Source organism: Salarias fasciatus, chromosome 20 (genome assembly GCF_902148845.1).
Source record: "Salarias fasciatus chromosome 20, fSalaFa1.1, whole genome shotgun sequence".
Classification (NCBI taxonomy): Eukaryota; Metazoa; Chordata; class Actinopteri; order Blenniiformes; family Blenniidae; genus Salarias; species Salarias fasciatus.
In genome coordinates this window covers 31,482,072-31,553,945 of record NC_043764.1, presented here as the reverse complement: position 1 = coordinate 31,553,945, position 71,874 = coordinate 31,482,072, and the positions used below count along the sequence as shown (strand labels likewise).

The 71,874-nt window shown below is 49.2% G+C and overlaps 1 protein-coding gene across 3 annotated transcripts; it reads left to right on the top strand.

Moving 5' to 3' along the window:
• Positions 1-36,625: 36,625 nt before the first annotated feature.
• Positions 36,626-58,254, top strand: LOC115408412 (protein FAM110B). 3 transcript variants are annotated; one of them, XM_030119164.1, is made up of 3 exons: positions 36,626-36,675; positions 54,142-54,450; positions 56,084-58,254. In XM_030119164.1, the coding sequence occupies exon 3, from the start codon at positions 56,094-56,096 to the stop codon at positions 57,489-57,491; it is 1,398 nt and encodes a 465-aa protein (XP_029975024.1). In that variant the 5' UTR covers positions 36,626-36,675; positions 54,142-54,450; positions 56,084-56,093; the 3' UTR covers positions 57,492-58,254. The 3 variants fall into 3 exon arrangements, with proteins under 3 accessions (XP_029975024.1, XP_029975022.1, XP_029975023.1); XM_030119162.1 differs by lacking the exon at positions 36,626-36,675 and adding an exon at positions 44,961-45,095; XM_030119163.1 differs by lacking the exon at positions 36,626-36,675 and having other exon boundaries at positions 53,866-54,450.
• Positions 58,255-71,874: the final 13,620 nt, after the last annotated feature.

The following is a 71,874-nucleotide window of genomic DNA, read 5'->3' as shown; positions in this document are numbered from 1 at the left end:
GACATTAGTAAAGTTAAAAAATGAATATTATTAGCATCACGTTACCTCGACCTGTCCTCCTCCTGCAGTCGCTGGAATGGCATTCTTTTTGAGGTTCATTCTCTGGATCTTCTGGCCTTCATTTCTTTCCTGAACTGGGAAGAAGTCCTCCGATGTGAAGTGGGCACTACACACCCGATAATCCAAATGTGGTAAAGTTGGAACTGTGATGCTGGGCTCCGTGTTGAGCGCTATTAGCCATAGCTTCAATAAATCCCGGTCACGAAGTGGGAGCCTGTGGGCTCAGTGACGTCCAGCTGGTCATTTTACTTTCACAGCAGGATATATGCACACTGGAACCATTGTACCAAAGTTACAACCATCTGAAAATAAACTCTGACTGACTAAAAAAGCCGATCGAGATGCCGTGGTCTGACCGCAGAGCAGAGACGCTACTTCCATGTAAACAAACAGAATGAATGTGCGCCACGGTGCAGTGTGATGACATCATCGCTTCAGCGCTCCCGGAGAGTTGCTCAATCTAGCCGGTTTACAGACTTCCCAACAGCGCTAAGTGATGCTGACTTAATAAATTTACATGTATCTACCACACCACAACAAACATAAGAGAAAAGAGCGTCTGTAACGGCTGCATGTCGGCGCCCCGCCCGCTGCCGTTATATGGATATGGGAGCATCTAATTATCTCCGAACCAACTGCAAATCACACGAAAGTCAAACGGGTGAGTAAATGTTGTTGTGACGAATGTGAAATAAGGTCCAGATTGTAAAAACGACCGTTCCCCTTTAAGTGCACTGTTCAAGCCCCTCTTGCTTTCAATCATCAGTGTTACATTTTTGTATGAGCCATGGCACTATTTAAAACGATTGTTAAAAAGATGTAAAACACTGTCTTCTTTTCAGTGTTTATTTGCACTTGTTTATTAGTGTTGCATTGATAATTTTTTAAATCATTTTGTTTACAAGCCACACTACTTCCTTTGTACATGGCATTATTTGTAGTATTTGTTTACAAGAGACATTACCATTGGCAGTGTTTATTTGCACTTGTGTATCAGTGTTGCGTTGACATTTTTTAAGATTTTATTTATCATTTTGTTTACAAGCCACACTACCTCCTTTGTACATGGCATTATTTATAGTATTTGTTTACAAGAGACATTACCTCCACAAAGACTTTACCCGCTTTACACAAATATAAACCTTTGCACATGGCAGTGCCTTCGCACAAGCCATTTGCTCAAAAAGTTTAGAGAGGTAACCTTTTTCTCCTGTTCTGTGTGATATTGTTCAAGTCCTGCAAGCTATTTTGAATGTTTATGCTTGAATGGTTCCAAGGGATTTTTATACTTTTGTAGTTCAATGAAAGTAATGTTTGGCAGTTGGTCAATAAATCAACGAAAAGCTGTTAATTTGCATTTCATGCAATTATTTGTGGTGGTGGGGGTGTTATCGTGCATTTATCGTTATCGAGGTAAAACTGCCCAATTTATCGTGATATTGATTTGAGGTCATATCGCCCAGCCCTACCTCGAGCACTAATGAGAGGTCCCACGGAGGAACCATACGGCGGGTCGGAGGCCGCAACCGCCGCGCACCTTTTAAAAATAAGGACACTAATTTATGGCCCCCTATAGTCGCACCATCCACCTCACTGTGCCAACATGAAATGGCCGCCACATATACCTTCAGGGTAGAGGGAGACCTCCCCCTTTCCAACAGGTCCTGCAGGAACGACAGAATCGACGACACCAGACAGCGTACAGGGTCCAGTACCCGCTCTTGACACCATTTATCGAAGATCTTCCACCGATTGGCGTACAATGACCGTGTGGAAGGCGCCCGTGCACTAGTAATGGTGTGACCCAAGCCCCCCGGTGAGCACAGAAAAGTCTACCCTGGGCCTTGCAGCGGCCAAACCCAGAGCTGAAGGGTGCCAGACACGGCCGTTCATCTGGGACAGGAGGTCCGCCCTGCAGGGGAGGCGCATCGGAGAGGTGAAGCAGAGCCTCCGCAGCAACGGAAACCAGGTCCTCCCCGGCCAAAATGGGGCCACCAAGGGAAGCCTGTGGCACTCCTGGGACACCCTGAGGAGAGTCAGGAATATGAGGGGCAGAGGGAATGCGCACAGGAGCTGCTTAGGCCAGTCGTATGCCAGCGCGTCCTGATCAAGCGGACTGGTGCTGTCCGCCAGGGAAAACCAGAGTGGGCAGTGCGTTGCAGCCGCAGACGCAAAGAGATCCACCCGTGCCCTGCCGAAAGACCTCCAAATCAGAATCACGACGTCGGGATGCAGCTTCCACTCCCCCGGCAGCAATGACTGCCGGGAGAGGGAGTCCGCCACCTCGTTCTGTGGCCTCAGGACGTGCGCTGCCCAGAGCCCTGCCAGATGAGACTGCGCCCAGGTAAGCAGCCGAGCCGCCACCTGAGTCAACCTCACAGACCGTGTTCCCCCCATGTGATTGATATGATAAACCACAGACGTGTTGTCCGAGCGCACTAGAAAGCAACCGCCGCAGAGCAAGAAAAACTGCGAGCAGCTCCAGCACATTGATGTGCTCGCCTCGGAGCCGATGGGCCCACGTCCCCTGCACCACACGGCCCTGCCACGTCGCACCCCAGCCCATGGATGATGCATCCGTGTACACAACCTCGCGGCGCGCTGGTGAGGCTTCCAGCTGCATGCCTCGGTTGAGCCACAGGCTGTCCCGCCATGGAACCAGGGATGGGAGACACTCCCGTGACACTAGCACCCTTGTGAGCCTGTGCGCGAGCCGCGTCGGATCCAGCCGCAAGCCATTCAGCCACATCTGCAACGGGCGCAGGTAGAGCAGTCCGAGAGGAACAACAGCCAAAACTGAAACCAGTTTCCCCAAGAGGCGCAGGTACTGAACAAACAGCAGCCGTCGTCTTTCTCGGAACACAGCCAGGGATTACACGACGTCCCCCACCCGCTGAGGGGACGGCTGGCCCGTCATGGTGACAGTGTCCAGAGCAACCCCGAGAAAAACGGTGCTCTGTGTGGGGGCCAACCTGCTCTTGGCATAATTCACCCTCAGCCCCAACAGACGAACATGCATCAGGACTAGAGTTGGGTATGTAATGACAAGTAACGAGTGTTACAAGTAGTTAAATTACTTTTGATGGGAACGAGTAGCGTAACGGCACTACTCCTTCTAGATTGGTAGTTAAACTGGCGTTACAAATGAAACGCTACGATTGTTACTTTTACAATGACTGCGAATAGAGCAACCAAAATATTATTGTTTAAGCAGAGTTTTTTTTATTACCACCAGTAGATGGAACGGTGGGCATACGAGCAGCTACTGGCTATCCGGGTCAGGGCTGATGGAACCGTCACAGTAAAATTGGTTGCCTTATATAAATTTGTGCCCCACTGACAACACTGCACTCCCTCCTACTGTAAATGCCCCTTTTAAATGAATACTCCGAAGATTAGGGACCCACGCCCTTTCCCTATCATTGACATAGTTAGACAAGCTCATAAATACCTGTGTCTCTGGTTCCCAGCTGTTAGCATCATAGTAGCTTAGCTCGAAGCTTAGCTGGAGGTCAATCAGAGCCGGACTACGCAAATGGACAAAATCCTCCTTCCAGTGGTCCAGGGGACGGCGTATTAGCAGGTGAAGTAAATCCGAATGGTTATAAAACATTTTAAAAGACGTGTTTTCTTTTCAATCCGTTAAAAAAAACGTTTTCATACACACAGATCTGTGCATGCGCAGTGCTCCGCGGAGGGATATAAGGGAGCACAGCTCCGCGGAGGACTATGCAGTAACGAGTAGTGTAACTTCGTTACTATTTCCATGGAGTAATCAAGTAGTGTAAGGCACTACTTTTTTCAAAAGTAACTAGTAACAGGTAACTCTTTACTTTTTTGAGTAACGGACCCCAACTCTGATCAGGACCGTCTCCGTGTCCCGCCTGCACAGCCTGCGCGCGTGACGGTGCACAAATGAGCCAGTCGTCCAGGTAGGGTAGAATCTTCAACCCCCTTGCTTGGAACGGTGCGAGGGCAGCTGCCACCACCCTCGTAAACACCCGTGGGGACGAGGACAAGCCGAAGGGGAGGACCCTGAACTTGAAGTGCCGTCCCTGGAAAGCAAAGCGCAGGAACCTCTGGTGGGAAGGGGCGATCGGTACATGAAAGTATGCATCTTTCAGGTCGATGGTGGTGAACCACTCGCCCTCTGCCACAGTGTGGAGCACATCCTTGGTGCGCAACATGTGAAAAGGTAAAACCTTTAAAAACTCGTTCAGACCCCGTAGGTCTAATACCGGTCGCAGGTCCCCGGTCCTCTTCGGGACCAGGAAATACCTGGAATAAAACCCCCCTGGATCCCGCAGGGGGTTCACAAGCACCACCGCGCCCTTGCCCAGCAAGGTCACAATTTCCCGTTGTAGTGCCCGGGACCTCGCCGGGTCCGGAATGTCAGTGACCCGGACCTGGCCCGAAACAGGAGGCCGGCGGCGGAACTGCAGCCTGTAACCCCCCGGAAATCGTGTGTAACACCCAATGATCTTGAGTGTTGGCAGCCCAGTACCGGAGCTGCTCCGGGGTAAAACAACCCACCGCCGGCCCCCCAGACCTATGGACGACCCCCACGGTCCTTAGAGGACCTGGGGGGGCTGCCGCCCCCTCTGCCCCGGTTGAGGCGAATGAGAACCCGGGCTCCCGGTCGATCGCTCCGCAACCTAACCGACCTCGAAACGGGAAGCCGAGGAACGGTGAAAGGGTCAGAGGAAGGGGTGAAAACCCTGGGGCCCGGCCCCTGCAAGCTGAGGCGTGGAGGAGCCCGCCGGTGAAGACCAACCAGCTGTTGCCGCGTTTGGGTGGCCTGCGCCATACACTGCAGAGCCTCCAGTGCAGCAGAGCCAAAAAGCTCACCTGGGAGGACAGGCAGACTTCGCAGGGTTCTCCTGCAAGACTCTGTCAGGGGGGACTGCGCCAACCAGACCTGCCTACGAGGCTGAACCAAGGTAGACAGAAGGCGACCTAACTCCCGGGACATGAAGGCAAAGGCCTGTACGGAAGCATCAACAAGGCCCTGCGTAGGGGAGTCCACCCCAACCGCTTCCAGAGACGAAGCCAGGCCTAGTAACAGATGGGACATGGAGTTACCAATCCGTCCCATCCGAGCCCCCGCCTCATAAACCCTGCAGAGCAGCTCGTTAGTAGCTCGACATTGAGGACGCAGGCACCTAGCATCTGTCCTCAAGGCCTCATCTGGGGGCACAATAAGGGAGGCCACGGCAGGTTCAACAGCCGGCATACGGTCCAACCCAAACTTAGCAGCCTCTTGCATCGAAGCCACGGCCCTACCATCAGCGGTAGGTTTAGAAAAGGCCTTTGTATCGGTCCAGCAGGCCTGAAGCTGGCCGATATATTCCGCCGACGGCGGCACCAAAAAAGCCGTGGCAGAAGCCTGTCACCGAAAAAAGGCACAGGATGCAGCCGACTGTGTAGAAGGTGCGTCAAGATGCAGACATGCCAGCGCCGTGCGAATTGGGGATACGGCAGCATTATCCTCACTCCTCACAGAAGAGGCGGACACCTGAGAGCCCCCCTCAGAAGCCTCGGGGCTCACATCTGGCGGCCCAAAAAACTGCGAGTCAGAGTCCTGAAAATGGGAATCCGACGCCGCAACAGATATGGCATCCCCCTCACAAAGAGAGGATGAGTCCTCAGTGGAAAGTGCAGGGGCCTCCTGGCGACCCTCCGAATGGTGGAAATGTTGAGAATAAAGTTGAAATATAATGTCGAGAAAAAAGTTGAAATAGGATGTCGAGAATAAAGTCGAAATGTGAAGTCATGCACCTGCGTGCCAACAACAAGCAGCTGCAGATAGTTCGCCTGCCAGCTGACGTTTCATACTCCGAGGCCACGCCCCCTCACTGCAGGCTCTGCATTCTCCAGAGACATAGCCCTAAGGTGTACCTATGGCGTTTTTGTGGAAGAATTGATGAAGGATTTATTATTGAAGCTTGCATTTGATTAGCAGATGAAGAACAGTGGAGTCCAGTCTCCTGGTTCAATTCGCAACTTCACCCGTCCTCATTCAGGTATTGGTGATCAATTAATCTCTTGTCTGTGCATAAATAGAAATAAGCTCATTTTTGTTCTTCAAAAGCTGTAAAAGTTTATTTTTTATGGCTAGAAGCAAGGAAGGTTGCTCAATGGTAAACAGATCAGAGAGCTGCAGATTTGATAAGAGCTTCATCTGTTTTTCTATTGTTTTATTATTAAATATTTCACTTTTCCTCTATTTAGCCTATGTTTCCTATATTTGTCCCGAACATTTTTTAAAGTTTTTTTTCCAGTGTATAAATAATATGTATTTTATTCTTATATTAATATATAAATTATTTCTAATATATTTCAGTTTCTACAAGACTTCTTGCTTCTGCTTTGAACATCAAATCATCAGGAATTAAGCCGCCTTGTATTTTATTGATCCGTCTGTAGCTCCAGTAGCACGCTGAAGGAGAAGCTCTTTAACAGGCAAGGCATTGATAATGATTTTACCATGATCTGTACATGCAAATGTGCCAGATACATCCACAAACTCCACCTGCTCTGCTGGTCTGGTTCGAGGAGGAACCAGCACCTCCAGGACCAGAGAGAGACCATCGGGACCCCGATCATCTCAGGCAGGCCGTGCGCAAGAAATGACTTTCTGTAGATTTCCAGACTCCTCCAGGACTGGAGCCTGGCAGGAGGGAATTAGAGGGGCTGTATTAATTCATTTTGAAATAAAAAAATCAATAAAAATATTTTAAATCCTGCAATCGATGTGAATAATTTCTGCCATGCCTTTTAAAGAACTTTTAATTAGAAATACATCTTTTTTTAAATTCTGGTTCATTATTTTTTGGAGAGATGTGAGGACTAAGTTGCATTTTTTTTTCCGGGGATATGAAGTGTTTGCAGTATCTTGGCAATATATGATAAAGCCATTATGTTTGAAAACATCGTTATCAAAGTCATGAAATCCATCCTTTGAAAATGTGTTCACTTGAATCGTTAAATAAAATCAGTTTAAAACACGATCTCAGTCCAGAATCATTTTCAATGTTGGGTTGAACAGCAACATAAATGATACTTGAATTTGAAACACATAAGTTGGCTCGTAGTTGCATGACTTCACAAACTATGCTACAGGACGCAGCTCTGCTCTGTCGTTCTCACTGGATTTATCAAAGAGAATTGGGACATCGACTTTATTCTCAACATTTCGACTTTATTCTCGACCTCCTATTTCAATTTTATTCTTGAACATTATATTTCGACTTTATTCTCCACATTCTATTTCCACTTTATCCTCGACATTATATGATGACTTTATTCTCGATATTTCGACTTTATTCTTGACGTTTCGACTTTTTTCTCGAAGTTCATGATGACATTATTTTTTTTTTTCCCCTTCTAAAAAATGTTTTCTCGCAGGTGGCCCTAATGCTCTTCCATAAGAACAGGACTGCAGCGGACCGGCAGTATTTCGGGTTCTGAGCTAACGAGAAGGGAGAGCGGTATACCGACGAGGCAATTGGTAAATTGTGCAATACAGAGGTGACTGAATTTAATTGATGGGTGCATTCTGCACAAAAGCTGTTCAGGACGGTCAGGTTAATTTAATTGTTTGACTGTTGTACTTACACCTTTTTAGAAGCAGCTGTTTTTTGTTATTTAAAGTTGTTCAGGTTGTGATTTTAATTTAATCGATGTGTGCGCAGCGCATTCTGCAAGAAAACTGTTCTGTTCTGAATGGTTATGTTAATGTAATTGTTTATTGTATTTGCACTTTTTAAGCTGTTGCTAATAAAAGTTAATATTTTGCACATTATGTTGTTATTGTCTCATTATTAGTGTTTGGTTTTCAGTTTCTGACCGTTGTAGGGACAGGCCAACAGTTTGGTGATGCTGTCTGAGCCTTGAGTTATATTTTTTTAATTAGTCACGGTAATACCGTATACCGGGGTAAAATGTGGAGACAGTATGACGATATCAAAATCTGGATACCGCCCAAGTTGGTGCATGGACTGATACTTCCCACCCAGAGAACAAGAGAAGGTGGTTTAGCCTCATTTTCCACCTTTGCGTTCACTATATTGACATTTGAAATGAGTGTGACACCCACCTCACCGAAGGCTGCGAGGGACAACCACACGGAGGATTAACAGGTTAGTTTGATTGATTAACTGTTTGTGTGAGCCAAGCTGAAATTTTGTGTCACTGTTTGCTCGACATTTTCATTTGCGGCTGTGGCTGCGGTAACGTTAGCAAGTTAGATAGTTGGACTGATATGGTGCAAAACACCCTCGCTAACGTTAGCTTACGTTTCTCTTTCATCGTGCATGTGAAATTCTCCATTGAGCAGCACGTAGGCTCATGTAATGTCAGTGCTTTTTTTCCTCTTTTTTCCAAGTATTTCTGGATCCATTAACGGCCTGTAACCAGGGTGCTTGTCTTTTAGGCCTTCTACTCCTGATGGCATTTTTGCGGCTTCCCTTTACCAAGCCGTGTAGCCGCTGAGAGTGTGAGATCGGGTCATCGGGTTCGTATATTTCAGACGTGCAAATAGTTTGACAGGTGCACATATACGCCCTGATCCAAAGTTACGTTTTGGTGCATTTATTGCAGGGCAAAAAGACAGAGCTGTCAGAGCGCAGCAGTAGGATCACAGTGACATGAAAACCAGATAATTTAACTGTAAAAAATGGATATGGAAAAATGAGATGCGGTCAACAAAAAAATACGGCTACGCCCGACCCCGACTCTCCATCTGCGCCATAGGTGAGCGCGCATCTTTATGCACAGCCATTGTCACGTGCACACACCCAGGCTAAGTGCAACCCCGCCTCTGCAACACACACACACTCACCCTTAAACACACAGTGCACCTTCACCTCATTCTGTCTTTTACAGGCATACTTCAAAGAGCCCAAAACCTCCATCATGCTTGAGACTGATATAAGTTGTTGAAAAGATGAAAATGTTTGGTTGAAAATGTTTTTGCTGTATTTTGTATCTTATCTCCATCTTTTCTGATTCTGATCTTTTCTGATAATTTTTTCTTTGAGCATTGACTGTTCCTCATCATCTCAATGACACTTCAGCAGTCCACATCTTTATTACAGCATACAGCTGCTTATTTCAGGAGACCTGATGAAGCCAAGGCCGTGGATGTTGTCGATTGAGGAACGATGGGAACATACAGCTGTTGCAAATTTTTTACATTTTTAAAGGACCTTGTATGCTTGTTCTGAATACGTTGGAAGCATGTTTACCCAGGAAAATTTCCTTTTAATGTAATATTGCATTTTGCATGTCACGCCCTTTGCCCCTGCGGCCTGATGGGGGCGCTCCTGTCCTGTTTTGTCCTGTGCATGTCCTGTCTTCCTGTTTTCTGTCTGCCCTCATGTTCTCCTGTCTCCCTCATTACCGCCCTAATGGGTTGCACCTGTCCTGCCCGCTATAGGAGGGGGGACCCAAAAGTTTCCGGACTGATTCTATTAATAAAAAAATACAATGATGTTCCGACTTTGGCCGCTAGATGTAGCTACAGGATAACCTCATGCATAACTGTGCCAGGTTTGGTCTTCCCCTGTGATGCGGTCAGCTGACAGTCACTGTTTATGTTGACAGAGTTACACCCCGCTCTTCGATTTTTCAAGATGGCGGATATCCACGGATATGCGCTCTGTCAAAACATTTTGTTTTTTATTGGGAAAAACAGCAGCAGAAACACTCACCATGTTGCAGACATTCTTTAAGAAGGATTCTTAGGGTGTCTGAGTGGTTTGGGCCCTTTAAGAGTAATCAGATTACATCAGGAAGACCAGGCACGCAGAGGACAACAATCCACTTCCAGAACAGAGGAAAACGTCACAAAAACTGAAGAAGACGTCCTGGTAGGTCCACGCAGGACTTTTGATGACATTGCAGAACTGATGGGAGTATTGTAGAGATCCAGACAGATGATCCTCAGGCGGTTATTAGAAGCAGTGAGACGAAGGCACCCGGAAATGGCCGCATCATAGCAGACAGCAGACCACAGGACGCCCCGTTACGCACAGAAATAGCACCAAATGTTGTGCGTAAAGCATATTTTTGGACTAAAACCGTGACCAGCCAGTCTCCCCACCGCCATATTCCCCTGATCTGGCCCCGGGCGACGGCTTTTTGTTGTCAAAGATGAAACTGGAGCGGCAGCAGAGAGGTAAGGCAGGCATACAGGCGGGGGAGGGGGGATCGAAGTTCTATCTTTCCGGCACAGTTACACACGGTCATGGCGACTCTTCTGAACAGTGAAAATCTCGGGTGCAGCGTTGTATTCAAGCCAAAGGACAGTATTTCGAAGGTGACAGTTTCAAATAATTGCGAAGATTAAAAAATAAAAAGTTATAACCACAGTCCGGGAACTTCTGGGTCCCCCCTCGTATAAGCCCTGCTCTCCTGGTGTGTCTTGTTGGTTCCTTGTGGCTCAGCTCAGCCCTCCTGAAACCTGCGTTCCTGTTAATAAATGAGTTTTGAACTCCGCCTGGCTGCCTGCGCGTGGGTCCTTCCATCCCGCAGCCGCGACATTGCACTTATTGCAAGCTTGATAGAAAAGTGAAAAAAGTCATCATTTTGTTCTGTTTTCTTTTTTGAGCATAAAGTGAGAGGGTGAAGTGAAATTACAAGTAACAAATGGATTTTACAATATATCACACTGTTAAATAAATTGTAAACACAATAAATTGTAAATTGTTACAGTAATTCAACGTAAATGTTTTCACAGCAATTTACTGTAATTATTTCACATTAGTTTACAGTAAGTCCACAGCTAACTACTGCTCTATCACGGTCATTCCTTGGGCATGGCAACCATGAATTTATGGTAAATTGCTGTTGTTTTATTGTAAATCACTGTGGAATAATTACAGTAAAGTACTGTGAATTAATTACGGTAAATTGTTGTGAAAATATTTACAGCTAATTGCTGTGAAAGTAATGCAATTATTAGCCAATAATTTACTGTAATTTTACCGTGAAATTTCTTACAGTGGAGAGAATGGAAAAATTGTTCATTGGTCACATAGTTGTCATGTGACCTTAATGCTATTTTATTGTATGTTGAAATCTTCTCAGTATTTCTAGATAAAAATTTTAAAAAAAGAAAAGAAAGCGTGCTACCATAGGTCCTTCATGTCCGCCGCTGTCAGACTGGACAGCTCTACTGTGTAGAATATGATCAATAACCCTGGACTTAATATCCTGCACGCATCGTCACTTTATAATCCCCTCAAGCAATCATGGACACTTTATTATGCACTCATTCTGTTGCACTAAAACATACTGTACATATTTGTGTATATTATAGCTCCTGTTATATTTTAGATTTATGTTGTATATAAAGTCAGATCTTTTCTTCTTCTAGACTTCTATTATTATTCTACTATTATTATTCTTATTAAGATTTGCACTATTACCTATTCTTATTCTTTATTTGCACGTTTCCTCACTGTTTTGCACTCCCTGTGTTCTACGAGCCTCTGCAACGGTAAAATTCTCCATGGTGAGATAAATGAAGTCTATTCTATTCAATTCTATTCTCAGTTCCAAATGAAAAAACAGGTGTTAGTTGAATTTTAGATCAATTTTTTTTTTGGACGGCAGTTCTGGAGGTTGGGAACCGTCAACGTTGTCCAATCTGCAGCAGATCTGAAATGATGGAAATCAGTGTCGGACTGTTGTTCTTCTTTTCCCAGTAACAGTAACGGTAAGTAAGTCACAGTAAGCCTGGACTCTGGGCTCATGTAGCTTTGGACAGCAGCTCTTGTGTGTGACTGATCATCAGTCTACAGGCTCTTTTCACAGTCTCTCCACAGCCTGATGGGTCGTTTTCCAATTTTTCACAGATAAAAGATGAAAATGAAAAAGAATGATGATCATATGATGCTATTGGCGTTTTGGTTTTTTGACACATATTCTTATTTCCTACCTATTAAAAATGATTTATTTGTGCACATAGTCAGAACGTAACAGCTTTCCTTACCCCACAAACTATCAGTTTGTTGTCATCTATGCAGACTCATGCATTTTGTGTGACAAGCTTGTGATTGGCATCCCTTCCTGTTAGTGGCTGTTGCAGTGTGAATGAGAACAACGTGACTTTCTGTTGTGAGGACGCATCGAGGAACCACTGACACAGTGACAATATCAACACCGAGAAGGGTTTTCCTGGGAAAATGAACCATATTGCCGCAGGGACAGTGTGAAAGTGGGGAAACTCACTCAGTCATCTGCAAATAATCCACTTTTGATTGTGGATGTATGTTTGTTATCGAGCTGTAATTTTAGCAATCCATGTGAAGCTAAGGTGTCAAACATCTTCAATGAATACATGCTACGTCACCTTAATGCCATTACCAGTCATGCCACCTTGTTGTGTTGTTGTGGCGTCTTGCTGGCGTCGGTCTGAGGAGGACCCTGATGCTAAAACACGAGCAGAGAGGCTGCTTCACTGCTGCATCAGCAGCCTCTCCTTTCTTCAGTCAGCAAATCAAGAGCTTTATGCTTCTATTTCTATTTCCACAGGCCAGAATGGCCTCTCTGGTGGCCCTGTTTCAGCCTGCGGGCCACATGTTCGACTCTTCGGTCAATACTAATCTTTACTTTGTTTGAATTTTTAATAACGTCCACTAGATGGCAGCAGCTCACAGGAAGGCAGGAAGGTTCTCTGCTGACAGTGAAACTGGTGGATTATTTTCTCTCTCAGTGAGCCACACGGCCTCCGGGTCCTGGCGTCTCTCTGTAGACCGGAATCAACGCCAAGTTCAACTTCTGGTCTCAGATCATTCAGTCTTCGCCAGACGGCGCTGAAGCAGGACGTTAAATCATCAGGAGAAAACGGTTAGGGCTGAAACTGCAGCAGCTGCTCAGAACACACACACACACACACACACACACACACACACACACACACCCCACCCTGACCCTCCTGCCCCATTAGAATTGGAAATGTCCCTCCGTCTCTCCAGGGGGGACGCCGGCCGTCCGTCACTCCTTTGTTCAGAAGTGGTATTATTTATTTTTCCTTTATGCCAATCAGCAGGAGGGACGGGGGGAATCGTCCCGGCGTCAGGGCGCCACGTGCGGCGCTCCTCCACTGCCCTGCAGCTCCCGGCGGCCCACTGCACTCTGATTCCTCTCGGTTCTCACGTCCCCCAAAGTGCTTCGTCATCTTTATCTCCTCCCTTCGTCTCCCCGTTACCCTGCAAAGACCTGATTCTGAGGACGACTCGCTTTTTATAACAATTCTCTGCACGCCGCAGGTTCTAGACTTAATTTTCTCTTTCATGTCTTCTTCCAGCCAGAGCTGCAGCTCAGTCAGCTGAGGGCGACGCCGGGGGCAGCAGGAGGAGACCCAGTATCTGCTCCTCCGTCAGGCCGGAGCCCCGGGTCGCTCCTCCGTCAGGCCGGAGCCCCGGGTCGCTCCTCCGTCAGGCCGGAGCCCCGGGTCGTTCCTCCGTCAGGCTGGAGCCCCGGGTCGCTCCTCCGTCAGGCCGGAGCCCCGGGTCGCTCCAGAATGTAGGTCGCAGAGAGCCCGGCGCCGGCGGAGTGAGGCCTCAGACCTCCGTCTCTCGGACTGCTGGGAGAGCCGCTCTCTGGGCCTGAACCGCCGAGTCCAGCCTCCCTGCTGCTAACGCCTGCTTTCTGGCACAGTGTGACAGTCTGAATGTGTGTGTGTGTGTGTGTGTGTGTGTGTGTGTGTGTGTGTCTGTGTTGACATATATGCGTGTTTGCATGCGTGTGTGCATGAGTGCATGGGCGTGTGTTTTAATTAGTTTGCATGCATGCTTCTGTGCACCTGTGTATCTGTGTGTTTGTATCTGTGTGTGTGTGTGTGTGTGTGTCTGTGTGTGTGTTCGTTTGTGTGCATGAGCATCTGAGTGTGTGTGGTTGTGTGTGCTTACATGTATATTTATCTGTGGGTGTATGCATGTGTGCCAGCGCATGTGTTCGTACGCATGTGTGCGCGTTCATGTGTGTGTTGTGCTCCTGTGTTCGTGTGTGTGTGTGTGTTCATGTATATGTTTGTGAGTGTGTTCCTGTGTGTGTGCCCATGTGTTTGTGTGTTCATGCATGTGTTCATGTGTGTGTGTGTGTGTGTGTGTGTGTGTGTGTGTGTGTGTGTGTGTGTGTGTGTGTGTGTGTGTGTGTGTGTGTGCTCCTCCCCCAGGCTCTGAGTTAACTGGGTCAGGGTCCTGTCTCCCCGTCTCTCAGTGCTACCCAGAATGCTCCTCCTCTCTTGCTCCTCGTCTCTTTTCCAAATTGCTGGTGTCACATTGTGTCCTGCTGCTTTGTGCTGTGACGGTGGGCTCAGTGCCCCCCACCCCCCCCCCCCCCCCCCCCACCCCCACCCCCTCGCTGGCACGGCCTCAAACAGAAGTCCAAAGCATGACTAAGGATGAAAGGCGCTGCTGAACGTCTGTGATCTGCTCTGCATGCATGATCCAAACAGTCCAAACACACAACCTGAACGTCGTTTGTTGATCCTCTTCTGTCCTGCATGCAGGATGTTCATGATGCCGACGTACATCCAGGCTGGTCGTATGGTCGCAGTGTGTGTTCAGACTCTGGTCCCTCTGCTGCAGAATCCCCCTCCACCGGGTCTGTTGCCTCCACACCACTTGTTGGTGACCCCATGACCCAAATATGCTGCTCCCTCAACTCATTCCAGCACGTTCCAGCTGAATCCAGCCCTCCAGGGTCTGGTATCACTCTGGATCCAGCTGGATCCAGTTGGATCCAGTTGGATCTAGTTGGATCCAGCTCTCCAGGCTCTGGACTGACTCTGGATCCAGTTGGATCCAGCTGGATCCAGCTCTCCAGGCCCTGGACTGACTCTGGATCCAGTTGGATCCAGTTGGATCTAGTTGGATCCAGATCTCCAGGGGTCTCGCTCTGCTGTTTGCAGACGACAGTGAAGGCCTTCAGAGGTCAAGATGATCCCAGAGACATATCTAAATAATACACTGAGTGCTTTTAGAGGCTAATAAAGTTAACCTGGTTAGCGCTAGCCACCGTTAGCCTAACTACAATAACGACGCAACAAACCACCATAAAACTTTGAGATTAGCATAAAATCTCAGGTGATGTACAGAGGGCAGCATCGTCTTCTACTGAATAAAGTGTCTATAGTATAACAAAAAGGTGTCACTTGACTTTTGCTCACCTTGTTTTCTCGACACATCACAGGGGAAACGATAAATACGTTTCCAGGATACTCGCTTTTATTTTTGAAAGCTTCAGATGCACTTCCTGACCTGGGAGAGGAGGACACGTCTCAGTGGAGGTCTGCAGCTACACCCCTCTCAGAGGTTCAGACACAACCACCACCCAGACAAGCCAAGATGGCTGCCTTACCTTTGATAAGCCCCTCCTACTGGGCAGAACCAACCAAACAATACATTCAAAAAAGGCGTATTTTTGGTCATTAAACAAACACAAAATCACATTAAACACCAGTGGAATGAAAATAAAAACCCACTCATTAGAATAAAACCCCGACCAGGTCAAAACACACTCTTAAAATTACAAATATACACGGAATTGGTTAATTAATTGGATGCAGCTGGTCTGGTGGCCATTTTCCCTCCCAGAGCCCCTACAAGGCTGAGTCTGTAGGAGCAGCTCTGTGAATGTCTGCCCAGTGCGGCGGGGAGAAAACATGGCGTCTGCTGAGTGTGTGTCGTCTGTAGTGTAAATGTGTGAGAGGAGCTGAGGAGTAGGACTGTCCAGTGTGAGCCCTCAGCTGAACTACAGACCGTTTCTGGGAGAATCGTGAAGGGTTTTGTTGTCGGTGGTGCTGAAAACCAGGAAGGAGTGAAGCTTGTGGTCGTGTGCACAGTCAGTGACGGGGGTCGCTCCGTCACACATGAAAAATCAGTTAGTGCTTAATTTACCCAACAGTTCAACTCCTAATTCTATTCTAAAAATGTGCCTTCCACAATAAAAAAAAAAAAAAAAAACTTTCCTGCTGCAACAGAAAGAGCAGTTATCAGCAGCAGGGACTTCTTCATCCCTGGATGGAGGGTTAGGTGTCATTCAGGTGTTCATCTCTGTAGGTCTACCCGCCACACAAACACTGATAAATCAAATGCTCCTTGTCTGACTAGTAACAACCTGCCTTTAATATTATAGACCAGGTTCTCAAACTTGGAGGATGCTGGGACCTCTTACAGGGAGAACATTTTCCAAGGACTCCTCATAATCCTCACATTAACTAAACACAGTCTGCAGCTTGTAGCTCTAAATGCCAATGAGTTATCTGTGGAGCAGAAATGAATTTAACCAAATTAAATTTGAGAAATGGCGTTGATGGCGGGAGGGATGGAGGTGTGGATGGACCGCTCCGTTTATGAATGGAAAATTAATTTATGGTTCAAACAACTGGATAATTCTCAGTATTTAACATATTTGTTTATTATATTTTAATTCTTTCCATGACTACACGTCACTGTTTCCCACCTGTCAGTCCAGACCAGTGTGAACATTTACTTTAATCATGGCGATAATAATCTACATAATTCCATGAACGTACCCACATCCCTACAGTTACTTCAACCCACTCATAGCGCGCTGTATTCATGAAGAAGCAGAAGCAGAGCGTATGTATTGTTCCTCCCTCTTTATCTTCACTTCCTGTCCAGATATAGGGATCCAGTTTCAATTATGTTCCTTCAACAGTTATTTATTAGACCCAAACCTGTTATGTTAGGATATATGGCTGCTTATTTGGAGGAAAGAGAGCTAAATATATTGACTGTTGTTAGAATTAGAAATATATAAATATAAGTATTGCCGGGAGTTCAGAATGAGGTCTAAAAGTGGAGATTCGGGCTCCACCGCGGGGAACACTGTGACCCACCGGCTGGTTTCTCTTTGCTCTGTTAGTATTCCAGAGAGAGTCTCTTCTGTGTGGTGTTGGCTGGTAGCTGAAGCAGAGACCGGAGGGTTTTGTGTCTGTGTGTCAGGAAACCTTCAGTTCGCCTGACGGATCACCTGGTAACACAAAGCTGGTCCGACCCGGCCCGCCTCCAGCCCACAAACTAATGAAGTGCTCAACAATCAGTCCAGCAGGCCGGGTTCTCGGCTGCCCCGGTTCTCTCTCATTTTGATGTCCTAAACAAACATATTCTTTCAGTGTGAGTCCATAGAAAGTTTTTAATATTAGCAGCTACACACTAAAAAATGTTGGGTCATTTTATTAACCCAATCGCTGGGTTATGAAATCGGTAACCCAATTTGGGCTATTATGATGCGTTTGGAGTTATTTATTGCATCTCATGTGTTGGGTTAAAGTCCATCAGACCCAACATAGATTTTTGAACTCAGCACATGGGTTGTTTTGAACACTGTTGGGTTGTCAACGGGTCCAAAGAATTTCAAAATAAATACTTTAAACATTGTTTACAAGTGCGTCATTGCATGCTGTGTTGTGTGCATGACCAAGTATAGATTGAATTTTAAAAGGCTTTGAAAATTAGCTGTTTACAAGATATGCATATTGTTCTACATTATCAATGTATCAACATGGCCACACGGTGACACAGTGGTTAGCGCTCTTGCCTCACAGTAAGATGGTCTTGGGTTCGAGTACCGGCCGGGGCTTGGGGCCTTTCTGTCAGGAGTTTGCATGTTCTACCCGTGTGTGTGTGGGTTCCCTCTGGGTACTCCAGCTTCCTCCCACAAATCAGAAGCACGCATGGCAGGTTAATTGGTCTCCCTGAATTGCCTCTCGGTGTGAATGTGAGTGTGCATGGTTGTTTGTCTGTATGTGTCAGCCCTGGCGACCTGTCCAGGGTGTACCCTGCCCCCGCCCACAGCAGCTGGGATCGGCTCCAGCCACCTGCAGCCCTGAAAAGGAAAAGCAGCATAGAAAATGGATGACTCAACATTTTTTGAAAGGTTAAACCTATGTGTGTAGTTGAATTAACACAGAATTGTAGTTGATTTGACCCAGAATTTGGGCACATTCAACCAGTGTATATGGTAAAATTATCCCAGGACTGAAATTAATTTGATGCAACAGTTGTGTTAAAAATGAGCACAATATTCAACCCAATCATATGGTACAATCGACCCCGGACTAAAATTGATTTGACTCAATGATTGGATTAAATCTATGAACCCATCTGTTGGGTTAAAAAGACCAACCCGTTTTGTTGGGTAAAAGTAACTACTGTTGGGCTGGTCCAATACTGACTAACTGTTGGGTTAAAAAATAAACCAATTTGGGTTGTTTTTTACCATTCATTTTTTAGGGTGTAGCGATTAGCCCAATGTGACTCTTTACCACTCGGCATGGACGTTTGGAAAAGATTAACAGTCATGGCCCGTTTCCAGTCTGGGCGAAGAATACAAGAGCGCTAAAACAAGACTGGAGAGGACACTCGCAGACTCTCGGGACCCTGTGGTAAGGGCAGTCGCACCAACAGGGAGAAACGGACGCCAGCTGCTGCAGTGGCTGATGCAAACTCCGCCCTCCAGCATCGAGACATTGAGGACCACATCCAACACGGCAGAGGGGGTTTGGCCTGGGAGGATCAAGAACAACATGGCAATAGGCTAACCCTGCGGAACGCCGACTCCTGGTGAGAGAGGAGGTGCAGAAACAAGACGAAGCGATGAGGGATGATGTGGAGAGGAGGAAGATCACCGGGACTGAGCTGTGGGGACTGGAGTCAAATGTGTTGAGCCTCATTATCAGAGCACCTGATCATGTCCTGCCTACTCCCATCAACTCCCATCTCTGGATGGGCCAAGACCCAGCCTGCCCTCTGAGCTCAGTCCCAGCTTCACTCAAACACATCTTGGTCGGATGGCAGACCAGTCTGACTAGCAGTGGAGCTAGTCAGCCTGACACTGTGTGTTATCAAGTCTTAAAGGATGTTTTACTGTCACTGACTTTAGTCACTGTGAACGGGACTGCAGTACTGTATTTATTCAGCTTTACTTACACAGCACGAAACGCAGCGCGAGGTGCTTTTACAAGGAAAAACCAACTGTTCCACATGAAGAGGATAGTTTTTTGTAACTTATGGTGGAAATACACAACCAACCCTGGAGCTGCCCGCAGCCGAGTCTCTCCTCCGTTAGATCAGTTATTTATCATGAAGTAAATCAATCATGGATAATCTGAAGGCACTGAGAGGCGACCGTTCCCCCTCCATCTTACATTGTACATATCAACACATATTTGTCTGGATCTCTGTGGATATTCTTTTTTTTTTAATATGCATTAAAAGTTCAAAATACGATTCAAACGTCTTTCGGAATCTTCCACTCGGTCTATTGAATTTGATTCAAACCATGTTTGTGTCATTTGGACTTTAACTCAAGGCTGAGTGGGAGGAGCATCTGTTAGACAATGATCATGAAGAGTTAAAGAAACAGACCCTACCGACCATCATTCTCCATGTCCAGATGGAGCGGTTGATGTTTCTGCGGCTGTAGAACATTCTGTGAATTTATTACTCAGCTTTAACCCACGACTTGCCTGCTTTGTTTTCTTCATCGTGGTAACACTCTGCTCGAGTCGCACGTTTCTCAACACTCTGAACTCTTTCTGTTTTACATTTCTACTTTAATTCGACTGTGGAAACTTGTCTTTTGGAGACTTATTCTGCCCTGTCAGCCAGATTCAGTAGTAGTTGAGGTTTTCTGCGGTGCTGGAGCGGCTTCCTGCTGCCATACAGTGACATCTAGTGGTCCCACTGCTATATATCACATAATTTTAACGTATATATAAGTCACATGACCAGAGTGACCACTAAGACAGCGCAGTGTGGTATGAAAATATGGAAATGAGCTGAGTTTCTCTTTGAAAGACTGAGAATTGATTTCAGCTGGATGTTTAAATACATCTTTTTACGTGTTTAGTCCTCTGGTGAAGTGTTTGTTATCGTGACAGAGAGCTGGATCTTAGTACGACTATGTTAATGTATACGTCTGCACTGAATCACACAGGAGGAGTCAGATGAATGTTTACCTTTAAACACACACTGCTGCCGCTCCGCCTTTAATGTTTTCACCATACCACAGAAAAATCTCAAAATCCACAGATCTCAGCCCAGCCAGTCACATGCTGGTGATCAGCACACACACACACACACACACACACACACACACACACACACACACACACACACACACACACACACACACACACACACACACACACACACACACACACACACACACACACACACACACACACAGCCTGGGAAGTGACCTGGGAATCCTCTGAAGGAATGCTTTCATATCCTGGTTTCCAGGCAGGTGACCTGCAGTGAGCTGCCGGAGGTTTCCTCAGCTCCGTTACAGTCACCAGACTTTACATCCTGGAAGGTCCCGCCGTGTTCCTGCTATATGAACCCCCCCATTATTAAACTTGAATGTTCCTGCAGTTCTCACTGGCCTGTGGGTTACAGCCCAGACTCTGTGCAGCAACAAGTTAAACATCTGATGGCTGCAGCTACAGGGAAGAAATCACTGAAATACAATGTTCAACTGAATGAACCAAGTGATTTGAGTGTTTGGATAAGGAATCATTCGGGCTGAAGGGTTATGGTTACAGGGTGACAGGGTTAGAGTTAGAGGTTTAGGATTAGAAGGTCAGAGGGTTACAGGGTTAGGGTTGTGTGTTGCAGCTTTTGTTGCCATTTTGTTTAGTTAGTGAAGCTGTTTAAGCTAAAGTTGCTCAAGTTTGATGCCTTCACCATTTCATCAACCAAACTACTCAGTGACCTGAATTAGAGCTAAAAGAAGCATAAAAATCAAATGTTTTTGACACAAAATCTGGTGAAAATGAAAGTGATCCACCACAGCGGGGCCAGTGATCTGTCTGTCTGTCCTCAGTTTTAAACGATTCTCACAGCATCAAAGATGAAGAGAATGTGAGGACGGAAAGCTGCAGCTCTTTCCTGTCTCTTCCAGCGTTGACTCAGTGTGGCAGATCAGCGAGCGTGACTTTTTGAATTATTATTGAAGATTAAAGATACTGCCTTGATTGGGGAGCGATAGCATAATCACCATAACAACGTCTGATTGGTGACCAGCGTGGAGCTCAGCTGTAGACATCAAATGATGATCAAACAGAAATTCTGATTATCATCATCTCTGATCTAATCACCGTGAGTGTTTTCTCAGCCTCCATCGCACCACTCTTCCACAGCAGAGGTCCTCCACTCCTCCGTCATACTCTCAGCTTCTTGCAGCATATTATCTTCCTTTCATAATTCATTTTCATGCCATCAATAATTCATGCTGTGGTGAAATGCCTCTGTAAGCGTACAGCTGAGGGTCCGCCACACACACACACACACACACACACACACACACACACACACCACATCATCTGCCCCAGATTATCAGAGACCAGGGTGTGTGTGGGGCGCTTCACGTGCGGTGGGGTGATGATCGGGCTAATTTAGAAGTAGAAAGAGGAGGGGTGGAGGAGCGGCTGAAACACTGATAAACGAAGTGACACGAGTCCAAACTGTGTTTATTAAAGATGAAACCTGAGACCGTCCCAGAACTCCTCCCCATGGGAGCTGCAGGTCCTTCAATGGATGTTGCTTCTCTATTTCAGACTCGGACTGTTGAAAGATGGATGGATGGATTTCTTGAATTATAGCTGGAATATTTTTAAAATAAGACTCACAGACTCTCCGACATGTTGACATTTACTCTGTTAACATGACCCAGACTCCCAAAACTCGACAGTTTAAATCATGAATCTGATCAGACTTTGTACTTTTCCTCTCTAGACTCCAGCAGGAGGTTTTGGTCCAGATCCAGACTGGGTGAAGGAGCCCAGACTCTTGAATTCCTGAAGTCAGCCTCTTTTAACAGACACTTTTTACAATAAACCAGGAATCGCTCAGCACGACCCCATAGTTTTGTAAAAGGAACAACACAGTTTCTGTCCCGACGGCCATGGAGCTGTGCAAAAGGATGATTAGCAGTTTAATAAGAAAAAAGAAAAGTGTTTTTAACCCTTCACAGACAATTCATCAATTTGTTTGGAAAAGCAGAGTTTCAGTACTTTTCTGTGGTTCAGCTCACCTCAAACCTTCATATTAATCAGCCTCAGTAAATATTCACTATGTGTGAATGTGCCTGGTGCCTGGTGATGAAGAAGAGATGGAAACAACGGAAAAGTGTCTTTTTCCAAACCAAACAGCCTCATGCTGGTTAAGAAGCCGAGCGCAGACACACTGCAGGTGGAGGGTGTCTGGAGGAAGGCGGCCGCTCTCCGCCCGGCGTGTGGAGGTGGAGCGTTCGGGTGGGGAAGCGTTCCGTCCCACGGGCGGCGACCTCCAGCACGCCGTTAAACTAAAGCCCATATCCAGTGTCGCTGCTGAAAACCCCTGGGTGAGCGGGCGGGGGGTTCGCTGGACCCCCGACGGCAGTTAGAGAGTGTTTATCTGTGTGTGTGCGTGTGTGTGTGTGTGTGGTGGAGGTCTTCAGAGACCATTACAAATGTGTGTGGGGACGTTAGAGCTCGAGCGCGTGTCAAAGCAACAGTGGTGACAGAGGGGACAGCTCAGTTCAGCTGACCTCTGACCTCTGGCGTCTAGCGCCCCCCCCCCCTTGGGGGAGGGGTGGAGCAGCAGCTGCTCCTCTGCTCAGAGGAGGTGAGGAGGAGGACCAGGGGTGCAGGAAAGAGGCAGAATTGATCTTATTTATGCGTTTCGGGTAACCTTTGGCACAGATCAGTGTCGCTGTCAGATGTTCAATTGTAGCTCAAATTAAACGACTTATAGATTTACTTCAACTCCAAACAGCAAGCGTGGTTTATTGATGGATGACGAGATCAAATACAAAGCTGCTTTGTTGGAATTTTCTTTTAAATTCTTCTCATTCTGGTAAATGTTCATTTTCTTCGCTGAGAGAGAAGCTGCCTTTGAACTGGTGTTTTTGTCCTCAGTATAACGAAAATCACGTCTCGTATGCTTGGCTGTAGGTGTGTGTGTGTGTGTGTGTGTGTGTGTGTGTGTGTGTGTGTGTGTGTGTGTGTGTGTGTGTGTGTGTGTGTGTGTGTGTGTGTGTGTGTCAACATAAACAAATGTGTTTCCCTCGTGTTTCTTGTCTGTGTTGTTTGGTCTCCGTCGGTCTTCGGTGTCTTTCCCGTCCTCTGAGTGTCCTCCAGTCCAGCTCGGGGCTCGGAGTTCAGCCGTGCTTCCTGTTCTCCTGGACGAGCTGCTCTCCGTTCTCCCCTCAGCTCTCGCAGGTTCACACTGAATCTGAAAGGTTGAAGAGTTTTCCTGTTGCAAGTCGACCAGCTGAGCAGATTCATGTAAAGCCTGTGGTCGAGTGTAGGAAACCATGTCACAACATAAATCACTCAGAGCAGGGAAAAAAGCACAAAACGCGTTATTTTTTGTAAAGTTTCTGTTCGCCACAGGTTTTGCACAGCACTTCCCCTCCTCTCCTCCTGACCACTGACGTGGAAAACGGCGATTCCCCGAGGGAACCCGCTGCCAAACTCTGCTGAATCACCATCTGTCCCCCGTCTGTGATCACCTAACCTGAAACTGTCAGCCTTGACCTTTAACCCCTCCCCTCCCTCCATGCCTGCTGGCCTGTCGACCCGCTCAGGGTGGAGTCAGCGCACACGGGGAAGCTGCTTCCCCTCGTCTTTGACCATCAGAGGAAAACAGAACATTATCAGAGATTTAATTTCGAACCTTCATAGTTGAGTTGCTGTTTGGCATGAATCAGCCAATCACAGCTCCTCCTCTGCCCACGTGATGCGGTCATGTGACAGGCTGGACCAATCACATTTACATCCGGTTTAGTGTTCAATATGGAGACGTCCTGCTGGGAGCTTCAGAACGCTGTGGGGGACGCCGCGTTAGCCCCGCCCATCGTCCCTGTTTAGAGCTCATAGATAAGAGCGTCTTCATTTATTCTGGAGTTATTCGTGGTTTGACTGGACTTTGATATTTTGCTAAAGTTCTAATAAACAAGCAGCTCATCCAGTTATGTGTTCACGTCTACACTCAGGAACCCAAATACCCAGCATCCTCCAGTGTTCCCTTCAAGAAAAGACAAGTGTTTGTTGTTTTTGGGTGAACCGACCCTTTAAAAATCACATCTGGAAGAAGAAAAACAGCAGAAAGTCAAACATGTCTTCATTACCCTCTGAATACCGCGCGGCCGCAGCTGTTACATAATGTTTATAGCCTGTAAATAACAGCAGCCCAGTGAGCGTCTTCGCGGTCGTCGCAACAGCTGTGTAGAAATTTGTTCTTTTATTTATGAGCTGCAGTCAGTTAGCCACTGGCTTTTTATAGGCATGTGTCAGTTTTTCCGTTTCTCACATTCCAGTGAGTGGAGGTAACAGCGCTGCGCTCCGGGTTTATAAAACCCCCAAACGCCGCCGCTCCGCCTGCCGCCGCTCCGCCTGCCGCCGCTCCGCCTGCAGCTCCGGCCGGACCTCCCCGTCCAGCCTGCTGACCACGTGCTTCCCACAGGAACCCGGGCCAATAACCCGCTCTTCAGACGTATAAACAAGAGCAGAGAAAGAGAAAGTCATGTCCTGGAATCACCTCGCTTCCAATCAGGTGTGCTGTTTCTGAGCAGGAAGTGTGGATGAGGAGCGGGACGTGGGTCCAGGCCCGGCTCTCCAGCGCTGAATGGCAGGAAGCCGGCAGCCGATGGAGACGGACGATAAACTCAGCACCGATCAGCGCATATGGCCAGGAAGCTGGAGGACAGGCTGCTGGAGGACAGGCACTGGAGGACAGGATGCTGGAGGACAGGAAGCTGGAGGACAGGATGCTGGAGGACAGACTGCTGGAGGACAGACTGCTGGAGGACAGGAAGCTGGAGGACAGGATGCTGGAGGACAGGCACTGGAGGACAGACTGCTGGAGGACAGGAAGCTGGAGGACAGGATGCTGGAGGACAGGCACTGGAGGACAGACTGCTGGAGGACAGGCACTGGAGGACAGACTGCTGGAGGACAGGATGCTGGAGGACAGACTGCTGGAGGACAGGCACTGGAGGACAGATAGCTGGAGGACAGACTGCTGGAGGACAGACACTGGAGGACAGGATGCTGGAGGACAGACTGCTGGAGGACAGCCTGATGGGACCATCAGCTCTGCACAGGAACCGTCCAGCAGCTTTAGTGAGACAGCTATGAGACTGCCTCAGATCTGTGATTTAGCTTTGTGTCTCTGTGTGTGACTGTTGCCTCACTGATCTTGTTCCATTGGCGACAGTCATTTCGACATTTGACCTTTGAATGAGCCCTTTTTCAGTCCGGGCCAGAGAAACAACGACATCAGTCAATATAAAGATGACTAATGTGGAACTCAAACATTTTCAACTCATTCAACCTTTAAAGATGAAGATCAGCAGAAAATTTGGAGAGAAAAAACTCTCACGCTTCACCTGGAAACAGAAACTGACCTTTATTGAAGTAGGAAACATTTGTCACCTGTCTGCTGTTGCTGTAGATTAAAATGCTTCTTTTACTGTCCATTGCACAGCCAGTATTTTACACTTCCATTTTCCACAGTCTTTGGTTGTCTGTGTCGGTGCACTATTTGAATCTACATTCCTCCATTTTGATTCTTTAACTCCTTATGTCTAAGTGAAAAAATCAAAGTAAAGACCCTGAACGTTAAAACCTGGACTAATCATGTCTATAAAAGCAACAGGGAGGAAAACCTTAAATCCAGGTGAGACTTTTGAAACCCTTCGCAGGTGAAAGTGCAGATTGCATGTTCTCACTGTGCTGAAGAACGAGGAGGAGAACAGGAACGAGGTGGACTGTGGTGACTGCGTGCACTTTCAAGTTTTCATCCATTTAGAGGTGAAAATTTTAAAAAAGGCCGATAACCTGATGCACGTTCGTTTCTGGAGGATCAGCTGAGCTGCACTGAGGCTCCCTCCCTCCCTGTGTGACCAAACCGTGGCCCGGCAGCCACAGACCAGACGTCACGTCTCCCAGAAGCCTCGGAATGATTTCCCCCGCTCTGAAGCCCGGCGCTGTGACCCGGGGTCAGAACTGGACTTCCTCCTCCTTGACTGGAAGTTATTGAAAAGACAATAAAGCAGCAGAGGTGATGAACAATGAGCTGTTTAACGGAGCGGCGGAAACCTGGCAAACGCTCAACAAACACGGCTTGATAAGCTGATCTGGATACGGGTGCTCTTACATAATCGATGCCTGGAAGAGGTGTGTGTGTGTGTGTGTGCGTGTGTGTGTTGGGTTATTTTGATGCCTGAAGCTAACATGGCTGATAGAAGAGATAAGAGAGTTATGTAAGTAGAAAATGAGGACCTGCGAAGCCTCAGGGCACTCAGGTTCAGAGGAAGAACACCGGGGAGGCAAGCTTTCTAAAAAAAGACACGATCAAGCAGCCTCTGTTTGCCACAAATCTAAAATTAAAAAACAAAAAAAAGTTTATATCTTCCCACCAAAGACTCCTTCAGTGACGATCGACCAACGAGTCGTTCACTGAGCGGCTCTTTTCAGTGAACAGGAGGAAGTGCTGAAGGAAGTCGGTTCATTTGAAACACCATGTTGACTGCTCGAGCAGAGGTTTTAGCAATGGAAGACACACACACACACACACACACACACACACACACACACACACACACACACACACACATTTGAGACACACATATTGATGCATTTGAAGTGGTAAGTACGTCAGTTTGCCCCTCCAGTGAATTTATCGGAGGAAAGCATAGCTCCTGCAGAAAACCCACAGCAGACACAGGGAGAACATGCAGTGTTCATATTGCTTCACTGTGCTGAACCTTTTTTTTCTTTCATTCAATGTATTGCTTGTTTTCGTTAGGCAGAGGGGGAATGTTTCTCTTCCTGTTTCTACATCTTCTTACTTCTTCTTCCCCCCTTTCTGCCTGTCTGTCTCTGATTTCTTTCCTCGCTTCTCCCTCCGTTTTTTCTTGGATTGGGAATTCTCTGGGTCTGCTATGGAGATATTCAGGTTTCACATCTCTGTCCTCAGGAACCGGGATTTCTGGTTGGACCGTGTCCTTCTGTTCCATGCATACATGTCCTTTTCACAATTGATATTCAGCTCAGCAGGTCGGAGGCCAAAGGGAGAGTAAAGAGGCAAATAATGAAGGAATGGCTGCAGAGGCGTGCACTCAGGTGCTCTGACGCCTGCCTTTGACTCGAGGAAGAAGAAGAGGAGGAACTAGCAGTCTGAAAATGGTCGTAGCAACACAGTTTGGGTGATAAAGGCTGTCTTGCTGAGCGATATGGTGTTGGTTCATTCCACTCAAGTGGATCTACACGAACTGTTCTTTATAAGACATATCTATTGCTAATTAATACCCCAAAAAAGTTCTACTCACCGTTTCCAGTCATTTTGTTAATAATTAGCATTTTTGTGTCGGTCTTTTTTTTTCACTGTGGCGTAGTGATATTTACACGGGCGGACTAGGATTTGCAGTGTGTGCAGTGGTTCCTGGTCACATGGACCAATGGGAGGCGAGTCCTGTTGCCAGGGTTTCAGATCAACAAACAACATGGTGTCGACTGTATCTATCACCGATAGATGACAAAAAGAAAAGAAAGACAAGGAAACCGCCTTCAAAAGCTATTTAAAAAGGATGGAAGCGATGCGATATGCATCTGGCATCTGTCCAGGGCGAAGACGTGCAGGACTTTACACCGACACGGCGGGAAACTTTCAGAACCTGCGTTAGACAGCGGCTTTCTCTGCACAGTGCGTCTAAGGACCTGATTGACGGATCAATCAGCCTCTCAATCAGCATCGCCGACAGAGGGACAGACTTTCACAAGCCGAGACATTGACTGCAGGTAAGCCACGGGGGGGGGGGGGGGGGGGGGGGGGGGGGGGGTCAGATCACAGATGAAGTTAACACTTAATGTGAATTCTGGGCTGCTACTGCGATGTATTGTTCATTTGTTTGAGACAGATGTACAAACAGAGACCAAGTCTGAGGTCATTTGATGAACTCAAATAACATTATTCTATAAGATTGTTTTGCATTGAGCAAAAGCTTTAGTTTGAGACTTGTATAACGTAGCCACTAAAGAACTGGGGGGGAATAGTTTGAGCAACAGGTCACTCCTGCTAGCCCAGCCCAGATTAATGGCTGTGCAAGAGAGAGAGAGAGGTCTTTTGTGCTCATCATTGCAAAACAAACCTGTTGTCACTGTTATTTGATTGGATGGTTATGTAAATATGACATGGCCGTAACAGTTTACACATGGTTTGTGTGTGTGTGTGTGTGTTTTTCTTCCTATCATTGTGAAGCAGAATTCACCAAGCGTTGGGTTGTTCACCACTAATAGGGAACGTGAGCTGGGTTTAGACCGTCGTGAGACAGGTTAGTTGTGCCCTGCTGATGATGTGTTGTTGCAGTAAGAATTCTGCTGACAGCTACAATTTCTTTTGTGAGACTCTCATCCATCAAAGGACTACAGTTGACCAGGAAGTGCTGCAAATGGACAAGCTACGAATGACATCCGTGGACGTAGTGAAGAATCAAGATGGTCTTGATGCTTCAGAATGCAGAATATCATGTGTCTCTCTCCTGGTTCTTGTAAACATAAAAGTAAATACTACAAGGTTAATTGTTATTGACTTATTAAAAAAGAGTATGTTTATGTAAACGCACAAGTGCATGCACACACACACATACTCGTCTCTCCCCATATTGTTTGTGTTTCAGGCAGGATCTACTGAAGAGGCGGCTGACGCTGACTTCCCGCAGCTCACTTCCCACTGCCCTGCCAGTTCACCACTGGATTTGTTGCACAGGTGGTGTCCTATGACAGTTCCACGCTGGAATTCACTGAGATCCTGAGAGCGGCTCGTTCTTTCAGAATGATTTTACAGAGATTATGTCCCGCGCTGAAGCTCCCTTGCCGTGGCCCCCGCTAAGTGCGGCTACATCGGTTGGATCTAAATAACTTCTGAAGGACTCCGAGCTGCACGATGTTTGTCTGAGTGAGTATATGAGCATGCACACACCAAGAAATAAGGTCCAGGTGTCAAAAAACCGAAGTTGCCCTTTAATACGTTCTGTTGGTTCTTGGCTCATGCTGAGTTGAGGTGCAGAAACAGAAATACCTGCGACCCTGGCAGAGCATCAGCATGAAGCAGCGTCCCTACAGGACAGTATCTCCAGCCCTTCATCCAATCCGTTGTCCAGGAGACGAATGCACAACTCACACACACTCCTGCAGTCTCAGCTCTGGGCTGTCGCTGTCTTCTGGCTCCGCCTTCATCTCCTCGTCCTCAGATTACCCTTGATTGTTGTCAGTTTTTCCCAAGTTTGTGTCTGTGAGTCCCAGTGTGAACAGGAAAACTCAGATTCACTCATTCCAGACTGAGTGACACAGAGCCCAGAAGAACGAGGGATGTAATTTTGCTCTGATATTGACACCTTTGAGTATGTCGACGTCAACATCTCAGATTAACATGCCCTCTGCCACCCACACCGCCTGGAGCTTACATCCAACACCTGGGACTGCTCAGCCACACTACCGGGGACAGGTATAGGTAAGTGTCAGTCCCAGAAACTGAGTCATTTCTTGTTCAGGTGATCTTGTGTCACTGTGACTTGTAAGTTAGGTGGAAGCAGCTTTATTAAATCTTTGTTGTGACGTTCTTGTTTGGGTTTAACAAATTGCTCTATTTGAGACTGCAGGGTTCCACACTTGAGGTTTATGGGGAACACAGCATGGGCCAGCTTGTGTGCGTGCGAGCGTGTGTGTGCGTGCGTGTGTGTGTGCATCAGGTCCTGTTTCATAAGCGTATGCTGACTGAGGAAAGACGGAGAGTGGTGGCCCTCCAGGGGCAGGCTGTGACCTGGATGCTGAAGCAGCATGGAGGTGGAAGAACATGGGGTTCCAGTGCCAACAACACTTTTAGACATAAAGTCATGCCAAGGAAAAAGTCTACATAAGGACAGTTTAACATGACAACTGTGATGTTTTCTTTTTACTCGCTGGTTAGTTTGAAAGTTTAGAATCTGAACCAAGTCCAGCCGTTCACATGGATCGCCGTGTGGAAAACCCGTCGACTCGACACATCTTCCCCGGAACTCCTGCAGCCATGAAGCCTTATTTCCACGCTTTCCTCACAGGCTGCACTTTGAAGTGCAGCAAACACACTGTCTGCCTCTCCCACAGTCTTATCGGCATTTCACCAGACGCTTCGCCTCCTTTTTTCCAGCCAAAAGGCGGACGGAGGGAGGAACCGGCACCACGTGGCCTCTCAGGAGAAGAAAACATCGCTTGTCCTTGTGGGAAACCAGTGCGGTGAGCGCGCCGTCCTGTTCCCGCACGCACGTGGAGGAAAGCTGGGAGAAAGCGCTCCTCTCCGGAGCTGAGGTCATCCTAAATTAGTTAATTAAAGCAGCTTGTTGCCAAAGCATGAGATCATCCCCGGCCTGTTTTGTCATTAGCTGGCTCGCATCCCTCCTCTGGCCCCCTGGAACCAGACCCACCGCGTCTCCCGCGGAGCCTCTGCCCACTCATGTAACCTGTGTTTTTGTTGTGCTTCGGCGTGAGGCGCAACATGTTGGAATCCAGAGAAACCACAGCCGCGGAAACGTTGCAACGTGAGGAAAAAGGTTGTTAATGCAGAAATGTGACGGATGGAAATCCCACTTTCTAAACAACAACTGAAGTGCAGAAAGAGAGAACTCTGAACGACCTGCAGCGTGTTCGTGCTTTAGCTCGTCTTCTCCGGAGCCGCTTTGGAAAGTGTTTTTTCCATTAGGACACGAAAATATGTTCAAACTAAACATTTGAGCTGTGGGTTGCTGTTCAGCGTCACATGCATGTTACGCAATCTTGGTGCAAATAACTGGTGCCGAAGTCACTAAATCAAATGTGTTTCTTATTTTTAAGCTTTACTCCACAAATATGATTGCAGATTGCAGGACCATGTACTATATAAAGAAAGTGGATGTTTGAAAATAAATACTACCAGTAGTATTCTGTGTAAAGTGTGGATGTTTTGGACATTTTTAAGATAAATGTATGAATCAGACGCACTGAATAGGAGGTCAGAGGGCACAATCACAACACCTACTCCAGCCATTTTTCGTCAGCATACAAGAAGACTCGGCATGATGTTCAGGATACTTGGTCATCTGCTTGATGGGTAAAGAGCTGAGTTGGGAGCTGCTGTGTGTTTTTGAATGTCACAGCTGGTTTTCCATTCTCAGTTCAGGTTGTTGGATGGAGCTGATTGGAGATTAGTGTGCGGCGTTCTCTTCCTCCACAGCACGCCGTCTTCTTATGCTACGTTGTCTGTTATACTGTGTGTTGCGGTTGCTGTTCGACCTTCTGTTTGACCCTGTTAGGTTTGTGAAAAGGCTGAATCACGTTGCTGTGAGTGGTTCTTCTTCATCTCCCTCTTTTTAGGCTCCATTCCTTTGATTCGAGTGTCCTAATGTGGGATATTTGGTTTAAAAGCAAAATGTATTCCTAATGCCTCATCTTGAATGGTTCAATTATCTCTCAGAAAAAAAAAAATAGTAGTAATACATTAATAGTCATCACTAAAAGGTTTTTCATGATATGAATACATGATCATGCTTTTTCTTTCTGGTATTGTGTGTTATTATAGAATCCCAGGTGAGTTCCTCTGCTCTCCATCTATCCATCCATCTTCAACCTCTTATCTGGGACCGGGTCGCGGAGTCAGCAGTCTAAATAGTGATGCCCAGACTCCCTGTCCACAGACACTTCCTCCAGCTCTTTCTGGAGGATCCCAAGGCGTTTCCAGGCCAGCCGAGAGACATTGTCTCTCCAGCGTGTCCTGGGTCTTCCCCGGGGTCTCCTCCCGGTGGGACATGCCCGGAACGCCTCCCCAGGGAGGCGTCCTAACCAGATGCTGAGCCTCCTCAGCTGGCTCCTCTGGATTTGGAGGAGTAGCGGCTCTACTCCAAGCTCCTGCCTGGTGACGTAGCTCCTCCCCCTGGTGACGTAGCTCCTCCCCCTGTCTCTAAGGGAGTCCAGCCACCCCACGGAGGAAGCTCATTTCAGCCGCTTGTATCCAGGATCTTGAGAGTTGGAGCGAAGATTGACTGGTAAATCGAGAGATTTGCCTTTCAGCTCACCTCCTTCTTCACTACAATGGACCCATACAACGACTGCATCGCTGTGGACGCTGCACCGATCCGCCTGTCAGTTTCACCTCCATCCTGCCTCCACCCGTGAACAAAACCCCAAGATACTCGAACTCCTCCACTGGAGCCAGGGTCTCTCCACTGATCTCTGTTCTATGTTATTTGTTTTGTATTTTTCCATGAAACATTCGACAAAAGATCCCTGGAATGATTAAAAGTGCGTTGAGTCCTGTAATCATAGTAATAGCATCTTGGCCTGATATGTCTGATCTGATCTCACTGATTTTCCTTAAACAAAACAACTGAAAGACGAAAAAAGTGAGAACTCAAAGAAACATCAACAGAAAAACAGGCCTCAAGAAAACATCCATATTGGAAGACATAATATACATATAAGTCACATAATTCAATTTCAATTATCAAGACAATAAAACATCTATTTGTATTGCCATGTACGACTAGAAAACATATCACACTTAAAAAAAGACACAAGATATCAGGGGACACCACACTATCAGTAGACAAGTAAATACAGTAAATTTAACAAGAAATATAAATAAGACAGTGAATAAAAAAAGTTTAGTGTCTTTTCTTTATTTAGAACAGCTTAGAAAAAGCCTGAATAAGACAAATGTATGTTCATGTGAACTAATCTGACTTGAAGGAGACCTTTAGGACTGTTCTGGTGATGTTTTGTCTCTGAACATAATATTCATTAACGTCTGACTTGATTTTATTTTTGGCATAAATTCAGACACCTGTCCGCCGCTGAAGGATACGTCATTACGTCGAGGACGTCGTTGCCATGACACCGGGCACGCTGCGTCATCCAAACCCCTCGGCTGACCAATGAGCGCAGCCTCGACCGTACCAAAAAGTCGATCGTTTTAGGGGTTCCACACGTGAACCCCTCAAAATAACTTCACGTGACAGAAATACTCAGAGTATAACAGAATTAAACGAACAGCAGTCAAAGCTTTTATTCAATTCACTACTGTTTACGGTGTAACAGCCATGGTGAAGGGTTAAGTTTAAAGTTACGGCGTAGCGGGGGGTGAAAAGATGGTATCTCCCGCGCGAACATCGAAAGTTTGTGTGAAAGTAGACACCACTTTCCGTTATATAAACTCTCCGTTATTACCTTTTCAAAAACACCAGCTTGGACTGCACTCTCGATTCCACCAGCCCGCTTTGACCAGGATATAAAGTCACGGGTAAGGAAGATTTCTAATGTCTCACCCGAAAATGGCTCATAGTAACAATACCAGGCTGCAGGAGTGACGCATCTGCTGGCAGAAGACTTTAACTAGTTCTACTAGAAGCTGTTTGTTTCTTGAACTAAGTTTTAATGCCGTGTAGTATTTCAAATCCATTCATCTAAGAGGGACTGGTGAAAAAAAAGGTGCATGAATAATTATCTTTCGTTGAAATGCTTTTAAATTGTGATCTGTAGTGACACATGTGGAGAAACCTATTGAGACAGTGATGCTGGGTGTATTCATTTTTGGGGGGAGTTCTGTGGAATAATCACGCTTTTCTTTTGTTGCGAAATTGCAGAGTGTGTTGTTTCATTCTTTCATAAAATGCATCGTGATCATTTGCAATACATTGTACACTTTGTGCTACTGCTTCATGTATGAAAATGACTGAATGATAAATTGGAAATTATTATGGGGTGTGGTAATGTTGGCACATCCCAATAATAATGTCAAAATATCGACTGCATTTGACTGACTGCAGCTTAATCAGATTTTGTTTTTTTTTTTTTTTTTTGTTTTTGCCTAAAATATCTAAAATGTGTGTGATGTGGAGAGGGAATGGCAGACCTGCGTGAATAATTCCTCTTGATCACTGTGGGCTCTGATCAGCAGTCCAGGAACAATTAATAGTTTCAGCTCGTCAACAAATGGACAGTTCACCTCCTTTTGGTCCAAGTTTAATGCGATCAAAGACGTGAAATATCAGTCTGAGCGGCTCGTGGATGTGAGAACGTCTGAGGACCGGTTCATGCTGAAATCAGTTCTGCAGCGGTTCTGTGGGTGAGTGGACCGCTCAGCAGCTGTGTCACCAGCAGGGAGGCGTCAGGCCTCAGCTGGGATCAAAACCAAGACTGTTACATAAAAAGAGGAAGCTCACTCAAGTACTGAAGGATGTGAGTGTTTAAAGGTCGCTGGTGATGTATTTACTCCCAGGTTTTTAGGAGGAGGGGGGCGAACTTCCTCTTTTCTCTGTCAGACGAGGAAGTGGAGTCTCCGATGAAAGGGAAGTCCCTTCCTGCGTTGGCTTTGGCTGTTTTCTCCATGAATCAGCAGACTGAGTGCAGAGGTCACGCATCATTTCAGCAGACTGTACATCAGATAGCTTCTACTCTGGTTCAAAAACAACCTGCGTGTCGCTGTGAGAGTGAGAGTGTGTGTGCTTTCCTGTTTCCTGCGATGGAGGAGTGAGTGAACTGGATGAATCTGGAGGATGTTTCATATCCGCAGTCACTTTATTCTCACTTAATCTCATCATTTAACTGTGCAGCTCGATCGGGTATATCACACAGTTTGTGTGTTTTCTGCACATGTTGATGCATCTTGATGTGCAGCATCGTCACTGAGACGCCATTACAGCGTGAGGTGGTTGAGAAAACCTTCTGGACCTTCTGTCACTCTGTGAATAAACAGCTGTGAGTTGGAAATAGGGCTGTCACGATATCAAATTTTCTCTTCACGATTATCATGGGCAAAAAATATCACGATAACGATATCACGATATCAGCAAAAATGTAACTAATAATGGTACAAACATTCAGCTTCATCTTTAATTTTATTTTTGTTTGTTTTCTCTCTTTTCCCAGATGAATTACATTCAGAATACCTGTCAAATGAGGTGTTGAAACAATATGAGAACAGTAACTGTACAACTGCATACCAAAAGTGTAGTTACACTCAACTAATTAAAATCTGATGAGCTGATCAACAGAGGATCCACGGCAGAGGCGTAATTTACGTAGGGTTGGTGGGTTATGAAAACCCACGGGCCCTGTTGGGGTGAAATCCTGTACCACCGCCACACTGCCGAGGATTTTTGTTTGTTTGTTTGTTTAAATCGGAGGCGGAATGAGCAGCAGCTGCTTCTCTCCAGCCAGAGGCGCAGCTACTGGCTAGGGCCCCGAGCTGAAGGGGGCCCCGAGGAACGGCTGACATCAGTCAATTTCAATGACAAATTTAAGGCGCTACACGAGACGCTGCAACGACAACGTGTCGAAAATCCCCCGCATGGGGCCCTTTTCCGACTACTCACCGGTTAGTTGCTAGAAGGGGGCCGGCGGAGAAGACGGCGCATATCAGCGACACAACTTGAAACCCCCCGGACACATTACAATGACACGTCTGGAACCTACCTAATGGGGCCCCACTACTACCCCGCTAGCTTCAACGTGCAGTCAGTGTTGCTAAACACACTTTTTTCGGGTTAGAATGGAGCGTCTCGCTGTCGCTGTCAGCCACCGCCGACATGTTTAGTTCACTCGTGACGCTCGCTAACTGGGAGCCCCGCTAGCTAGGAGCCGTGCTGCTACCGCTGCTGCTGTGTTTACATGTGAGGGGAGGGGGAGGGGGGCTGCAGGAGGGAGACGAAGCAGGGCGGAAGAACAGGAGCGGAGTTTGAAAATACACTTCAACACGTTTCAAGTGGCACTAGATCCTCTTTACGATATTATCATAGGCGCATTTTGAACACGATATTGAAATTTCATTTTTTAATACCACGATTATCGTCAATACCGGTTTACCGCGACAGCCCTAGTTGGAAACAAACTTTGGGATCACTGAGAAAAACAAACCAGTTTATGTAATAATCGAGCTGTACTCAACCGAAGACGTGGAGCCGTCATGAATGTTCACCCAACAAGCAAGCCACCCTGTAATGACCGCTCTTAATCACTCCCAGGCTGGGAATGTGACTTCCTGCTGCCTCAGAGAGACGTGCAGTGCTCAGAGTTTATGGGCCCCACGGCGGTCGGCGTTCATCCTCAGACTCACCGACAAAGAGCTGGAGCTGTTTCCTCCATCTCCATGGAAAGAAAACATGGTGCATGTCCAACGGCGGCGGGCGGCACGGAGCAGCTCTTCCTCCTGCTTTTCACATCGGAGGAAACGTCCTCTGGGTGGAAAACTGCCTGGAAAGCAGCTCAGTGCGCTCTGGAGTGAAGGCAGGAGGCCGGCCTCAGCCAGCCTCAGCCACCAGGCTGCTTCCTGGACTCCTGAAGCCGGATCGGCGGCGCTGCAGACGCTCACTGCCCGTAAATCACCAGAGCTGCAAAACACTGTGAAGACTGGTCCGAAGCACTGGACACATGTCGCCTTTTCTATGGTGACTGATACATTCGAGTTAGGTTTGCCTTAAATGAATCATTTGTCCTTCTGTGTGTTTTAGGATCTCATCTCTCTGGAGCTCATCCTCACGAAGCCGACAGAAACGGCGCTTCCCTCAGCGGAGCGTCTGCATGTGAGTGTGCTGCAGCAGAGAAGACGAGTGTGAAAAGATCACCACTGGATTTAATGCTGACGAAACGGTTTATGTGACGTTACTTTTACAGACCTTATAGAAACTACAACGTTACCACAACTTTTTGGATTATTGGTTGAAGTCTGAGTGTTGAGTCTTTTTTTTTGTCAATTTGTCACTTTCAGATCCAGTTGTAAAGATTTAGAATTCCAATGATAAAGACTTCATGAGTCTCTGAGGGAAATTCTTGTGATGTACTTCACACTCATGGCACAGGAGTTAAAGCATCATTATGACGAGGTAAAGTTAAATGAGCAATATTAAATATTAATATGTACAGAGCTAAGCAATGACCGGCAGATTGTTTTCATCATGATTTCATCTCAAAAATTAAAACTTTCGTGGCGTCCCCCACAGCGTTCTGAAATCCCGTTTTGAGGATTTGAGGATTTGACGTCTCCATGTTGAACATTTGAAACCGGATGTAAATGTGATTGGTCCGGCCTGTCACGTGACCGCATCACATGGACAGAGGAGGCGCTGTGACAGGGTGATTCATGCAAAACTATAATTCATAAAATAAAATCAACAGATGGTTTATGTGACAATCAGAGTCTGGTGAAGACGACTGGGTTGTAGAAACTAGTGACAGAGACCAGAACATGTTCTGACTCCGGGAGCTTTATATGTTTATTTACACTCTGAAAATCGGCATTTTTGAACATTCCTATGAAACCTGGACACCGTCATCTTCACGTTTTACCAGCAGAGGTTGACGCTTGGCTAAAACTCAAGGCTACCAGGTGAGACTGAACTGCCTCTGACTGCAGGTCTCAGACGGCGTTGAGCAGTAATTCCAGCTTTATTGCCCTGTGTGTTACATACTGAGTGCAGAGGGTTGTAGCAATGCAGCATCGTAGCATCAAAGAGTTGAATAAATCATAGCATCACGGCAGTGTAGCATTGTAGCATTGTAGCATTACAGCAATGTAGCATAGCAAAACAGCATCGTAGCGTTGTAGTGTGGTAGCAGTGTGGCATTACAGCATCGTAGCATTGTAACAACGCAACATGACAGCTTTGCAACACTGCAGCATCTTTGCTTCGTAGCCTTGGAGCTAGCAGTTGAAGAAAAAGGGGAAACCCTGGTGGACTGGGTGAGATGTATGAAAAGTAAGGCGAGGACGCCACCGTGAAGATTCTTCTCAGCATTTGAAAAGCAGCGACAGCAGAGCTGTGAAGAGTTAAACTGCTTCCACACGACAGTCAGTGCATTTAAATGTTTGACTGAAACAACCAGGAGCTCGTTGGTGTCACTGCTGGGCCTGACTGACGGCAGCGGGGCGAAGTGTTCGGGGTATCAGATGGGAAACGGCCGCCCTTCCTGTTGGAGCTACCAGGCCCCGCCGCTGGGACGGGGCCTCTACCAGGACCTGCTGGAGACATTACTCCTCTCCGGTGGTCTGGGGACGGTTCAGGGTCCTGAAGAGGAGCCGGGAGGTTCTCTGCTCGTCGTGACCCCGTGTGGCCTGATGAGAAAAACATAAAGCAGACTCTGGGTTTGTGTGATGCTGACGGCTTTGAGGGGCAGAGAGGAAAGTTACTGTGGTTTTCCTTCTTCTGTGATCAAATCCCTCCATCCTCACTCACACACACACACACACACACACACACACACACACACACACACACACACACACACACACACACACACACACCTTCTGCTGCCATGCAGCTGGGAACTGGACTTCACGTATTCCCATCTTCCAGTTTGACAATAACAAACCGGCAGCATGGACGCCTCAAGACGACGAACCCGCTCCTCACCACGTCCGTGAACGGAACGTGTAAAGTTTTATCGTTCCAAATGAGAATCAAACATGAGAGCGCTTCCACGAAGAAAATACATTTGTCAACATTTCCACCGTGTTGGGTGGTTCAGCTGGTCGAAGCTTTTCACTTCCCTAGTTTGGTTCAGATTAGTCATGGTGTCTCTCATCACAGCTCCTCTGTAAAAGAGAGAACACTCAGAAAAATGGCAAACGTACTTTTGATAGTCAGAAATATTAAAAATACCGTGGGAATGTATATTATGTGTTGAGAAACATTTGAAGCCTGTGATCCCAAAAGAGAATTTGCTGCCTGCAGCCGTCTGGATTTAGCATTTAGCATTCCTGTGCTGTGTTCTCAGACTCATGTCGAAGCAGTGAAGATTACTCGTCTCTGTGGAAGCAGATCAGCAGACCAGTCAGAATCTGAGCGTGACAGACGGTAAACCGGCCTGAGAGTGGCCGGCTAGCACGCCAAGCGTTAGTGTTGCTTTTATTAGCTGGCTGAGCGATACAGCGTCTCTTTGTTCTCCACCGCTACGTCAACTCACGCTTTTCTGCAGGATATAAAACTAATGGCTTTGTAGCACCGACTAGTGGCAGGAGGCTGCATGACAGCTACATGAAACGCAAACCGACCGATCGGTCTGAGGCCACATGGTGAGAGTGCTTCCTCCGTGAAGTGTGTGTGTGTGTGTGGTTCATGTTGCAGACTCTGGAGCTTGTCTTGGGTTGGCAGCCTGTCAGTCTGTCGGTTTTCCCTCCCCATGCTGCTGCTCCAGTGTTTTGGTGTTTGGCGGTGGACGTTCCGGTGTTTTGCTGCTGGGTGGTGGATGTTTCGGTGTTTTGCTGCTTGGCAGTGGATGTTGCTGGTCCTCGGGGAATCCTATTCCCATCAGGACTCTGGTAGACGTCCTCACACAGCTGCCTCCCTGGAACATTTAATCTGGAGCCGCTCTGCCTGCGGTGGAGTGAGAAACCACTGCAGCCGGCGCTGCCGATGCTCCGCTCTCTCACCCAGACCGGCTTTATCACAGCTGCCACTTTCTGGAAAATATCTCTTTTTCCACATGGCGAAGAAGCACGAGCGGAGAGTGTCTCGGCTGGTGACGTGTCCGTGTTCAGACGTCGTGGTTCTGCTGCTGGACATGAGGACAGCTGAGTGTCGGCGTGGGACTCCCACGCCGTCCCCTGGCACCGCGAAGCGTTACTCATCGAGGCATCAGAGCCTGAGTCAGCCTCCATGTGTCTCCGGCCGTCACGCCGGCCGCTCGGCCGCGGCGGCGGACTGCCTGCCGGTCCCGGTCCGCCCGTCCTGCAGGCTGACCTGTGATTGGCTCCTCGCTCAGGCCTGGCGGGCCTCGTCTATCTCCACCGCCATATGATCAGGAGGTCATCTTTAGTTGACAGGGATGTGAAAATAATCCGCTCCACTTGGCCAAACCGCACACACAGACACACTCACACATTATGCAACTGTGCTCCAAGCAGACGGCATTACAGGAATTGATCCGCCGTCGGGAGTGACGTGCTGCTGCTCGCTCCTGCGGCGCCACTGCTCCACTGACGGCCCGGGCTCTTCACCTCCGCTCACACTCTTCATATGATGAAAGAGGAAAGCTTCAGAGCTGCTGTTAGCTGTAGCATTGTCTGTAGCTGCTGTCTTTCCAGTCACTGTTTCACTAAACTCCTGTTTACTGGAGGAAGACAGAGAGGAAGGTCTTCCTGGGATGCAGGGATCTGTGTCGGCCGTCGGACTGTCACTCTCCCGGCGTGGCCGGAGCCTCGCTTCCCTCCGGCTGCCGCCAGGTTCGACCCCCTCTGCCCCAGATTTATCGTGGACAGCTCCCAGCAGCCCCGGCGGGCCTGCGGGGATCGGGGTCGGCCCGCTCTGTCTGTCGCTGCTGGAGGTGGTCTGTCAGATTCCAGCCGCCAGCAGCTGCTGCAGCGAGCCGCGATATACGAGGGGGATGCACGGCCAACGCGCTGGGAATATGGCGTGCATGCCAACAGTTGTCTGTGTGTATTTCCGTTTGTGTGTGCGTAATGATATCTGTGTGCACACTCAAGACGAGTTATTCTGATGTAGCTTCTCTTATTGGTTGATCCTGATATGCGTCACTATTTGGATCTTTTGATATGTTGCATTCTGACCCCAGAATGTAAAAATCCTTTGTTTTAAACTTTTTCTTTGAGTATTTCAGTCAAAAATCACATTTTAGCACTGGGCTCTGCTGACATAAAGAGCTAAACAAGACAGAAATCCTTGTGCTTAGGCTTCTGGTGTCCGAACTTTTATAGAAACTCCAGTTTATAATTTTCACCTGACCAAAGACTTTATTGTGACTTGTTTGTCGTTCTCGCTGTGAAGATCGCTCTGACCCTCTGTACAGTCATGTGTTTTTTTCTTTACAGCTCCAAATGTCACTCCATATTTATATCTAATATCCCCAATATGAACCTATAGATCCATAAAACAGTCGTCGCTCACTGGATTCATCACGTGTTCTGGAATAACTCCGCAGAAATAAACCAGGCTGCTTTAACAGTTTATTAAAAATAGAGAAAAGACTCCAGTGCTCGGCCTCTCAGCAGCTCCTTCTTCATAAGTGGGTCGCAGGCTGGGAACCAGACACTTCGCCGTGAGTCAGCGGTGACTGCTGGGATGGGAATATCAGGTCGGATGGGTTTGTGTCACCCGGTGCTTCTTGTGCACCGTGCCAGGTTTAGCCTGCGTGTTTGTTGCTGTTGTTCGGGGGGGAACTCCCTCCACGTGCTCCACCCCTCCCGCACGATCGACAGCAGCCTGCCATGCCAACCCTCCTCTCATCAGTCCCTCCCCGTTCCCAGAAGGCCGTGCTGCACGTGAGTGGGACGGACACGGACTCTGAACTTTGCCCGTTGCCTCTCGCCGCTCTGCTGGTTAACCAACCCCCCCCCCCCGGTCCAGGGAGAGCCCACTGACCTACTAACCGGAGCAGAGGCAGGCGCTCCGGGCATGTCTGCGCCGCAGATCCTGCAGCTGTGACGGATCGCTGCTCCAATCCCGTCAGTCGGCACCGAGCGAGCGCTGAACTGAGAGGAGAGGTCACGCAGTCACATTGAGCCATGCGAATGCTCTTTCCCTGGCTTTAACCCCAGCTTTGGAACCAGTGTGAGCTTTAATGGAGGCGGCCACACCTCTGCTTTTCTGGAGGAAAATTCACACTGCGCGTTTCGCTGCGTCACTCTTAAATATTGACCGAAGGTGTGTGAAGACAAACCCCTGTGTGGTTGTTCTGAGCGCCGCTCATCTGTCTGCAGTCCTGCTGGACGCATCGAGTCTACCGTTTCTACATCAACACACTTCAGTTGCCTCTGTGCTAAAAGAGCCAGGCCAGATCCAGACTTCTCCCTGAGATACGTCACTTCCTTTACAAGAATTTCACTTCACTGGCTCTGTTCGAGGCATCGGATCGTATCTGTGGAAGAACTGAGGAGGGTGTGGCGTTCGGTTCTGCCCCTGGCGGTGCGAGGGTCTCCTCACGGTTTGCAGAGTGGCTTGTTTATTTGAAACAGTCGTTGGGAGAAGTCACGTGTTGCCCCGAAGAGCCGTGTTTGGACAAGCTCGCCATGTTTACTCTGACTCCTCTCACATCCTTCCAGTTGACAGTGTCAACACGCCCTGTTATCATTAACCAGGCCCGGCTAACAAGCTGCTCCTCAAATGACCGTTTCAACCGTCGCTTCCCGTCCCGGCCACGGCCGTTCGGAGCCCAGGCCCGTCACTGCTCAGCCGGTTTGGCACTGAGGCTCATGGTTTACCTGAAGGCCCGGAGCTGCACAGCTTTCACACCACTGCCTCTGAAAGCTAAAACTTACCTGAAACCTGTTTCCTTTGCAAGAGCAGGACGTCCGAATACTGACGATCAGGATGGAAAACACTCTGAAAACCTCAGTGTTTCCACTGACAGTTACTCAGTTTAACGACTCATTGCACTCTGGAATGAAAGTGCTGCACAAATAAACATTTTGAGGTAAACTAAACCAAAATACATTCTATACTGCATCAAAGCCCCGTCTGGGCACCCCGACTCTTTCTCTGTCCTCTGGAAATCGAGCAGTGTTCAGAAGGTTCCTGCAGCTCTGTTGCAGAAGTTCCCATGGACGTGAGGCTCCTGTCGGTTCTGCCGGTCCGGCTCATGTCAAACCAGGAGACTCTCACCCTGTCACTGAACCGGGGTCCAGAAACGCAGCGCCAGAGGCCGACCAGGCTGACAGGAGCTTCTGCAGCGCTCGGGGGAGGTGTGAGAGCCTCGCAGGGTCAGCAGCCTGGATCTGAACCAACCGCCATGCTTTCCCAGAGCGTCCGTGTCTCCAGGACTCAGTCATTAGGACTTACTGTAATCTCAGATATGGTTTAACTCCCTTCTGGACGGGTTCCAGGACAAAGTGCTGGTTTGATAAAGGTTTATTATGGAGCTACGTGCACTCAGACGGGTGCCAAGTGTGATCACTTCCTTTATCTTTTTCCATTAGGAAGGTGTCAAACGGCTTGGAACAGCTTTTTAAGACTTTAGGCTTCATCAGGCTCGGTGTTTCTTCAGCCTTTTTGAAGAAGGTAACTGTGGAAACCGTGGTGAAACACTGTGAGCTCGACTCGCTCTGTCACTGTTTTCACCTGAAAATAAGAAATAAGGATAAAACAGAGTGAAAAAGCCTAGAAGTGGTTATTTGGTGTTAGCTTTGAAGTTCAGGTTTGGCTCATATTAACGGTACAACGCAGTGTTTATTTGCACTGTGAAGACTTCAAGTCTTGAAATATGAGTTCGGTTCACTCTGCCAGTGGAATTTTCCATTTTCAAGAGTTTAGTTGATCCTCGTCTTTCTGGCCGTCGCTGCTCGTCCTTCAGTGTCGTCCAGTGTTCTTCCAGCAGACCAAACGTCTCTGCGATGCAGAGAATGTCAGGAACCCTGGTTCTGGTCTGGCTCGGATCGTTCTCGGGGTGAGTTCTCCTTTCTGATGCGGTTTGATCCGGACACCGGAGCCGGGATGCGGGCCGGCGGGCGGACAGGCGGCCTGCTCGGGCACGCCGGCGCGTAACGCGAGACGCCGGCCCCGTGAGTCCCTGCGTCTGTGGAACGTGTGTGTGTGCGAGCGCCAAGTGACGGCGCTGGAATGAGAGGAAGGGGCTGGATGAGCAGTAACTCCACACCGCCTCGCCCTCCTCTGGTGGCCGCCGCAGAAAGACGGCGAGCGCGGCGAGGTGGGCTAATTGTGCGTTTGGTAATCTCCCGGTGGGGCGCCGCCATCCACTGTGTGTGTTGGGATCACGGATGAGACGGTGGCTCACGCTGGCAGTAATGCCGTAAATCCGGCTGCCTCCTCCGTGTCTCGGGGGGAAGACGTGCGTTCTGCCGCCGGCGGGCCGGACGGGATGCTCTCACGGTGCTCTGCTGGAGACACGCCCCCCCGGCTCAGGCGCTCAGACGGAGCCAGACGGGTTGAGGTCTCTTCCATCGACTCCTGCAGGTTGTTGTTGTTCGAGCAGCCTGGGTGGAAGCGGAGGTTCCCTCCAGAGAGCAGGCGACCCCCATCGGCGTGGCGCTCTGACCCGGGCCCGCGGCCGCCGGGCGCTGGCGGTCCCTGTGTGTACTTGTGTTTTAGAGAGTGTGTACCGCAGGGAGGCTGGTGTGGCGCGCCCCGCCCTGCTGACTCCTTTAAATAAGCACAACTGTGTGTTTCTGGAGTGGAAGGAACTCGCACTGCGCCGAAAACAGCCTGCAGGAAGTGAGGCGGTAAAGACAGGACGGAGACGACGGCGCTGCTTCTCTGAGTCAGAAGACGATTCTGGAGATGCTGCCATAGTAAAACGTCTCTCCAACATCCCTCCAGCACATCCTTAACCACCCCTTCTCCACGATCATATTCAGCTGTCTGTGATCCCGTTCCCGCCAAATGTCTCTCTTATCTCAGGATAATCTGCTGAAGAGAAAAATATAGACGTCTTCTCAAGTTTTATTAGACATTCCTCGTCTTTTTTTGATGCTGTTTGTTGTTCGGAAGTTGAACCCACCAACATGATTTTTCCAGCCGAGTTTCGTTGGTGCTGTGCGGAGTCGGCCAGTGGCCTGCCTCCGCCCCCGTCCGCCCTCCGCTGCCAGGGTCACCTGACGGTGCTGAGGAGGGGGCCTGGGCGGGACGCCACGGTGGACGAACTGTCTGAATGAACTGGCGTTTCCACGCCGTGGCCCAGCGGCACCTCGGGCGCCACAACAAAGGCGGGGTGAGGAGAAAGTGCCGGGAAGGTGCCGTGGGACTGGTGGAGGAGGCGAAGCCCCGGCTTCCTGCTCTTCCGGCTGCCTTCCTGCAGCTCGGCGGAGGCGGGGAAGAGGAAGGTGGAGTCTGGTCTGTGGGAGGAGAGGGAGGGCAGGATATCAGCCCCAGCCTCTCCAGGTTTACTGCTCTTCTGTTGAAGCTCAGCGGCATGCCGGTGCACAGCTGCAGCAAGCTGTAGGGACTCGTACCGTCGCCCGCCTCTGACAGAGCGTCCTCACACTGAAGCCTGTTCTCAGGTTTTCCGCGGAGCGACTTCAGGATCTGTTTGTCCTGTGAGTAAACTTGACATTCCCTCTTGTTTGAGCTGCTCACCTGGCAGTGTTGACACAGGGCTGCTCCTGTGCACTGGAGGAGGCTTGACGTGCGGTTCCTTTGGACGGCATCGGTGGAACGTCTCATTAGAACGTGACGACCAACTCATTTATTTTTCCGTCTCTTCTTTAGAAAAACTTAAAATAATCCAGTTTGCATCCTCGGAGAGCAGCAGAACTCTGTCATGATGAGGGGAACTATTGTCTTCTTCCGTCTCTCTCTCTGTGCTCCCTGGCGCTGGGAGACAGAACGCCAAGGCTAAAAATACTTTCCTTGATTATAAGATCTGGCAGCTCTGCTCCAGAACTGTTTTTCTTTCTCCCTGCTGGAGGAGGGTGGCAGTCTGCACGGCGTGCCGACTGGGAAGACGCACTCGACACCTGGACGAGCCGGCTGCTGACAGTTTAATTCACGTGTGCCTGAGCGGCGGCGGCCGCTTTCAGTTTACCCTGCTGGACGGAGCTGTGAGCGCCTGAGAGGGCCGAGGGCGAGCAAAGGGTTAACGCAACGGCCACTGTGTGTGTGTGTGTGTGTGTGTGTGTGACTCAGGACAGCAGTATGTGATTGCATCCACGCCTGTGAGTCTCTGGAATGTGTTCATCACCCTGTTATGGGGGGGGGGGGTTTATTTCCCTCCCACCGTTTCTCTATGCCTTCAGGCTCTGCCTACCGTTGCAGTGCAGAGTGTAAGCACACACACACGTCCTGCTTAATATGCAGGTATAACAGCATTAGCATGTATATAGAGTGTGTGTGTGTGTGTGTGTGTGTGTGTGTGTGAGAACTCAGAATTGGCCTTGTTTACACAACAAGGAACAGGAGTGAAGACGCCGAGCCTTCCCCGCGCTTTCGGTGTTTACACGACAGTGGTGGCCGTTGTCACTGAAAACGACCCTTCCTGAAGACGACTCCTGATGAGGAGGTGAACAGTAACAAACATGGCGGCCTCCGGGGTGGCGTGACTCCCAGTCCGTCTTCGAACGTGGAACACTGTCGACTGTTAGCTTTAGAGCATGGTTCTGTAACTACATGCTTTTTGTTGTTGCTTCTGTTATAAACAGACGGGGTCTTCACGGGGTTGCTGTGTAAACTTAATATTTTCTGACATGAAAAGGTGAAAAAAACCACGTGTTTTCTCTCGAAGCGTCGCCGTGTAAACAGGGCCTGGTTCAGAGACAGATGTTAAACATGCTGATATCCTCGCAATGCTTCAGCCGTAATTTCTGAGGAAATATTTCTAATGAAAGACTTTTGATGTAAATGCTTAAAATGAGCGGTTTTGTGACAGAACTGAATTAAACGCTGAATCACCTTCAAACAATGTTAAAAGGCCTTTGAGACCCGTCGTGAACCCAAATCCAAACTGGTTCTCATCATTTCACCTTTATTGTGATCGTGATATTAAAGTAACGGCTGAACTGTGAGAGAGGCGTGGCGTGGCAGCCGCCGCCGCTGCTGAGTTTACTGCCGTCTGACCACGTCTGACCACGCTGTCGGCTCCAGCAGCCACTTAACTTGACATTAGAGGAAAATATAGAAACCCCACAAACGCAAATAATCCAGATGCTTCCAGCAGACTTGAGGAGTGGATGACCGTGTGATTATCTGCTGCCTGCAGAGATCGCCCAGAAAGCTGCCGGTGGCTTGAGTCAACACACACCTCTGCTGTTTGTGCAGCCCGGTTCCCTCTGCCGTACACCCGTGTGGGCATGTGACAGATGTTACGGGATGTTTATCGTCGCTGCTTTGGCTTCGTTCTCCCGCGGGACGACTCCGCCACCTGCTCTCCACTGATTACCTACTCAGTCAAGATTCACCTCCCAGTGTGGACACACACACACACACACACACACACACACACACACACACACACACACACTAGCCAGCGCTGTTCTGAGCCCATCCCTCCCCCCCCCTCCGGGGGTAATTGTGCATGGATGTGTGTGTTTCCCGGGGCCTCAGACGCAGACAGTGATGGGCAGAGGTGGAGGAGGGGGTCTGCCGCGTTTCCACACAAAGACGGAGCTGCTGGATGTTATAATAACCGTCTGCTTCTGGTCCAGTGGCCGTCTTTGCAGCGGTTGCGTAACGCCGTGGTCCCGACTCTTCAGTCAAGCGTGTCGGTTGCTTGTCCGCCCGGACCGGAGCCGCTGCCTGTGGGAGAGGGGCGGCGGTCTGAGCCGATAGCAGGCAGCGCCGGGGCAATAAACCCACCGCTCCGTCTTCATCAGCTCACTCAGGGTCGTCCCCAATCAGCCCTCCAAGCAGGTGGCTGATAACCTTTTGAACTCTGCTCTTAAGCTTTCTATTGACTTAGAAACTGAAGCCAGGATGCCCCGGCGGGGTAATGAATCGGGGCTTACGCTGCTCTCTCACAACAACCGTTTTTATGCAGAGCGGCTGGATTCCACATTAAGTCTGACCGCCATTCATCTAGAAGACATTAAACCCTGCTTTCCAGGAGCTGGTCACATTTAATCATTATTAGCCCCCCACCACCACCCTCTTAGCCCCGCTCTGTCCTCTGGAGCCGGGGTGTCAACTTCAGAGAGCTAAGGCTAACCTCAACTGGCTAAAAGCCAACCCTGTTAAGGCTGTTACCGTCTGGATCTCAGGGTGAAGATGTAAATGTTAATTACCTCTTTTGAATAATTGGAGTTATTGTGCTTGTAAAAGTCTCATTGCTGTCAGTCGGACTGGGTTTCTTCCCTTTCTTGAATTCAGTGATACAGATGAGTGAAATGTTGGAAACCAGTGGAAGTGGAACCAGTGGTTTCCTAACGTTCTCAGAAAGGAGCATTTCTCCGTCCATGTGCATGTACTGTTGCGGTCGGGCCGTACTTGGATTGCTCATTGTTCCTGGCGGCGCTGCTGTTGTTGTTAAACGCTGGTCACGGCGCTCTGCGGCGGACTCCTGGTCGTTGCAGACTTCACAGCCCAGAGGCCGGAGCCCAGCGGCAGACGGACGGACCGGGGAAAATGCTCCGTGGTGCAAAAAGATGGAGCGGCGGGGCGGACGGAGTGTGTGTTGGCTTTCCTGAGCCTCTCACATGTTTCCTGTTGTGAGATGCGTCACTGCCTCCTTCTCGCGCCGCCAGCAGGCGGAGAACCCGGCGAGCGGCTGAAGGTCGCTCTTCTCCACTCTGACAGTCTCCGCCATTACTCACACACTTGTTTCCAACACCATCCTTCCCTCCATCACCATGAGGGTTTTTTTATGGCCGAATTCACAACAGACTCCAAGCAGTCCTCAGACTTTCTTAAGCAGCCTGAGAAATCTAGTGAAAGCATCTTAAAAGTGCACATTTAGACATTTTGAAAACAGGTCTGGAACAGCTGTGAATCAAAGTCGATCAGAAAAAGAGAAGTGAGTCAAACTGCACCCAGTTCAGCAAAGAGACCAGTTTAAACCCTGATCGTCCGGAGTCAGACTGAACCCGTCTGTGTTCTCTGCAGTGTGATGATGTTCTTAAAACCAGGCGTCAGAGTATGATTGACTGAGTCAACTTCTTGTTGTCTGGTGACTGGAATCATTTGAACCTTTTATAGAGTCACAAACTCTTGAGGAAAACAACAAAAACACTCGGCTTCTTGGAAATCAACACTTTCCCCGTCACTATCATTCTTTTCCCTCTTGTTTTCTGTGCTATCAGGGCACACACACACACACACACACACACACACACACACACACACACACACACACACACACACACACACACACACACACACACACACACACACACACACACACACACACACACACACACCTCGTTCTGGCCATCAGTGTTTGGGCCTGCTGCATCTTCCTGTGGTTTTATTTAGTTTTATTTTCCAGGAAGTTTATTAGAACCTCTTCCTCTTCCTTCCCTCTCCTTCCACCTCCTCCTCTTCCTCCTCCTCCTCCCTCTTTCCTCCTTCCCTCCTCCTGAGCTCATTTCCTCACATGCAGCCATTTGTCCAGTCGCTCTGTAACTTTCTAGAAAATATCGGTCCTGCAGATTGCCCCCAGCCACGGTTCGTCTCTGTAATTATTCCTCAGCAAACCAAAGGTGGCACAAACCCTCTCATCTCCTGATTTCAGTCTCTTTTGAGCGTCTCTGTTCAGGGACATGTTGAGAGCGCCCTCCCCGTCTCCGTCCGTCCTGCTCAGAGCGAACTGCTCGCGCTCAGACACTCTATGAAACAGAATCCTACACGCTCACACAAACACAGCCGCCGTTACGAGCCATGTCATTACCCACTAATGTGGTGGTTGGAAAAGGAGAAGCGGCCAGATTCAGAACAAAACAGCAGTTAACATAGTTTGGTGATAAGCGAGTTTCCACGGCGGAGCAGAACTGTCATGCCTCGGGTTTTCGACGCTGTGGTCGGCGTCTTTCGGAGACGTCGGCTGTGTTCATGTGGAACAGCCAAACAGAACACCGGCGGATGGAAAGTTAAAGAAAACAAGGCGGGCTGGCGGAGGGATGTTTTGGTTTCTTGGGAAGTTATTTTCTACATGCTCAGCAGCAGCAGAGCATTCTGGGTTGTTGGTCCTGACCTCTGTCTGATGTACTGTAAACTATGTGGCAGTGGTTCACAAGAGGCAGGCTGGGAATCCACCGAAGATCACCAGGGGCCCGAGGTCCCCGCTGTCCACGGTAAAATTAGATCAGCACACATCAGAGAGAACCGTGACGAGACATGTTTAAGACTCAAGGCCACGCCTGAGGAACGTCCCTCTGTTTTTATTTTGACTGGAGGTTTCGTCCAATCGGACGACTCCTGCTGCCTTCTGCCCGTGGCCTTCAGTGTGCTAGCAGCGCTAACGCTCAGTGTTGTGTTCATGATAATGAAGCTGACAAGCTGGTTCTCATTTTATCCTAAATAATCATTTGTTGGTTTTGCTTCTCGTTGGTTTTCGTTCCACCTCAGATCCCGTCGTGTCTTCTTCTCTGTTTGTGGTGTATTTCCGTGGTCATGTTATAGCGCCTCTACAGGCCGGGTGTAGAATGCTCCAACCTCTGCTAACACACTAACCCCCACTAACACACACCGACCTCGGCTAACACACCAGCCTCCGCTAACACACCAACCACCGCTAAAACACCAACTCTTGCTAACACACCATCCTCCACTAACACACCAACCACTGCCAGCACGCCGACCAGTTCTCACGTGTGTTTCTTGGTGCTTTGCTCATTTAAATTGACATCTTACTCGGAAACAGCCGCAGCATTCCTGTCGTTCTTTCAACAGCTCTTTTACAAAATACGTCAAATTTTACTTCCTGTATCACAGTAACTCATGAAGCCTGAAACGACAGTGGAACGTGTGTCTGGGTTTGAGTAGCAGTATTCCATCTTGAAATCTGAACTGGGTCATTGATGCTGCTCTCAGTTTAACTTCATCGTTCCAACATATTATTGGTCTGAAGAAGTTAATGTGCTACAGATCTGATCGCTGCTGCCAACTGGGACACAGCGCTGGTCTACTGCTGGAGCAGCTGAACATCCAAACCTCCTCTGAGCCCTCGGAGCTGTGTACAGACACACATCTGTCACAGTAAACACGATATAGCGTCTAATGTAATGGGGAAAGACACGTTTGGGACGTGACGTAATCCAGATGTTCCCTAAAGCACAGATTATCAGTGTGTTTGTTTTCATCCACAGGCTGGATTCTGCAGACGACAGTCCAGTTCTTTAGTGTGGACTCTCCCACTGGGCTGTTTTTGTCAGGCTGAATCGGAGTCACACTGCGAACTTCCACTTCTGATCTGATTGATAAATTGAGAGGCGACTGGGTCGACCCTGCCGATGGTTTAATGCCTCGCTCACTGATCGTCAGACGTGTGGAGGTGTTGTTTGCATGCTTATCAGCGGTGCCTCTGAGCTGCCTAATCCCTTTCAAATACCAAAGCGAATGACAATAGCTGAGGTTCTTAAACAGCGGTGAGCGTTAGCATACAGAGGCCGCATATCGCTGCCAGTGCTCGCAGCAGCTCTGATCCGTGTGTCGTTTTCCTCCTTTGTCCACCGCCGGGTCCTGCGAGGTAACAGACACCAGTGGATTGGGGGATTACGGTTATCAGGACGGATGGGTTTACTCTAGTGTGGCAGGAATCTCCTGCCTCTTTGTGTTTATGGGATTTATCCGCCGCAGTAATCATGTTTGTCAGAGCCCGTTGTACTCCAGGAGGGACCGTCTTTAAATTCCAGCTGGGTTTGTTGCGGTGAAAAGGCTCGAGCGCGTCCAGCCCTCAGACCGTCACACGTCCGACGAGGACACGTTGGATACTGTTTTGTCTTCTGAGCACAAGGAAAGAACCCTGAGTCCGGCCAAAGGCCTGTGAGGACATGAAAAGGCTCTAAATCTGGCTCTGAAGGATGTGTTCTCCGTTTCCACTGAGGCCTCTGAGGGTAATGACAAGGCCGCAGCAGGCTGAACCTGAGGTCTGAGTAACCACACCGCTCTGCAGCTCCCTGCCGAAGTCCTCCTTCCATTAATGGACTCTCGGTCCCACATCCCGACGCCGGAGGTCTCAGCCTCTTCATCAGTTTCCTCACCACTTCTGTTTTATTACACATTGGCAAGAAAAAGCCAGAGCTGGTCCTCAAGCGGGACGTCCTCTGTGCTGAGGACAGGGAGTTCAGGTGAGCGTCGTTGGAGGAAGCGATCAGACTGGCTCCAGGTCTGAGCCCTAAACTCCGTCCCTGCGTTGGACTTCCTCCTCCAGCAGAAACACCACTCCTCCTTTGTTATCTTGTCTCAGCGTTCTCTTTACGGCTTCATTGTTTCCATCACAGTATTTTTCTTTTTGCTGTTTTCCTTCCCTCTGTGCTCCCCGGGGACTTGAAGGCTTTCGGTCGCCTGATGTTTGAGATTCTCTATTTTCTGCGATGCAAATGTGTTTAATTTAAGACCAACTATTTAAAACTCTGCTTTGGCTGGCGCGGGCGGGAGATGAAAGCCTGTCGACGTTCGCGCTCCATCTCAACACCTGAAAGCTGAAAAACGTCTGCGAGCAGACGCTCGTCAGGGATGAGAGCAGCGAGGGCGAAGGGGGGAGAGGGTCACATGTGGAGGGAGGCGGGAGGAGACGGCGGCGGCGGCGGCTATAAAAAGACTAATTAAACATGTGTGGATAGATATGTTGCAGGAGGGGCGACGGGACGGGGGGGCAGGGGGATGGGGGTGAGGGGGTACCGGGGGGGGCAGGGGGGATGGGGGGAGTGTGATGTAACTCTGGAGCGTAATGTTGTAAAGGGCTGGGAGTGATGGGGGAGGTGCAGGGAGGGATTGTTTTCCAGTTCATCGAAAGAAAAGATCAGTTTGATGAACAAACTGAAACCAACAGAAACATGAGAGAAAAGCCAGGACTGTTTGGATTTATTTAAACACAAATGAGTGTGTTGCCATGTTCATATTTTGAAGGGAAATTGTCTAAAAACAGTAGGTTTCACATTTTTCAAGACGTTTTGTATTCCTACTCATAACTTCATGTCATTGTCGGAACGTCCCGGTCAGATCGGTGGATGTTGGATGGTGTCTGATATTCGTGTCTTTCTGATCGATCACGTATCGGCGGATCCAGCCGGTCACGTTCTTTTCCGAGGCCTTAACGAAGGCTGCTCAAGTCTGGAGGATTGGATCAGTATGGAGGTCTGAAAGTATCTGATCAATCAAGAACAGCTGAGATCGTCCAGGCCGTCCCTACCGATCGTCCGCAGAGTGACTTCCAGACCAGAGACAATGGAGCGAAGCTGAAACAGGAAGCTCTGCTCCGTCTGGAGCTGAGTTCACATCCAGCTGCAGGACAACAGCGAGCCTTTCCACATGTTTCTCAGCTTCCATGTTCACAGCAAATGTTCCTGAGGTGAAGAAATGACAATAAGGGTGAATAAGAGGACGCGTTGAGCACATTTACTGCACTCTGAGTTTGCTCTTTTCCAAGTGCCAGTATTGGCAGAAATCTGCAGTAATGCTGATAAGCAAGGCACTATGGAAGCTGAAGCTGCCGCTGCTTGTTGGAGCCTTTCGGCAACAAAACATAAAACCAGACTGGAGCTAAAGTCACCGTGTGGCTTCAGAAACACCTCGGAACCATTTCTGGGTCTGAAATCTAGTGAAGCCACACTCCACTGTCAGTGAGCAGCTCTTCTGGCACGTGTTGCTGGTAAGACGTTGAACGTTGACCTTTTGAAGTGTAGGTTTGTTTTATTGTCGTTTGTGTTCATTTCTGTGGCCGTGTTATAGCGCCTCCTCAGGCCCGGTGTAGACACTGCACACTTTCATCAATGCTTTGAGGGTTTGGAGGGAACGCCGTCTTTGTTCTTCGCACCGTGAACCTGGAAGCGAGCGTTAAACGGACCGGCTGAAGGCTCCAGCGCCCGCTCAGGCAGGCTGGGGTTCAGGCCCCCCCGCCACCCCCCCTCCCCCTCTCCCCCCCATTGTTTGTACACTATTCACTTTCTTTTTCCTGGGAGACAAAGCGGTGAACGGGAGGAGCAGTTGTGCCGGCTTTCAGTGCCTTTCACGGCGTTTTCGTAGCACCCCGCCGAGCTTGATGCAAGTCAATGTAAAAAATTGCATCTGTTTGGCCCGTTGTGCCCCCCCCCCCCCCCCCCCCCCCCTTCCTTTCAGAGCACTTTCATTTGAATGGAGCCTGCCTCAGTGTTTTTGTTGACCTGATAGGCGGGGGGTGGGTGGGGGGGTTGGACCGGTCACAGCCTCCTCTCCGGCTCGGCCAATGAGAGCGGAGGTCCCGCCCCCGTCATGCCCCGGCTGCCGGCGGCGGGGAGGAGCCAGGCGGGGGTTTAAAGCCTGTCCCGTCTGCTCCACTTCAGTTGTTAAAGAGAGTCCTCCCCGTCTGTCAGCCACAGCAGTGTGTGAGTGTGTGAGTGAGTGTGTGTGTGTGTGTGAGAGAGAGAGGGAGAGAGTGTGTGTGGGGGGGATGCCGTTTGCCAGAACAGAGCTGAAGCGTCCTCTGACTGGGACTGGTGTCTCCTTCTGCCCCCCCAGCGGAGTTTGCTCCTGGATCACAGCTGGACCCGGTCGGACGTCTGGAGTTTGACCAGCTGATCGTCCGAAGCCCCCCCGGATAAAGAGCCCCCCCCCGTCAGCCGCCCCATCCTCTCCCCGGGTCACCGCTCGGCCAGCAGAGGTGGTCTGGACCGGTCCCGATGTGGAATTTGACCCCAGGTGACCCCGTCCAGCGAGGAGCCTTTCACTGAGCCTGGGACTGGGAAGGACGAGCGAGCCAGGAGCGAGGAGAGAGACGGAGAAGAAAGGAGGAGGAAGCGGAGAGCAGCAGCAGCAGCAGAGCCACCGGTAAGAAGTTAAAGGGGGCAGTTGGAAAGCAGGGGGGGAGGGGGGAGGGGGGAGGGCAAAACAGGGAGAGTACAATAGAGGCTCCTCTTAATCTGGGAGGAGGTGTGGGAGCCCTGCTCTCCTTCTGTCAGCTCAGCCGCAAACTCTCAGCTGGGACTCAGTCAGCTGACCCAGGATCAGTCTGGACCAGGAGCAGCTCCTCTCGTCCAGGATTCTGTCATTTAACGCCACATTCACACTCCCTGAGACCAAAACAAGGACTGAACGCACAATGAGACATCCTCACACACACACTGGACACACACTGACGCCTGCAGAGCTGCAGGTTAGCGCGACGCCTTCGTGCGGATACCAGCGTGACTCCGGTGTAGAGCCAGACGTCTTCAGCGTGGGTGGAGGTTCTCAGTGTTTCTGGCCCAGGAATGTCAATACACGCATTTTGTTAGAGGGATGTTTGACAGGGTAAAACCTCAAAGAAGTGTATTCAGTATGTTCCACGCTGACGTGCATACCTCCACACGGCACATCTACAGGCTGTTTCACTCACCGTTGAATCCCGGCCAGGAAATATAAATATACATGATGGCAGGAGGAGATCGAATGTCACAAAACGTGAGGCGACGCTTCGCACAAACAGGATTCACAGGGAGAGGTTACTTCAGGCTCCGCCGCCTATTTCTGGTCTCAGTGGAATTTCTCATCGTAATTCTGTGTTTATATGTAAAACTGTGTCTTTATTCCTGAGAATGCGGTCAAACATATGGCCCGGGGGCCTACACTGGCCCACCGGAGGGTGGAAATTGGCCGGCAGACTTTCAGAACATTCCATTCATGTGATTTTTCAGTGAATGATTTATTCACTGAGAGTCACAGTCTGTTCATTCATATTCATTAAAGCTAGCAGAGCATTAGCATCATTTACATCCAAGAAACAGCAGGTATGCTAACAGAAGCTTTTAGCTAGTTCACCCAAAGAAACACAAAGCAGATTTTTTTTAATTCACACTTTCAAATTGCAGCATTGCAGCTGAAACTGGATTTGTTTGGTTCGTTTGAGGCCCCGGAACGTTTCACACCACTTTCTAGTGTAGAGAATCTGACCTGATGTTGAAGTAACAGTGCTCTTTCTCTTTTGGGACCCGGTCTGAGCCAGACGCAGCCTTGCCTCCTTCTCTTTGTGTTTAATCACATGGATGTCTGGGCAGCCGAGCCGTTCGCTCTGTGGTTCGAAATGTTTCGTGGGACATCAGATTGACGCTGGATTTCACTCAGTATGAAATGTGTATTACAGATATCGATATCGTAATGTGTGAGTGTGTGTGTGTGTGTCGTTTGTTTTTTTTAACGGCTTGCTAAGCTGTGGTCTGTTTATGATTAACCAGCAGGAACACAATCAGGAAAGTCTGACTGAAAGTTTTTGTTCACTGCTGCCAAACAGAAATGTTAGCCCAGCATCCCCGGTGGAGAACGCCGGGCTCCAGCTTCACGTGGCGGACTGGAGGAAAGAGGGTCTCTCAGCAGAGCCCTGCCCTCGGGCCTGAGCGTCCACACACAGCCCTGTTTGTCTCAGAGGGTTATGGGAGTAGTTTTCCTCCAGATCAGCTCTGACAGCCTTCTCTCTTCTTGCTCCCAGCCCCTGCAGAATGCCGGTGGAGACCCTGCGGCCCTCCGACGGCCGCCTGGCCGGCGTTCCCTTCACCTCCGCCATGCCCTTCAGGATCCTCAACAAGGGTCCGGACTACTTCCGGCGCCAGGCCGAGCCCGGCGCCCGCAAACTCAGCGCCGTGGAGCGCCTGGAGGCGGACAAGGCCAAGTACGTGAAGAGCCAGCAGGTGGCGCTCACCCGCCAGGCCCCCATCAAGCCCCCCATCATCCGCAAGCCCCTGGTTCCCCCGGGCATGATGCTGCAGTACCAGATTGGCAGTCCTCCGGCCCGGAAGGTCCCCCACTGCCCCCCCGACAAGGAGGCCCCGGAGGGCCCGGGGGACCGGAGGAGGCCGGCCCTGAACCTGGACATCCTCAACAACCTCATCAACGACGTGTGCGACGGCCCGCTGCCGTGCTCGCAGTCCTCGTCCTCCACCTCGCCGTCCTCCTCCTCGCCGTCCTCGGGGGCGAAGAGCATCGGCAGCAGCCTGTCGGGGGACCCGGGAGAACCGGAGAGGAGCGGCCGGCTCCTCAACAGCCTCAAGCCTTCGAGCCACGCCCCCGCCAACTCCTCGTCCGCCTCGTCCTGCACGTCCTCCCCGCTCAACACCAACCTCCGGGCAGAGCTGGCGCGCCGCCCGCCCCCCGTCCCGGCCCGGGTGCCCCGCTTCGGCGTCCCGGCGCCGTACAGCTCCCCGAACTCGGTGACGGTGCGCAGGGTGGACGTGCGGCCGCAGGCGGAGGCGAGGAAGCCGCAGAGAGCCCCGCTGCAGCCCCCCCTCAGACCCAGACAGACGGCTCAGGGCCAGGTGGCGCACCCCCAGGTCCCGCCGCCCCCGCCCCCCTTCCAGAGCCCGCCCCACCCGCCGGTTAGCGCCCCGGCCCAGACCCTGCCCTCGCCTCCGGCCTACCCACCGCCCAGCCCCCTGCTGGTGCGGGCCATCCCGCCCGCCTCCCCCGCCTTCACCCGCATTTCCAACGCCAGCTCCAAGGGCTCCGGCCGCAAGCACCCGGCGCTGCACCGCTCCAAGTCCGACCTGAGCGACCGGTACTCGCGCGCCACCGCCGACCTGGAGCGCTTCTTCAACTACTGCGGGCTGGACCCGGAGGAGGTGGAGGGCATGGGCGGCGTGGAGCGCTTCACCCGGGCCAGCTCCGACATCGTGTCGGTGTCCAAGCTGCGCAGCGTCAGCACGCCCAGCTCGGAGTGCGGCGACGACGCCGAGCGGGCGGGGGAGGACGGCGGGGACGAGCACGACGAGGACGGGCCCGCCAGGGCCGGCGAGCGCGTCCCCTACGGCATCTCCGTCATCGAGCGGAACGCCCGGGTCATCAAGTGGCTGTACGGCATCCGTCAGGCCCGGGACGCCAACGGCGCCGTGTCCAACGTGTAGACTGACGGGACGACGCTCGGCGTCCATCTTCTGCTGCCTTACTTCACGTGTGGACAATCCTGTCCCCGGCTCTGTCCGTTCTGGACGCCACTCACCAGACTTGTGAGCCGTGGGCTGCAGGTCAGGACTGCCTCCCCCACGGCTCGCCCTCTTCCTCCACTTGATTTTGTACAAATATATCGGTATACGAAAGCAATAACGGACTGGTCACAGTGACGGTGAGGATGAAGACTGCAATTGTGGGTCCTCTTGTAAAGGTACTCCGTGTGTGTGTGCGTGCGTGTGTGTGCGTGTGTGTGTGTTTCTATTCATGTGTGTTTACCAGAGAGCTCAGCAGCACGAAGCCAGACTCGGCTCCGAGCGGTGAAGTGACTGCTGGGCCAGTCGATACTGTGAAACCCTCTCACATTAAAACCCGAGCTTCCATCAACACGCCCATGTTTCTGTCCGGCTGTAAGACTGTTATTCCTCCAGTTACGCGTTCGCATGCCACTCTCTATACGTTAAAGACTTGATCTCAGACGAGCACAAACGGCACTCCCTCACCCCGACTCACCGCTCACACGTTCGGATTCCGGCTTCCCCGGGGGAACCGGGTCTCTTCTGCGTCTCCGTTTGAGAAGCACGGCGTTCACGGGTGGACGTGGCGTGAAAACGTCGCCGAGCCTCCAGAGAGAGGAGGTGGACTCATGGATAAACGATGTCTGCGCTGTTTGAACTCGCCCGCACCTCTGCAAGTGTCTCAGGAAGATGACATGCTGATGGAAAAGGACCAGTATTTATTTGGAAGATGTTAACGTATTTTGTAATATCGGACGCCTTTGTGTACAGAATTCAATCCTCGCTCTGAAGTGCAAACCGATGGTATTTACTTTATCTTACGAAAGAAGCGGGATCACATGGGCACATGCTAACACGTGCTAACACATGCTAACACCCTGCTTCCCAGTTGCTTCTCCTGCTCAGAAGTCCTAACTTGGAAAAGTGAGGCTTCTCAGAGGAAAAAACTGAACAAATTGCCTGTTGAGAAACCAACCTGAAGGGGGGGGGGGGGGGGGGGGGGGGGGGGGGCGGCGGCCTTTACCACTTCAACATATCTGACTTCCGAACAGTGAGGCAACTGGAAAGTGGAATCTGGGCTCATTGCTGCTCTACACTCACTATGGATGACACACACACACACACACACACACACACACACACACACACACACACACACACACACACACACACAGATGTTGACTGCCTGTCCGTCTGGAAGCTAACAGTATGACCCACCAGAGCAGTTCCACTGGTGGCCACAGGGGGCAGTATGGGGAGTAGAAGTGTTGGTTGACATCCTGCAGAACAACACCCGGCGTTGGGTCTGGAGAGCCTTGCAGACTTTCCATCAGACGTTCGTAAGTTTGAATCCCACAGCTGACAGGTCACCAGTGTGGGTCCCTGAGCATGACCCTTGACCCCCTTCAGCTCCCCGGGTGGCGTGCTATAGCTGCTCGCTGCTCCTAGCGTGGGTAGTTAGGGTTAACCTGGACCAGAACGGGTCGAGTGGCCGTACGCCCAGTGCTCATTACATGGAGTCATTTGAAGAGCAGGGCTTGGTGTGTGTGTGTGTGTGTGTGTGTGTGTGTGTGTGTGTGTGTAGAGCATCAATAAGCCTTCCCTGTGTGAATGAGGCGCTCCTGGTGTGTGTTTATGATCGGTGTGTCTCCTGTGGGTCCTCTGGAGACGCCACAGTGTGCTGTCCACCCCGGCGCTGGATGCCCAAAGAGTGTTCAGGAGGGAAATGCTTTACCGGCGGATTCTGAGCAGCTAATAAAGACATGTTCCAGTACCTCTCCGTGCACCGTTTTGATTTTGTCCCTCTGACCTGCCGTCTCATCGGCTTCTTTCATGTCTTCACTGGAGTTCCAGAACCACGTCCTCCTTCTGGGTCCAGGGTTCATCCTTTCACTGCAGCTGGTGGTCCGGCTCTCTGGAGGGACGGAGTCTGAGCTTCATCATCTCATTTTCAGATCTCAGCTCCTGTGGAGGATCAGCGTTTCACTTTCTCCCTCTGCTCTCGGGTCGGCGCTTTCATTTGTGGCCCGGTGAAACAGGCACAGTGTGAAAAACAGACTTTGGCTACTTCAGGTTAATCAAACGGCGAACATAAAGCCTAAATATGACATTTTGAAAAAATATGTTTTCAGTTTAAAAGGGAAGAACTTCCTCCTGAACTGGAAGCTCCTCTGGTCTCTGACCGAAACATTACAGTGAAGCCAAACACTGATGGACCGAAGGAAAGATGTTTGAAACATCCAGATTGTTCAGTCGTGTTTTATTGTGACGTTGCTTCAGACGGAATAAAACAGTACAGAGTTTCTAGGTCATGACTATCATTCCCCCAAAACTCCTGAAGCTGGAGCAGCAGCGCACTGATTAGAAAACTGAAAATCTTCAGTGTGCTCACAAGAGATTAGTTCCATAAAACAAGACTTTCAATCAGCCTCCTTCACCACGTTGCATTGTGGGAATTCTGAGATGAAGTGTTGGTAGTCAGAAATCTCAGAGCTTTTTGAAGCCAATGCATCGTCAGTGTGCTAAGATGTGAAAAAAAGATAAACTTATTACAGCTCTAGTGGAGAGATCCAGATGGAATTGACCCCATTAGCTTCAGACAAAAACAGCATTTCTAAAAGTCCTATCTGCGTATAACGATTTGGACTCGTCACTGGGAGATCTTCAGCCAATCAGTTTTTCAAGTAGGAATTTTTACGATTATGAAAAAGAACTTTTCCATCAGGAGGACGACTCAGACATGACGCATTTCTAAATGCACCTTTCAAAGTTTACAAGATGCTAGTTGGCCAATCATGCGAGAATTTACCTTAAAATAACAGTTTAAATTGGAATAGAATAATTTGATTATCTGCTGTATCTGTGTCAGACGAGAGGAATCTGCTGGAAACTGAATCGTTCCGTTGGACGGAGCTCTAAACGCCAGATGAAGGAGATATCATGGAGATAAATGTGTTGATGTCATCAAACATATTGGAGAATTACAGCAAGTCGGTGTGAAAACACGAAATGACTGAGACTGAGGAAGAACAGACGTGGTGTGGAGCCAGCCGAGGAAACGCCTCCAACCAGGATAACAGCAGCTTCCCTGCTGGAGCATGTTTAAAGCAGATACAATCAAACACAAACATTTCCACGTTAACATCGCTCCACTGTGCCTGAGCATGAGCTCCTGACTGTACGGCCTGGAGCTTCAGTAGATCAGCACCGTAGTCTAGCTTTCTGTTCTGGAGGAGAGAAAGTCATGAAGTGACCCTTAAAGCGATACTTCAACATTCTGGCAAACTGGCCCGTTTAGCGCAATTATTTAGTCATTTGAACAGCATACTTACTTTTTTTGTGAGGGCGAGCTGTTGTTTATTCAGAGGTGAGTCGGGGAAGGTTTTCGGGACGGACACAATGGAAGTGGATGGTATTTTGGTTCCCCCTCGTCAAACTCATCAAATACACAATCCAACAACCCCAAAACACTTTGGTGGACACGTTATAATCCGCACATTCACTACGCTGTGGAACACCAACAAATAATATTGTAGCGTTACGACACTGAAGCAAATACTGGGAACTACTTTTTCTCTTGAAATCACTACGCACAGACAAGTAGTTCCGTCTTAGCAATCTTCGCATAAACAACTCAATCTCGTAATTTTGCATTAGTATTTCACAGCGTAGTGAATGTGCGGATTATAATTTGCCCACCAAAGTGTTTTGGGGTTGTTGGATTGTGTATTTGATGAGTTTGACGAGGGGGAACAAAAATACCATCCACTTCCATTGTGTCCGTCCCGAAAACCTTCCCCGACTCACCTCTGAATAAAAACAGCTCGCCCTCACAGAAAAAGTAAGGATACTGTTCGAAATGACTAAGGAATTGCGTTAAACGGGCCAATTTGCCAAAATGTTGAAGTATCGCTTTAAAGGAGCCTTTCAGAGGGAATCAGACTGGAGTTCCTCTGACTGTGCTCGTCGCCCTCTCTGTGCTGAAGACTCCATCCACTGATCAAACGCCACCTCTGATCAGCACATCTGACTCATTCCGTCCAGAGGGATTTTACCGTCCTGTGCCATACGACCACCTCCTGTCCCGGCAGCGGTGGGTGAAACTTTCTTTATCCTCTGTGGACTCATTTCTCATCATGTTTGTGTGTGTGTGTTTTTTTCTGCAGATTTATTTATGTGGTGCCTTCAACCATTGATTTTTTTTTTTTTTAAATAAACATGCAAAAGTTGTGGATTTTTACCTTTCTTTTAGCTTTTTTTGAAAAAAAAAATAGCATTAGCTCATAGTATTTCTTGGAGCAGTGGACTGCGACTGGACAGCACCAGGTCAAAGGTCATACTTTCATACTTTGAACCAGTGAACCTCAGCTCGCGAGTCAAATCCTTGAAGCTCTGCGAAAGAAGAAAGGTCTTCATGTTTGTCTGCATCGCCCACGAACAGACAATCACTTCAAATGATATAAAACATTTAATCTGAGATTCAGTAGTCCTGGTTTCCTCCGTCTTTTCACCCCTCCTTGTTTCTGCACAGCTCAGGATGACAGACGACCGTCTGAGTTCACAGCCGAGACAAAGCCGTGGTTTCAGGCCAGTGGACGGCCCTCAGTGTTTCATGTTGCTGACAAACTGAAGCTGAAGCGGATCGGTCAGATTTTGACTCTGTCTGCTGTGATTGGCTTTCCGAAGCCGTTTCAGCTCCACGTTTACATCCTTTGAACTTACATCCTTTGAACAGCTCTCACATTATGGTTCAAAAACGCTTGCTCGACTTGCTTTAGACTGGCATGCTCAGTCTCAGCTTCAGCAGCGTCTCAGCCGCATTACCCAGTGTCAGACCTCGGCCCTGCGGCGCTGGCTTTTCATCTTATCTGCATGAATTCTGCTGAGCTGCGCTGAGCTTTTAATTTGCACTCACTAGGCGGAGATTCGCTAAGAATAAAACCTCAAGTGTTGAAAACTGTATCACCGCCATGTTACTTTACTCGGCGCCGGCCGGACCTGTCGGCGGGAGAAAGTGTCAAACATACGGAGCGAGACGACAAACAAACCAAAGTTGAGGTAACAGAAACTCTGGTTTCTTCTCTGAGCTCTGATCTGATTGGTCGGGCGTCTGCTGGTCACACCTGAGGCTTCTCATGGTTTGGCTGATCGGACTTCAGGTAAATCCAAACTCCGACGAGCTCCCTGAGAAGCTATTTTCTTCATCAGCGTCGAAACATCCGATCACTGGATGTTTTCTGTGATTTCAGACGACGCTCTGCTGCTGACGCACACAGCTCACATCGCTTCACTCCTTCAAAGCGCTCTCTGGGTCTTACATAACGAGCCTGTCAGTCTGGCACGACCGTTCCCTTGTTTTCCTCTCATTGTTACGTAAGCAGGAGCTGGACACCTCTGCCCGCTCCCTGAGGGGGGGGGGGGGCATCGGCTCTGGGTTTTGGGGGAGAAACACATGTCCTGAGAGGATGAGACGCCTCGTCCTGCGGCGCTCTCCCCTGTGAACCCACGAGGAAAACACGCCAGGAAGCATCCCTCTGCTTCCTGCTCTGCTCTGGCGGCGGCGGCGGACCATATGTCCATATTCACTGAGGATCAGCGGGGCTTTGCTGCTCCGTCTCAATACAAACACTGGGAATTCGCCTGTGCGTGTCCCGCCGCACGCCGGTTCACCTTCTTACACAATCTTGTTGGGTTGCTTGTTTTCGGTGTTGCGTGTGCGCTTACATGCAGATTTACTGGCGTTTGCAGTGTGGGACATGAGCGAGCGTGAGCGGGGGAGGGTGTGAGAGCCGGGCCTGGATATTGCTTGATCTCGGTGGTACCACTAATGTATGTCAAAGCTTGATACAGTCAGGGAGTGATAAGCTGATTAAGGCGCCGGGGCAGATGGGATCTCCATGTTTTTGACTATATTTGTGAGTGTGAGTGTGTGTGTTTGTGTTTCACTGGGATCCGCTGCATGACCCGTGGGAAAACTAAACTGGGTTGTCTGTGTTAACTTAGCGCCGCCCGCCTGGCCTGCCTTATCTCTCCCTGAGCCTCCATCTCGGTGCGCGCCCCTGGGGTCCCGGGTGCCGTCCCTCACCCCCAGCCACACTCGCTCTGTTTTGTTTACTCACGTCTTTACATTTGGAGTGGCACAGCTTTTAATCTTTCACGCAGCTGGCTTCAGAACGGATCAAACAGCAAATACCCCCTCAGCCTGACCCCAGGCTTTTAGGACTTTTAGGAGGGGGGGGCACCATGACGCAGAATGCAAGTGACTTCTTCCCATCACGTCCAAACTGTGCTCACGCTCAATGTTGACTTGGCTGTTTGTGGTTTGGACTTCCCAAACAAATAATTAAACTCCAGTGGAATCAGAAAGCTGAAAGAGCTGAAGTTCAAGCTCGGACCGTGCAGGGTGACTTGTTGTTTGTGGATTTGTCGTGTTTACGTTGGATCAGCGTCTCAGAGGCCGTGTTCACACGGGAATGAATCATGTTCAGACGATCATGTTTTCATAACCATCAGTAAACAAAGAAAGGCTGAAAAAAAAAAAAAAAAAAAATCGGCACTTTGGTGCTAGAACCAAACAAGCCCAAACACGCCTGGAGAACCAGACAGTGGCCCAGTTTACATGGTGTTTTTTCAATCATATTGAAACCAAACGTGTTACAGACGTGGATACATGGACGGAATACAAAGCGATCCACGATGAATCCTGGTTCTCCGGGGCCCTGGGTGAAGCCGATTATGCGGCGTCCTGTGACATGAGCACAAAGTCTCTCGAGGAACTTTCAGGTCTTTCGCTGTGCAGCAGCAGTCCTCAGCGCCGAGCAGAGTGTTTTTATCTGCTAGATACGTATCTGCTCAAATAATGTTCCAACATCTCAATGAGTCGCTGCTCAAGGAGTGAGCGCTCCCCTGGCCGGAGTCCCGCTCCACCGAGCGCCTCGACTTCTCCGCCTGCCGATGTTTCAAATTAACTGGTGTCTGTGTTAACTTGTGACCAACAGATGTTGAAAACCTGACTGAAACTTGTAGTTCTTTGTGAGTCTTATTCTAACATCTGCTGTTACCAACATGTGTTTACACAGAATTCCGCCGTCACTCGTTAACATGGGAACCAGTTAATCCATAACACCGGCCAGTTGGTCGCTACTAGTCTTCCATGAAGCTCTTTGAACAACTTGCCGTTACGCGATTTGCGGCCACCTCGCCTCTCCAGTGTTTTTTCTCTCGAGTTTTTATTAAAAACGTGTTTCTCAACCACTGTGGAGTTTTTCTGCTTGTTTTTGACTGTCCTTTCACTACATACAAGGGAACGCATGCGCGGAGCGAATAATTCCTCGTTTAATCCGCTCAACTGCCAGGGACCCTATATATGAGGCACGGAGCGGATTATCGATCGATGTAGACTTCCTTGTACAATCGGATCCGAACTCAGGTGTTTACATGACACATTTGCAGTCCGCTTCGCCCTACAGGCCGATTATACGGGGCCCATGTAAACATGGCCACTGAGGCTCCACTGAGGTATACGTCGACTCTCCGCCCGCTGTGAGGAACAACTGTGTGTCTCCACTTATGCAGATGACGGTGTGGTAAATGTGCATGTTGGAGAAAAGCAGTTTAATTCAAAGAGTGAGCATCACGAGCACGACGCTGGTGTCTGATCATTATTACTGTTAATGGAAAATGATTTACTGTGTTCTACTGAACATGTGCATCATGTGTTTTTCTTAATTTTAAGGAGACGGAGGGCAGTGCATTGGAAAAGTGCTGTTTCTATTCGTGATTCATCCTTTCTCTAATCGTGTAACACAACATTTTGATTATTGGGAGTAAACCTTGTCTACCATGTTAACATAGAACAAAACGTGGAGGAGAATAATGCACTAGTGAATATTCAGTAAACTCCTGACAGTCTGAATAGCCTTCAACTCGTGTTGTAATGTATACAACATTCCTGCCATCTCCATGACTTTTTCCATTTCTAATTTTCTCTTTTGTATGTTTTTTGGAAATGAAGATGTCAAAAACAGCCATCTTTGCTTCTTTCCGTTCGACCGCCATGTTTGATGTGGTGTTTTACTTCTTGACTCCAGATTGTCCCGTGCCAGCACCTCCCTGTGTGCATGACAGTGCCTTGACTTTTATCTCAGCCCAGCGGACCACTGTTGGGCCAGGAGCCACCCATTGAGAGCACGAAGGCGTCGTGTGAGACGGGACTCCGTGAGGCTGTTTGAGGGGGGGCGATGCAAAATGGTGAGCCTGGTGACGCCAGCTGGACTTTAACAAGGGGGGTAGTTCTCAACACTTCAACTACTGACGTCGTCACAAACCACAGCAAAGGAGAACATCTCACACACACACACACACACACACACACACACACACACACACACACACACACACACACACACACACACACACACACACACACACACACGGTCATGGGAACCACTTTGAAACTCCTCAAGGAAAACAAGTAAAAGGAAACAACATTGGATTTCTCTCTCGTGTTAAACTGAGCACAGCGTTTAACTGTGAAAGTGAAAAGTTCACGTTCCTCCTGAGCAGATCTTTACTTAGGGTCTGTGGAAACGCCTGTATTTTTTAAAGCTGGGTCTTCTTCTCAGAGCGATTTCCATTATGTTGCATTATCTAACTCCAGTTCCGGGACAAATGTTGAAGTAGTGCAGCCCATATTTTCTCACTACAACAGTGGTAAAATTTCACAATTTGATGTAAAATAAACATAATGAAGACATATTTTATCAACAGCCCAGCTTCAGTTTGGTGTTAATGAAGCTGAAAGAGAGGGGACCATAAACTGAAGCCCTGCTGACGACGGCTTCAGTAGCCTTTTACGTGATGCTCACAGTCACTGAACTCAGAACTCTCCTGGAACACGCAGCACTCTACGTTCTTTTTTTTTTTGTTACATATGTGCAAGAAGTCAGCCTGACGATGAAGGATTCAGTGTTTTTGCTGCTCACTTCTTTTCCATTTAGACATTACTGCATCATCTGCATACAGGGAGACATTTTTCTGACACATGGCACCGTACTGTGCATAAAAACACAGCGCCAACTGGTGGGCCAGCATGCAAACTGCAGAGCCTCCAGTGTTTCTGTCTCTTCTTTGCATAATGATCAGTTTTGGAACGTGAATCTGGAAGCTGATTGATCTGCGGTCGGCTGGTCGGGGTTGCTGTGACGGTTTGTGTCTCATTCTGGTGTTTGGCCAGAATGCAGTCATGCAGAGGAGTGAGAGCTTTCCAATTCTTTACCAGGAAGGTGGAAAGTTGTGAGCTGTTCTGACTATTCTTCCTCTGTTTTGCTTCCTCCACTGAGCTTCACATTCGGTGTGATTCTGTCGCCTGGCATCTGCATGACTCACGTTGTTGGACCTCAGTTTGGACTTTCCGACCAGAGCTTGGACTGACCCGGCGTCTCTGGCTCAGCCAGACAATCGTGTGGAGCGCCGCCGCCGCCGCCGCTCAGGTCCTCTTTCTCTCCGATTCGGTCTCCAGCACCTCTGGAGGAGGACGGGAGGAGAACTGACGGCTCCGGCGCCGGATCCGTTTCTCCTGGACCGTCCAAAATAAAAACACAGGCCAAAGGCTCTGCGGCAGCAATCAGCGGAAACATGGACTTTACCCGCCTGCCAAGGCTGCCAAACACACGTGACATGGGCCTGGCAAGTATGTGTGTGGGAATGACACACACACTCTCACACACATACAAACACGGAGAGAGCGAGGAGAGCGAGAGAGCTTCCTTGGCTGAATGTTTACCTCGCCTCTCACTAAATGAAGCGCCACCTTCTCACACACATTAAATACACACCCGTTGTTTTTTCAGGTCCATTCTCACCTTTTCCTCCTCATCAGTCTGATGAAGAGTCGGAACCACAGGCAGGGAGTGTGACGGCAGACCGGGGGAAACGCCAGCGAAGACAAGGACACTGTGGCGGTTCAGGTCTGTATCTCGAGTGGAAAACCAGTGAACACACAAGGTCACACAAGGTCACACAATTGTCCACAGTGCACTGTTTATTACACACACACACAAACCTTCACCAACCTTAGGAAGTCTGGTGATGAGAGGTAGAATTCATTACGAGCTCGGCGTCAGACATCCATTCATAAAAACTCAATGAACAACAACCCAGAAAGGTGTACAACGTGACAACGTCGCTCAACCACACGTTACAACTGTTACAACACGACACAAAACCAACACAACTCCGGCAACGGTGTTAGATCAGTGACAGCATCCAGCAGAAGGAAGATACAGTCATTTCATTTGTTCCACCGTGGACCAGTCAGCTTCACCAGACGCCTAACTACCGTCTAACCGCTGTCCCCGACCTTTGACCCGAGCTCTGCTAATGGCGGACATCCTGCTGTAATGTCTCTGTAAGGTCATCTTTATAAACTTCTCTAACGTTCCACTTTCACCTCTCCCCGGCTGCCCATAGACCGTACCAGCCATACAATCCATACTGTCCATACAGTAAATACTGTCCCTATCGTCCCTATCGTCCATACAGTCCATAGAGTCCATTCTCTGCCCATTTTAGTGGCCTGAACGACCACATTCTGTTCGTGTGTGTGTGTTGGACCTCTGCTGGACTCTAATCTACCTACATATCTATCCTCCGGCCTAAAGTAAACCACTCTATCCTTCCTCGCTCTCTGCGTTCTTCCACATTTTGCTGCACTCCACCCTGGCATTTCCTCCACCTTCAGCAATCCAGACAACCCCCCCAAACCCCACCCTACACTGCAGCCATGTCCTACTGTCCTCCACACAGACTCTACTTTACCCTCTCCTTCCAGAACTGCCACACGACAAAGCCTAAAACCCGGTCCGGTTTGGAACCAGTGCTCCATCTTCCATGTCTTTTAAACTCCAGCTTCATGCGGAGGCACAGTGTTAGTCGGTGCCGTGTACACTCTGAGCTGTTTGGCCTCGGGCAGCCTCTTCAGACACGTCAATAGAGCTGATGGCCGGATCGCTGTGGGATCGTTACGGTTGATCGTTTGGCCCATTAACAGCCGTAAACAGCAGAAAGCTTCAGAGGTCTGTTTCAGTTCTGATCTGATTCCATCAGCACACAAGCTTCCCTGTCGGTTTGTGGGGTTTCAGAGACACTTCCTCTTCCCTTTCTGTGATGCCACTGTCTCTACCAGACATGAAAACAGAACACACACTCACCTCTTCATGGACAGAGACAATCAGACCGAATCAAGACAAAGGAAAAGCGTCTGCTGTTGAGTGAGAGGAGGAAGCCGCTCATCCCTCTTCATTCACAATAATCTTTCTGGTTCAATCCCCCTGCATGGATTTGCTTCCACTTTTTTCAGTTTGTCCCAGATTTTCCTCTCTGTGCGCATCTGATCACCTCTGACCTGATTTGCATGTGCGCACAAGGCCAGCGTAGTTACATCTCAGCAGCCCAGTGTGTGTGTTTGATAAGATAGCAGAAGGTTTAGCCCTCGGTTACAAATTTGCAGCTTCCACCAGGAGAGAGTTCAAAGAAAAACAAATATTACTATTCTGTTAACGTGTGAAATTTAAATTGTACGTGAGATAACTTCAGGGTAAACAGACACAGAGCTGAATGAGCCCGATGCCTTCCTGACAGAGTTAACGTGACTTTGTCTGTGTGACATTGAGTGGCGTCAGCAAATCTTCATTAGATAAAGGAGAATAAGTTTTAATTCAAATCCGCGGAGCGCCATGTGCAGCCAGACTGTGCAGTTTATCTGGATCGAATGCGTTTAATGAGATTATTGAACACAAAGTGAGTGTCTGAGTGTCGCCTTATGTCACCACATGTCTGCAGGGCGGGAAAAAAAAGAAGCTTGAGAGGAGAAGCAGGTTTCTTCTGGGTTTCCGTTGGACTTTTCTCCACGTGCAGGGTCATTATGGAGATGAGTCACAGGGGCCCTCTGTGTGTGTGTGTGTGTGTGTGTGTGTGTGTGTGTGTGTGTGTGTGTGTGTGTGTGTGTGTGTGTGCCAGTTGTCGGTCGGACCGTTGGACCACAGCTGGCGCTCGGAGTTACAGTGAGCAGCTGTCGCGGGAGGCGATGGGAGGTTTTGGTTGGAGCAGCAGTTTGGACTCATCGGAAGACGTTCTGGACTGTTCTACACCCAGAGAGAAACTGGGACTGGCCTTCCCTTGAGCAACTCAACTCTGAAACGCTGGATGGTTCAAATCCCACACTCGTGACGAACTGCTCCACTTCAGTTAAAAGCTGATTTTGTTAGTTGTTGACAAGTTCACAAACGATGTGATTAATTGTGATTAACTCTGGTCAGAGTTGTGATTAACTACTTTAATTTTTTAAAGCAGTTGGCGGCACAGGAGTGAGTCACCCTCCAGCAGAGACTCTGCTCTTATTGTGAAGAGAAGCATTTTGTCAACTGGCTTCTCGTGACTTTTATTCTAGGAATCCACTGGAAGAGTTTCTGTGTTCATCCCTGCTTTCATTCTTGTAAATTGATCTGAATTTCTTCTCTTGTTAGTTTATAGTTTATTATGAAATGAAACCAAATCAAATGTGTGTTTCCCTGAGCATGAAGCTTTATTTTGGCACTTCGGTGTGTTTTCCTCCATGTGACACTCACTGGATGAATGAATTAACGGATGTTTTTCTTTCCATTTATCACTTTGGATGATTCAGATCCAGATTTTCCTCCATCGTGTTGAACATAAACATCCTCCAGTGTCCAGAATGAAGCCTGCGTTTGATGCTGTTCACTTTCTGCTCATTTACGGAGCTCAGGCATAGAATTAGGGATTTGGTGGTGAATCCAACATTTTTCTATCACACACACACAGTCTGTGTGCACAATCTGCCACTTCAAATGTGTGTGAGTGTGAGTGTGTGAGATGGGAGCACAGATCAGTGTCCCTCCCATTCGCCCCGCTTTGAAAAATTGCATTTTTTTCCCTCCCATCATCCCGAAGCGATTAAAGAGGCTGCTGCAGGAGACTCATCACCCCGCCTTTATTCTATTTTAACACACGTAGCTTTCTCTTTCCTCGTCCTGCTTGGCACCACAAAGCCAGAGAGCGTCTCTGCCTGCTGGAGGAAGTGGGGCGGTTTTAATGGGGAGGAACCTGGAGCTCCAGCCGGATGTAGGTTAACGGCGAGCGAGCCGGCGAGCTCTGCGTCTCGTCTCGTCGGCTCCTCGCTCCACTCGCCCGCCCGACTGCGAGCACAGATTAATATTTCACTGTTGTTCTGCCACAAGTGTGTGTGTGTGTGTGTGTGTGTGTGTGTGTGTTTGTCCGTTCATCAGTGAAGCATGGCTGCCTCCAGTGTTACTGCGTGTCTGCCTGATCGCTTCCATGAATTCCTTTCTGCACTTGTGCATTCCTGCCATTATCGTTTCATCGGGTCAAAGGTCACGCTCCCGCTGCTGGATAATAAAGCAGCGTGAAGTTTGCCTGTTTTCAGATCACACGCCGGGTTAAACGTCGGCCACAGTCTGGATTTCTTTCCATTCTCCAAGGTTCAAGGTGTGTTCAAGCAGCTAATTCAGCCCGCCGGCCAAACAGCAGGTACAGCGAGGCTGGTGTCAAACTACCAGAGGTGACGGCTGTTTGGAAGCAGGGCGATCAGAAGGGAGTTGAGTTTGGAGAGAGGCTGTGTGCTGCTCTTCACTCAGAAACAGTTCACTAGCTCCGCCCACTGGGCCGGCAGGTTGCCTGCTGCAGGCCTGCCGGTCTGGGTTCTGGTGTCTCGGCCGACTGACTGTGGGACGGATCAGCGCTGATCTGTTTCCCCGCCGGCAGATGTTGGTTTTTCTCATCGGCTGAGCTTTTATTTGGGTTTCGGGATTTCAGCTCTGAGGCTATCAACCAAAGAACTTATCAGTAGTGGTGAAGGCATGAGAGCGATCCAGATCCAGATCCAGATCCAGATCCAGACCCAGACCAAACACCGGGACAGAGGAGATCCTCACCGACGCTGGAGAGTCATAAGCCGAGTGAAGGGTGCGTGCTGCTTCTCCCTGCAGATTCGGCGGCTGTAATTGAGCGATTTCTCCTCCTCCGGCTCTATAATGGGCTTGTCATGCTGCGCTGCTCAATGCATCTTCAAACGCAGCCAACTCTCTGCGGCTCAGAGCCGCGCTGCAAACTAGGTCGCCGGAATGAGCCCAGGAATCTCAGCAAGGCGGGAGGAACGTGTGTGTTTGTGTGCATGTGGGGGGGGGGGGGGGGGGCAGTGCATTATTCAGGTGTAACGCCCCCCCGCCTGATTCCTCTGGTTTCCCTTTGAGTGAAGATTAAAGAGGGAAAGGAGGACAGCGTTCCT

Excerpts from the sequence above, each read along its gene's own strand:
- LOC115408412 (XM_030119164.1), top strand. The coding sequence starts at position 56,094 with ATGCCGGTGGAGACCCTGCGGCCCTCCGACGGCCGCCTGGCCGGCGTT.